This window comes from Narcine bancroftii, chromosome 1 (assembly GCF_036971445.1).
Source record: "Narcine bancroftii isolate sNarBan1 chromosome 1, sNarBan1.hap1, whole genome shotgun sequence".
In the NCBI taxonomy this organism is placed as follows: Eukaryota; Metazoa; Chordata; class Chondrichthyes; order Torpediniformes; family Narcinidae; genus Narcine; species Narcine bancroftii.
In genome coordinates this window covers 329,010,509-329,082,597 of record NC_091469.1, presented here as the reverse complement: position 1 = coordinate 329,082,597, position 72,089 = coordinate 329,010,509, and the positions used below count along the sequence as shown (strand labels likewise).

General features: G+C 44.1%; 1 long non-coding RNA gene and 1 other non-coding gene across 2 annotated transcripts; one reads left to right on the top strand and one right to left on the bottom strand.

Annotated features, from left to right (window-relative positions):
- Positions 1 to 40,384: 40,384 nt before the first annotated feature.
- trnar-acg (transfer RNA arginine (anticodon ACG)) lies at positions 40,385 to 40,457 on the bottom strand. Its single transcript has one exon. It is a non-coding gene; the product is annotated as a tRNA-Arg (tRNA).
- Positions 40,458 to 41,471: 1,014 nt separating this feature from the next.
- LOC138752141 (uncharacterized) lies at positions 41,472 to 70,141 on the top strand. The gene is made up of 4 exons (XR_011350409.1): positions 41,472 to 41,680; positions 42,984 to 43,039; positions 58,867 to 58,993; positions 68,136 to 70,141. It is a non-coding gene; the product is annotated as an uncharacterized lncRNA (long non-coding RNA).
- Positions 70,142 to 72,089: the final 1,948 nt, after the last annotated feature.

Here is a 72,089-nt window from a genome sequence, read left to right as displayed (position 1 = left end):
TGCCACAAGGATTTGAAAAAATCCGACTGGTACGGTACTTAGGAGAAGCAGAGAGGGAAGCAGCCAAGGAGGTGCAGGAACATGAGGCAAAAGGACAAGGATCTGATGTGTAAAGTGGCTGGATCAGCCAGTTGAAGGGGCGTGTGCATGTCCCTTTAAGTGCACTGTGGCACTTGAAATTGAGGCTTCAGGCTCTTGTCTTGCAGTTAGAGGTATGGAGCCCTATCAACACATTTAATACATTTCTTCTACACATTCAGCAGTCAAGGTCCGTGAGTTTAAAGATCACCCACCTCTGGAGAATAAAGATACCTCTGGGGATTCCTATGGGGATTCCTATAAGTTTAATCATTCATTTCTCTGGTGCATTTTCCTCTGGAGTGAAATTAATGCCTCAGCACAATTTCTCTGTATTGCCGCTGTTATTTAATTCATGATAACTTTCCCCCATTCATCAGGTTTATATTTAAATCCGGTAGTGCGGAAGTTACATTGTAAATAATCACGGAGGTAAACCCTGCGCAACTGGATTCAGCTTAATGGAGAAATAAACCTGCGAACTGGTCTATGGTGCTGTGTGAGTACTGCAATAGGTGGAATATGATTTAAATTGGTGGCATAGTTCAGAACAATTGGGTGCATAAGAATAATAATATCATTAAGAACTCACAGATCTTGTACCAGATGCTATTCAGTACATCTTGACTTAAGGACTGGAGAAATTGGCATGTTAGAATGAGATTGGCATGGCACCAATATTTCTTGATTCAATAATGACTCCACAAGCTCCAGGATTCATGCAGCAGAACTTTTAAGTGGAATATTATAGAAACTAGCCTGTACTTAAATTATTGCGTGTGCAATCTTCATAAGAACATCTTTTAACTTTTTTTTGGTGCCTGTTTTACAGACTGTTTTAAATAAGGCCAGCTCCTGTGAGCTGTGGCACAAGGCATTTTACTTAAGGCAGAACTAAAGGTTGAATATGTTTCAAGTTCTCTTGCAGGGGCTCTTGTGCTGCAATGTCTGTTATGTACTCAATCTAACAAATTGGAGGGTTGTGCCCCATACAGACAAGCAGCTCCAACTGCATTTTAATAAGGTCTAACATATTCAAAACCCATGCAAATATGGTTTGTGTTTCATTTTACAATTTTTACACTAACACAAAGGAAAGTCAGATTGTTACAAAGTGCCGTAATTTAACATTTTTTTTCGTTTCTTTAATGGTTTATTCAGTTATTGTTGTATTTTACTTGTCTTTTGATTATTCAGTTATTGTTGTATTTTATTGCAGTTTTCCTCAGTTATTGTTGTATTTTACTTGTCTTTTGATTATTCAGTTATTGTTGTATTTTATTGCAGTTTTCAATGAGCTTGACATTTATTGTGCTTTATTCAGTTCTTATTGTATTTTAATGCTGTTTTTAATGAGCTTTACATGTATGGTTCATTGTTGTTTACTAATTTCTTTGGAATATTGTTCGTTAATGTTTTAAGCCCCCCTGGAATAGGGGCAGCAGAGGTTACAATTCAGCTCCTTTAGAATGTAGACAGGGCATAGATTTAATGTATAGTCATAATGGGATATAAGGGATCCCAATACGGACCAGGGGAATTAAACAGCTTTAGTGGAGTACATCTAATTTGTATCTTAGCCTACACAGGTATTAAAGACAGGAGTTTTGAAGCGATAGCACAAAGGACATGGTGGGACAAAGACAGACAGAATGGTAGTCAGGATTGTACATGTAACAGAGAGAGAGAGAGTTAATACATATGCTAATGTACACAGACAGGCTGCAACTCACAAGTTCGATGATACATATGCTAATGTTAGCAGACAAGCTGCAACACACAGTTAAATCACAAGAAACAATCCCCCCCCAGCTTGGTCACTTTTCATCACCCCGTGAAGGGGAGCACCAGTTTCCAACAACGTGAGCTGCTTGACACTTTAATATCAGGCTCCAAACAGCCTTCGGAGATCGGTGGCCCTAGGGTTCGGGGCTGAAGAGGACATCAGATACTAGCCACAATTCAACGGAACCGCCTGACTACTCGTTCGCTGCTGAAGGCAGCGTTTCTCACAGACTGCTACTCGTTCGCTGCTGAAGGCAGCGTCTCTCACAGACTTCGTCAGGATAATGCTTACAAAAGTCGGGTGGTTAAAAGACACTGCTTCAATGTTTCAACGTGAATCTGCCCATGCCCATGTTCAGACGTGGCAACTTCGGACTGATGTGGGATGGACTAGACTCTTTACTGAGAACTTGTTGGAATCTAGGGGTTAAAACAGTATGAAATAAATGATAAATTAATAAGTGTATATTTACTGCATGGAATCTAGGGGTTAAAACAGTAAGAAATAAATGATTAATCAATAAGTTCATTTGTACTGCATGAGTCAGGGAAAGAGGAATGTGGCTAAGTGGCTGTCACAGCATGGAGCAAAGTTGGCTGAACAAAATTGGCTGCTCCCAAGATACAGGGAGAGGATATGCATAAAACGATTTAGGAGGAATGCTCAACTGAAGGAGGTGGGAAGTAGCACAGGAGACACAGGCCAGATCAGAACAAAGAATGGCCCGCAAGAATCAAAGGGAATGGAAAACCAGTCTAGGAGGAAGATTAAGGCAGGAGGAGGTGTTAAAGAGAACAGCAGAAATTGGCAGGACAAGAACAGAATGGTGATTAGAGATATCTGGGGATGAATTAATTTCTGATCAACACAATGGGATAGTCTGGCCAGGAGGATTAACATGGGAGTGCTACACCCCAGATATCTGCAAAACAGGAGATGACTTGTGATAACCCTTATGCAAAAAGATCTAGCAAAGGAAGACAACTTTTGTTCTGTATGATAATGAAATCTAGCAAAGGAAGCCAACTTTTGTTCTGTATGATAAGGTTGACCTATATAAACTGAACCAACTGGACAATAGGGGTCAGTCTCGGGGAGTAGCTCACTGGCAGGTGACCTATGAACTAACAGACTGACCCAGAGCTCTGTTAAGTTTTATTCTTGTGCTGTGTAATAAATTGACTGTTGAACCGAATACCTTCTCCTATCACTTCATTCAAAGAACGCGCTGGACTCAGACTACACATAGACTAAATTAAGAGTAAGTTAAAGCCAGAGTCCAACAATTTGGTGACCCCGACGTGATGAAGATGGAGAAGTGACGGAAGAAAAAGATACGAAACACCGGTCGATTGTGGTGTGGTGATAACAACAAGTGACCATCCTACAAAGGAAGGTAAGCAGACGCCTGTGTTAACGAAGTTCTGCTATTGGCAAAGATAAATTGTGTGTTGTCACTACTCTGCAAAAGCCCTCGTTAAAGCCAAAGAATAAAACGAAGGGGGTTGGAGTCCCCCTAGTAGAACGGGGTTGGAGTCCCCTGTAGTAGAAAAAGGGGGTTGGAGTCCTCCTAGTAAAAGGGGGTTGGAGTCCTCCTAGTAAAAGGGGGTTGGAGTCCTCCTAGTAAAAGGGGGTTGAGAAAAAGGGGGTTGGAGTCCTCCTAGTAGAAAGGGGGTTGGAGTCCTCCTAGTAGAAAGGGGGTTGGAGTCCTCCTAGTAAAAGGGGGTTGGAGTCCTCCTAGTAAAAGGGGGTTGAGAAAAAGGGGGTTGGAGTCCTCCTAGTAGAAAGGGGGTTGGAGTCCTCCTAGTAGAACGGGGTTGGAGTCCCCTCGTAGCGATCTCGAGAGATAGCTTTAGACACTTGGCCAATTAGTATAAGGTGTATGGTGATGGTTATTTGCTCCTATAGTGTATAATAAGTATCCGTATAAGGTGTATTGTGTTATAGTTATTTGTTTTTATAGTGTGTAATAAGTATTTGCTTAAGAATCATGTACCATAGTAGGGTATAATAAGTATCCGTATAAGGTGTATTGTGTTATAGTTATTTGTTTCTATAGTGTGGAATAAGTATTTGTTTAAGAATCGTGTACCATAATAGTAATAAGTATCTGTATAAGGTGTTCGGCATTTAACTGTTTTTTCATGCACGCTGGTATTGTTGCTGTGTATATCACTGTGTTACTCTCGATGTTTTAAGTACTTCTGGAGAAGGGGTAGCAGAGGTTACAGATTGTACTGTTTTACAGGGTAGAGAGGGCATAGAGGCAAGGTATTTAGAATACGGATCAGGGAAACACAGTGGGGATAGGCAGTCACACAGTGAGGCACCTGTGTACACAGACTAACCGCAAAACAAACAATGTACATTTCACACAAAGGGGGAAACTAACAAGCTAACCGCAAAACAAACAGACACTTCACACAACCACGAGACACATAATCCCCCACCTGGCTCTCTCTCTCTGATCATCCCTGAAGGGGAACACCTGTTTTCAGGGAGCTGCTGGTCATCTAGTGGTTATACAACGTGGGAAGGGACGAAGTAGATTGCAGGGTGTCAGAATCACGAAGTCTAAAGGGTTAAAGATCAGAACGGAGATGGAAGGAGTAAATAGGGATGTAGGGCAAGAGCTCGGGGGAGACAGAGGGGTTCCCCTATCTGTAAACCGACAGTGGGAGAAAACAAGGGATCAATTACTGGGAGGAGTACCGAAGGGAGAGGAGGTACAGGCTATGGCACGATACGAACAGATATGGAGAGAGCTGCAGAATCAGGGGAAGGTGCCACAAGGATTTGAAAAAATCCGACTGGTACGGTACTTAGGAGAAGCAGAGAGGGAAGCAGCCAAGGAGGTGCAGGAACATGAGGCAAAAGGACAAGGATCTGATGTGTAAAGTGGCTGGATCAGCCAGTTGAAGGGGCGTGTGCATGTCCCTTTAAGTGCACTGTGGCACTTGAAATTGAGGCTTCAGGCTCTTGTCTTGCAGTTAGAGGTATGGAGCCCTATCAACACATTTAATACATTTCTTCTACACATTCAGCAGTCAAGGTCCGTGAGTTTAAAGATCACCCACCTCTGGAGAATAAAGATACCTCTGGGGATTCCTATGGGGATTCCTATAAGTTTAATCATTCATTTCTCTGGTGCATTTTCCTCTGGAGTGAAATTAATGCCTCAGCACAATTTCTCTGTATTGCCGCTGTTATTTAATTCATGATAACTTTCCCCCATTCATCAGGTTTATATTTAAATCCGGTAGTGCGGAAGTTACATTGTAAATAATCACGGAGGTAAACCCTGCGCAACTGGATTCAGCTTAATGGAGAAATAAACCTGCGAACTGGTCTATGGTGCTGTGTGAGTACTGCAATAGGTGGAATATGATTTAAATTGGTGGCATAGTTCAGAACAATTGGGTGCATAAGAATAATAATATCATTAAGAACTCACAGATCTTGTACCAGATGCTATTCAGTACATCTTGACTTAAGGACTGGAGAAATTGGCATGTTAGAATGAGATTGGCATGGCACCAATATTTCTTGATTCAATAATGACTCCACAAGCTCCAGGATTCATGCAGCAGAACTTTTAAGTGGAATATTATAGAAACTAGCCTGTACTTAAATTATTGCGTGTGCAATCTTCATAAGAACATCTTTTAACTTTTTTTTGGTGCCTGTTTTACAGACTGTTTTAAATAAGGCCAGCTCCTGTGAGCTGTGGCACAAGGCATTTTACTTAAGGCAGAACTAAAGGTTGAATATGTTTCAAGTTCTCTTGCAGGGGCTCTTGTGCTGCAATGTCTGTTATGTACTCAATCTAACAAATTGGAGGGTTGTGCCCCATACAGACAAGCAGCTCCAACTGCATTTTAATAAGGTCTAACATATTCAAAACCCATGCAAATATGGTTTGTGTTTCATTTTACAATTTTTACACTAACACAAAGGAAAGTCAGATTGTTACAAAGTGCCGTAATTTAACATTTTTTTTCGTTTCTTTAATGGTTTATTCAGTTATTGTTGTATTTTACTTGTCTTTTGATTATTCAGTTATTGTTGTATTTTATTGCAGTTTTCCTCAGTTATTGTTGTATTTTACTTGTCTTTTGATTATTCAGTTATTGTTGTATTTTATTGCAGTTTTCAATGAGCTTGACATTTATTGTGCTTTATTCAGTTCTTATTGTATTTTAATGCTGTTTTTAATGAGCTTTACATGTATGGTTCATTGTTGTTTACTAATTTCTTTGGAATATTGTTCGTTAATGTTTTAAGCCCCCCTGGAATAGGGGCAGCAGAGGTTACAATTCAGCTCCTTTAGAATGTAGACAGGGCATAGATTTAATGTATAGTCATAATGGGATATAAGGGATCCCAATACGGACCAGGGGAATTAAACAGCTTTAGTGGAGTACATCTAATTTGTATCTTAGCCTACACAGGTATTAAAGACAGGAGTTTTGAAGCGATAGCACAAAGGACATGGTGGGACAAAGACAGACAGAATGGTAGTCAGGATTGTACATGTAACAGAGAGAGAGAGAGTTAATACATATGCTAATGTACACAGACAGGCTGCAACTCACAAGTTCGATGATACATATGCTAATGTTAGCAGACAAGCTGCAACACACAGTTAAATCACAAGAAACAATCCCCCCCCAGCTTGGTCACTTTTCATCACCCCGTGAAGGGGAGCACCAGTTTCCAACAACGTGAGCTGCTTGACACTTTAATATCAGGCTCCAAACAGCCTTCGGAGATCGGTGGCCCTAGGGTTCGGGGCTGAAGAGGACATCAGATACTAGCCACAATTCAACGGAACCGCCTGACTACTCGTTCGCTGCTGAAGGCAGCGTTTCTCACAGACTGCTACTCGTTCGCTGCTGAAGGCAGCGTCTCTCACAGACTTCGTCAGGATAATGCTTACAAAAGTCGGGTGGTTAAAAGACACTGCTTCAATGTTTCAACGTGAATCTGCCCATGCCCATGTTCAGACGTGGCAACTTCGGACTGATGTGGGATGGACTAGACTCTTTACTGAGAACTTGTTGGAATCTAGGGGTTAAAACAGTATGAAATAAATGATAAATTAATAAGTGTATATTTACTGCATGGAATCTAGGGGTTAAAACAGTAAGAAATAAATGATTAATCAATAAGTTCATTTGTACTGCATGAGTCAGGGAAAGAGGAATGTGGCTAAGTGGCTGTCACAGCATGGAGCAAAGTTGGCTGAACAAAATTGGCTGCTCCCAAGATACAGGGAGAGGATATGCATAAAACGATTTAGGAGGAATGCTCAACTGAAGGAGGTGGGAAGTAGCACAGGAGACACAGGCCAGATCAGAACAAAGAATGGCCCGCAAGAATCAAAGGGAATGGAAAACCAGTCTAGGAGGAAGATTAAGGCAGGAGGAGGTGTTAAAGAGAACAGCAGAAATTGGCAGGACAAGAACAGAATGGTGATTAGAGATATCTGGGGATGAATTAATTTCTGATCAACACAATGGGATAGTCTGGCCAGGAGGATTAACATGGGAGTGCTACACCCCAGATATCTGCAAAACAGGAGATGACTTGTGATAACCCTTATGCAAAAAGATCTAGCAAAGGAAGACAACTTTTGTTCTGTATGATAATGAAATCTAGCAAAGGAAGCCAACTTTTGTTCTGTATGATAAGGTTGACCTATATAAACTGAACCAACTGGACAATAGGGGTCAGTCTCGGGGAGTAGCTCACTGGCAGGTGACCTATGAACTAACAGACTGACCCAGAGCTCTGTTAAGTTTTATTCTTGTGCTGTGTAATAAATTGACTGTTGAACCGAATACCTTCTCCTATCACTTCATTCAAAGAACGCGCTGGACTCAGACTACACATAGACTAAATTAAGAGTAAGTTAAAGCCAGAGTCCAACAAACTGGAGCCTGATACTCGCAACCCTAATAAGCAGCTGGACTCGCTACTCTGACCTTCATGGTGCTCCCCTACCTAAAGACTTTACACAGAGATTACAATTCGGTTATTGACCAGCTGGGTAAAACAACACCTTACACTTGAAAGATCAGTATTACTGATCTAAAAGAAAAGTGAGGAGGGGGGGTGTGGGGATCAGTCACACTGACACTAGTAACCAAAGATCAGTAACACTGATCATGGTGAAAGATCAGTATTACTGATCTAAAAGAAAAGTGAGGATTGTGAGAGATGGGAAAATTGATCTAAAATTATGAACATGGAAGAAACTAAAGTTCATCAGTTAATGGCTGTAACCAGTACAAACAGGATAAGCTTGGGGGTTAGGATGCAGGAAAGCAGAGTCAGCACGATTAACATAAGAATCTTCTAGTCTTTGTGACAAGACCATAAGACTAAGAAAAGGAATGGTAAGGTACAATAGAATGTAGGAAGTTGAGGTAGTCTGGATCAGATAAAGGTCTCCTAGCCCTGGACAGAAGTACCAAGTCCTACATATCTAATTAGCTAACCATACACAGATTTATACATATGAAATTAGCCAACCCTAGATAGAATGAGTCAACTCCGCATACCAAGAGATTGTAGCCCCGAGAATCAGGAAGGTGTGAATAAGAACAATGACATGATGGGACACCCACAGGATACCCCCTGGTCCTCCAAGTGTACTGAAACTGCACGTAGGCAGGAAGGATTACCTATGCCCAACCCATCCAGGGGGCAGAAGAATGTAAGGGGGGAGGGCACTCTGATACTGAAATTGACTGTATAAAAGTTGGGTGAGCCCCAGTGTGTGTGTGTATTCCCAGGGTAAGGGGAAGTACCCAACTTTGCATTGTTGTAGTAATAAATGTTCTTTGTTCTCAATTTTTGTCTCGAGCAATTTCTTTAAAGGTACTTTAATTTCTTCTCCTATGCAGGTTTCTTACCCGGGCTGGAGGGGTCTGCCTCTCCTCCTAGGTCGGTCCATACTGCCCGGACCGGGGCCGAGGCCGCCGCAGTTCACCCTGTGCCTGGACTGGGGCCGCCGCCTCCCACTCCCTGCCCGGACCGGGGCCTCCGCCTGCCTCACTCGACCGAGGCCGGGGCCGCCGTCTCCCCCTTGCTCCTGCCCGTATCGGGGCCGCCGCTGTCTACCCTTTGCCCGGACCGGGACCGGGGCCGCTGCTGCTCTCCCTGTGCCTGGACTGGGGCCGCCGCCTCCCACTCCCTGTCCGGACCGGGGCCTCCGCCTGCCTCACTCGACCGAGGCCGGGGCCGCCGTCTCCCCGTTGCTCCTGCCCGTATCGTGGCCGCCGCCGTCTACCCTTCGCCCGGACCGGGGCCGGGGCCGCTGCTGCTCTCCCTGTGCCCGGACTGGGGCCGCCGTCTCCCCCTTGCTCCTGCCCGTATCGGGGCCGCCGCCGTCTACCCTTCGCCCGGACCGGGGCCGGGGCCGCTGCTGCTCTCCCTGTGCCCGGACTGGGGCCGCCGCCTCCCACTCTCTGCCCGTATCGGGGCCTCCGCCTGCCTCACACGACCGAGGCCGGGGCCGCTGTCTCCCCCTTGCTCCTGCCCGTATCGGGGCCGCCGCCGTCTACCCTTCGCCCGGACCGGGGCCGGGGCCGCTGCTGCTCTCCCTGTGCCCGGACTGGGGCCGCCGCCTCCCACTCTCTGCCCGTATCGGGGCCGTATCGACAATGAGATAGACAACAGACTCGCCAAGGCAAATAGTGCCTTTGGAAGACTACACAAAAGAGTCTGGAAAAACAACCAACTGAAAAACCTCACAAAGATAAGCGTATACAGAGCCGTTGTCATACCCACACTCCTGTTCGGCTCCGAATCATGGGTCCTCTACCGGCACCACCTACGGCTCCTAGAACGCTTCCACCAGCGTTGTCTCCGCTCCATCCTCAACATCCATTGGAGCGCTCACACCCCTAACGTCGAGGTACTCGAGATGGCAGAGGTCGACAGCATCGAGTCCACGCTGCTGAAGATCCAGCTGCGCTGGATGGGTCACGTCTCCAGAATGGAGGACCATCGCCTTCCCAAGATCGTATTATATGGCGAGCTCTCCACTGGCCACCGTGACAGAGGTGCACCAAAGAAAAGGTACAAGGACTGCCTAAAGAAATCTCTTGGTGCCTGCCACATTGACCACCGCCAGTGGGCTGATAACGCCTCAAACCGTGCATCTTGGCGCCTCACAGTTTGGCGGGCAGCAGCCTCCTTTGAAGAAGACCGCAGAGCCCACCTCACTGACAAAAGGCAAAGGAGGAAAAACCCAACACCCAACCCCAACCAACCAATTTTCCCCTGCAACCGCTGCAATCGTGTCTGCCTGTCCCGCATCGGACTGGTCAGCCACAAACGAGCCTGCAGCTGACGTGGACTTTTTACCCCCTCCATAAATCTTCGTCCGCGAAGCCAAGCCAAAGAAAGAAAAAACTTTAATTTCTAACACTCACTTCAAGTCACCAACAGTCAGCCACCTGTGTTCTTCAACCGCTTGGCTGCCATGGTCACTGTCCAGTGGACTGTCTCCTCTGCTTCTCAAATTGGGGGGGGGGGTGGTCTCCCCATTCTCTGGTGCCCTGTGCCAGTCCTGCAACCTCTCAAAACTACTGCCAAAGAAAGGTGCTGCCATCTTGCGTCTGGAGCCCACAGTCATATTATTTTAAAATAAACCACTGTTGGCTCCTTTCACAGGCCACCTAAAGCCTGTATGGAGATGTTGGTTGTTGGACTGGGTAGTGGAAGCCTGCAGGGGAGTGTTGTTTCCCCACAGCTCTCTCTGTGGATCCCCACCAGTGGCAGGGCTGCTGTACAGCAGCCCTGGCAGTGGCACCATTTTATCTGTCCATCTCCAACAGTTCTGAAATCCATAGGTTGAAATTAATCCTGCTTCTCTATCCACCCAAAGATACAGGATGCTGTTGAAAATATTAGTACCCAGCATGCCAGGCAGTTGGAAAGAGAAACTGAATAATTATTTCAGGTCAAATAAGTACAAAAATACATACAGTAAAAAAGCAAATGCTCTCAGCTCCGTAGGTCTCACAGTATCAATTGGAAGTAAAGGTATATTACTGACCTTTCAGTCCTGAGCCCTTCCTCAAGGCCTGAAGGGGCCCAAAATATCAGTAATACAGGGATCCCCACTTTTGAAAGTTTGCTTTATGCCATTTCGCAAAAGACGTACATTAGTATGTGTTTTTGCTAACAAAGAAATCTGAGTATTTTCGCTTTTTTACAGTAAAAGGGGAAAATGTGTTCAGTTTGTTTTGCAGCAAGAGGGACGCCAAGCTGCTTTCCCGGAAACTACATGCATAAAGCCTCCATAGCTTTGAGCTGTGTCTGAGTACCTGTGCTTTATTTTGAGCATCAGTTAGCAAGATGTGTCCTAAGAGCTCGTGTTTTATGCTTTGTGTAAAACTGGACATAATTAAGCACGAGTAAAGTGTTTGCACATTTTTCCCTCCCCCATCTTGTGTCTGCATGGGTTTCTTTTGGTTGAGCCAAAACATACAGATGATGTAGGTTAATTTGGGTGTAATTGGGTAGTATGTGTTTAAATGGTCAGAATTGTCTTCTATGAGATGCTTCTTTGAGAGGTTCACCACTCTCTGGCTAAAGAAATTCCTCCACATTTGTTTTAAATGAGCACCCTTCAATCCTGAAATTGTGCCCTCTTGTCAGATTCCCCTACCATTGGGAAATTACCTTTGTTTACTCTGTCCAGGCCTTTCAACATCACCCCAACATCACAACACAAATCCACGTGAACAGAACAAATGACATGTCTGAGGTGACATTGTTTTCCAGTAACTGAATCCTCAAAAGGCATTTCTTTTCCATTTTCCCCAGGCCACCTTCTTGCTTATGGCGACAGCTACTGTGGCTAATTCTTACCATGTCAGTACCTTTCCACTTTCAACGGGCTCCAGTCTTACTTTCATCAACACGCTGTTGCCACATTCTGAATTATTTTCCTTCAGGTTCCTCTGCCCTCTGAATGCATCTTAGAATGTCTGCCCATCAAATGAATTATTAGAATCCCTTTATTGTCACACTGAGACAGTAAAAATCCTAGTTGTGTGCACTATCTAAGCAAGTCAACTTGTACAGCAGGTAGTGCAACAATTACACAAATAAACAAAACAGTCATGTGAGGAGAAGTGTTACAATAAGTCCAATAGGGCAGAATATAAAGCAAAATGCAAAAAACTTAATGCATGGGAAAGATAAGTGCATAGTATGACAGTATATAGATATGTTTTTGCGAGATAAATTGGGAAAGGTTTGTTATAGTAGGTTACATACACTCTAAAAAAAATTTCTTATTTGAAATACTGGAGCTCTGCCCCATGGTGGATGTATTGGCTCCAGAGCTTTTGCAAGAGCTTTGAAGAGTGCTCAAGAGACTTCACTAATGAATTGTTGCTTACAAAAGGCAATAGATGAAAGCGCGTTGAAGTCGCTATGTCTGGAACAGAACTTGCTGTTCTGAGAGGGTCATGTGGTTTTGCCAGCAGAGAGTCAAAGGTGCTTTCTCTGAGGGAGAGAGACACACAAATCACTTGTACAGTGTTATAGACAGCAGCTGGGATTGGAAAAGGACAAGCTGGCAAGCCCATTTGGAAGATGGCCTGGTCATGTAAGAGGAGAGGACTGGCTATCTAATGTTTCACTTGGAATAAGAGAAACAAAAAGGAACTTTGGTGACCTGAAAGAAAGAGGTTATCATCTAGAGAACCCTGATGGGGCAAGTTTCATCAGCAAGATGCTGGAGTGGCTGATGGAAGTACATCAATTGTGTGGATGGCCTGGAATAACAAATCTCTCTCAACTGACAAGAATCTTCCTGAGCGGTAACTATTTACCTTTCAAGCACTAAAGCCTGGTGAACTTTATACATGCTAAATTCTATGCACAGTATAAGAATTACCTGCAACCAGTGAACTTGGAAGAATGAGAAGTGAGATTGGACTGTGAACCAAAGAACTTGTATACACATTATATACACATGTGCTTAGAATTAGAAGAGGGTTGTTAGATTGGTTAAATCAATAGTGATAAGTTAAATTGTGATTCTGTTTTCGTGTTTAAAGATAATTAAAAGCGACTTTTGTTTAAGTAACCATTTGTCTTGGTGGATATCTATTGCTGCTGGATTTTGGGGTCCTCTGGACTTGTAACAATAGTTTTTATTAAAAAAAAGTGAAATATGAAAGTCTGCAGATGCTGTGATTGCATTAAAAACAAATGCTGGAGGAACTCAGCTGCTCTTTGTCCATAAGAAGTAAACATATATAACTGGCATTTTCAGGCCCTTCCTCATACCTTGAAGGGCTCAGACCTGAAACATTGGTTATGGGTCTTAAACCCTTATGGATGCTGCAAGACCCACTGAGTTCCTCTAGCTTTAGTTTAAAAAAAAAGTGAAAGGGCATCATCTTGTGCCATTTCAGAGATCCATTCAACAATAACAGCAGGAAAGAAACTGCCCTTGAATCTGGCAGGTTGTGTTTTCAAGATTGTGTACCTTTTGCTTGACAGAAGTGGAAGAAAGCATGACTGGAGTGGGATAGGAATTTTAATGTTGGCAGCTTTCCCAAGATACTAAGAGCATGAATTGAGTAGATGGCCTGCACTGTTTACAACTCCCTGCAGTTTCCTTAGTTTTGTGCAGAGCAGTTCCTGTGATGTATTCTGACAGGATATCTTGTGTGGTGCATCGGTAAAAGTTAGTAAGAGAACTTGGGAATTTGCCAAATTTTTGAAGACTTCTGAGAAATTGGAACCTTTGCACTTTTTTGGTAGCAATTGTAGTGCTATCAATTAGACCTGACCTACCAGGTTGATATTACTAGGCTTTAATTGCTATAAACTTTCATATTGTACGCTGTTGGTCTGATTCCAAGCCAGTACTGAGGGAGAGGATTGGGCAGTACTGCCTTTATTAGGAATCCTGAAGGGGGAGGACTTGCAGTATTGGGGGCAGGCCAACCAGTACAATGCATGTATTAGTATTCCACCACAGTAATGTTGATATAGACACTTCTCATTAAGCAGGAATGAAGAGTTTTTCCCAATGAGAGTTTTGGAATCCTTCATTAAACCAGTGTCTAAACCTACCTAATCTGACCAGGCTTTTGGACAATAATTGGCATTCTCAATGGGTAGATGTCTATCTTCTTTCATCTGTTGTTTTCACTGAAATACCTTGTCTCTTTGCTGCAGTCAAATCCAATTAAGAGAACCTGTTTGCTCCTTCAAAGCAAAGGTTGCTCATGATGTCACAGGGAAGGGTGTAGCGGTACACCACTGGCCTACTGCAGGGGGCAACCTTCTTACCTGCAGGAGTGTAAGGGGACAGGACAACACCTGGCCGGCTGTCAATCAGTTGGCCTGAATGGATCAAGCCCCACCCGGTCAGGTGTCAATCACCCTATGGGATAAAAGCCTGTGCTGGCCTCCTGAGGCCTCACACTGAGTTGCTGCAGTCACAGCCAGCCTGGCTCTGTGAAGGTTTTGTGGATTAAAACCTGTTGTTCAGTCTTTACCTTGTGTGTCTGATTCTGTCTAACAGCACACCACAATTTAATCCACAAAATTTTCCCACGGCTGCCATGGAAAAACTCCTGTGCACAGGGAGCCTCGGTCGACCCACGCCACCCGGAAGCCCAGACATGCTTTGAGATCTGGCAGCATGTGGTCGAGGAAATCATCAAGGCACACGAGGGCGACATCCTGGACTCCAATTGGAAGAGGTTGGTCCTACTCCGGTCAAAGCTGGGTCACCAAGCCTTCCAGGTAACCAAAGGCTGCTCCATGTACAAGAGTAAAATGTAAACTCTTGAGAACTTGTACAGACCCCCCATGAATGTGGTCTGTACAAGCTACCTCCTCAACACCTGAGCCCAGCAACTCGGGGAGATTGCTGAGTCTTACCTGGGACACTTGCGAGAGTTGGCCCGACTGTGTCTGGCTGAACCCAGGGTAGGTGTAGAGGAGGTAGAGAGGCTGATACAGTACACCTTCGTCCGAGGGCTATGCTCGAGGGCCATCTGGCAGAAGCTGCTTGAGGACAACATCTATGCCCTAACCAGGACTGTGGAAGTGGTCCAAACCCTGGAAGCAGCAGCCCTGCACGTCAAAGCCTTCAATTTCCCCAGGCCCCAATGGCACTCTCACACTGCAGCTGCAGCCCTAGGCTGAGCTGGGGAGGAGAACGTCTCTGCGGCAGGTGCCCCTATAAATACTGTGAGTCCTGGTGTGGGTCAGATTGATGATCACGCCAAAACTGCCAAGCTAGGAACCTGTATTCCCGATGCGGCAAGAAAGGCCACTTTGCAAAAGTGTGCCTCTAAACCTGCCAGCAGCTCAGCGGCCCTCCATGACCTCCCTATCTCCCCGTGGACCCCCCACATGTGCGTGCTGGACAGCGCCATTGTTTCCGCGACGACTTCAGTCTTCCCCGACTTTGACCACGCAACATCCAGCCCAGCCAGCAACTCGCAGCGTGTGCCCTGAGCATGATAGACCAGCACAAGCTGAAGGCAACGTTCCCATATCGATAACGTCACTATCTGCGGCAGTGACCAGCAGGACCACGATGCTAACCTGGAAAAATTCCTCCAGACGGCCCGCCTCACCATCTTGGGGTACATAGTGGCCCATGGAGTCGTCTGCCCAGAACCGGAAAGGATGCGCCCATTAATGGAGTTACCCCTTCCCCCTCCCCCCACCCCACATGCTAAAGGCCCTCTGCAGGTGCCTGGGCCTGTTCTCCTATTACTTTCAGTGGGTCCCTCACTTCTCGGACAAGGTCCGCCCACTGGCCCAAGCCACAACTTTTTCCCCTCCCACCTGAGACGCAGGCAGCCTTCACCTGCATCAGACAAGACATTGCGGATGCTACGATCCAGGTTGTAGATGGACTCCCCCCTTCCAGATGGAAAGTGATGCCTCAGGTGGCCCTCGCTGCCCCCCTCAACCAAGGGGGGCACCCTGTTGTCTTTTCCAGGACTCTCCACGGCTCCGAGCTAGGACACTCTGCCATCGAAAAGGAGGCCCAGGCGATAGTGGAAGCAGTCTGCCACTGGCGCCACTACCTGGCCGGCAGGAGATTCAGGCTCCTCATGGCCCAGTGGGATGTAGTGTTCATGTTTAACACTACCCACAAGAGTGAGATAAAGAACGACAAGATCCTGCGCTGGAGAGTTGAGCTGGCAACCTACAGCTACAACATCTAGTACTGCCCCGGGAAGTTTAAGGACTCCCTTGATGCTCTCTCGCACCTGCGTGTCAATGCATGACGAAATGTTGCAGGCATTGCATGAGTCCCTCTGCCATCCAGGTGTCACCAGTTGTACCATTTCGTTAAGTCCCGAAATCTGCCATACACCATCAGGGACATCAGTCATGACCGAGGCCTGTCGGGTCTGTTCGGAGTGTAAACCCTGCTTCTTCTGCCCCCCCACCCAGGCCCACGTTCTAAAGGCTACTCAACCTTTTGAGTGTCTTGGCATGGACTTCAAAGCCCCCTGCCTTCCACGAACCGAAACGTCTACTTCCTCACGGTAGTGGATGAGTACTCGTGCTTCCCTTTTGCCATCCCTTGTCCGGACACCTCCATGACCACCATCATCAGGGCCTTGGGGCAGATCTTCATGTTTGGCTACCATGCTTTCATCCACAGCTACTGGGAATCTAGTTTCATGAGTGACGAGCTGCACCAGTACCTGATGGCGTGGGGTATTGAGACCAGTTGCACAACAAACTATAACCCAAGAGGGAACAGGCAAGAGGAACGCGAGAATGGGGTGGTCTGGAAGGCAGTCCTCTTGGCTCTCGTGTCAAAAGGCTGAGCCGTTGAATTCTGGCAGGACACCCTGCCCGAGGTGCTCCATGCCATTCAGTCACTGCTGTGCACTGCTACCAACGAGACCCCTCACGAACGTCTGTTCTCATTTCCCCAGGAGGTCGGCAACTGGAATGTCACTCGCAGCATAGCTTACGTCCCCAGGACCAGTGCTTCTGCATAAGCATGTAAGGACACACAAGGCCGAAGCCCTGGTGGAGCAGGTTTTCCTCCTTCATGCAACGCTTACGTTAGGTTCGGCAGTGGGAGGGAGGACACCGTCTCAACCAGGGACCTGGCACCAGCAGGAGCACCCACCACACCATGCCACCCTCCAACCCAGGATGACACTGACTGGGCATGCACCCCGTCCCCAGGCAGCTATGGGGTACACAGGCCCTCATTGACCACCAGGGGCCCGCTTCAGCCTTAGAAGAATCCGGTCCCCCCACCCATCCAATACGACCCACATACATCAACCTTGGCCACCCCTCCGCACGGCACCACCAGCCCCACAAACCCCTGCCGCCAGCTCCCCCACTTCCCCTCTGACCAGTGACCAGAAGCCAGTCTTACGACGTTCACAGAGACCCCAGCGGCCACAGAATCGTCTCCACCTGTAAATATTCTATGTACATATTGGGTGCGATTCCTTGTTGCTGCCCCCGGGACAATTTTAAAGTGGGTGAATGTGGTGGTACACCATCGGTCTACTGTAGGGGGCAACCTCTGTATCTGCAGGAGTGTAAGGGGACAGGACAACACCTGGCCGGCTGCCAATCAGTCTGTCTGAATGGATCAAGCCCCACCCGGTCGGGTGTCAATCACCCTCTGATTATAAGCCTTCCGCTGGCCTCCTGAGGCCTCACACGGAGTTGCTGCAGTCACAGCCAGCCCCGCTTTGTGGAGTTTTTGTGGATTAAAGCCTGTTATTCAGTCTTTACCTTGTGTGTGTCTAATTCTGTCTAACAGTGCACCACAAAGGGCTTAACAGGTGGTGATTTGGAGTGAAACACAAAAATTGGCAGATGTGGTGATTGTAGTTAAAAACACACCTAATTGCTCAGGGAACTCAGCCAGTCTTGCAGTGTCCATAGGAGGTCAAGATGTGTAACCAAACTCTTCCTCAAGAATACAAGGAAAAAACAGGAAGATCTTAGAATCCAGACTGAAGAGTGGCAGGGGGAAGAGTCCAGACCAAACATTAAAATGTGTTAATTGGATAGGATAAGATGATTAATACCTTTTGACGGTTGGTCTGGACTCCTCCCCCTTCCACTCTTCAGTTCTTATTCAGAGGCCTTCCTGTTTTTGATTTATTAAAGAAGGGCTCTGGCCTGAAATGTCAGTTTGTATATCTTTACCTGCTATGGATGCTGAGACTGGCTGAGCTCCTCCAGCATTTACTGTGTGGTTTTAAAGTGAATGGAATGGAAACAAATGGGAGTTGATAAAGATCCTGATTATTCCGCAGCTTGCAAGGAATGTAATAAGGGAGATGGTTCTCCAGGAAATAGATCTGCAAGTTAACTGGTCAGGCTGGAAGCTGCAGGTGTCTTAGCAAGATGATTAAGAGTTCCGCTTGCCTAGTTCAATTGTCTTGGTGAGAACTCTCAGGTAGCCATCTGTGATTTTAAATAATTGAAACCTTACAATTGAGAAAGCAACGTCTGTTTTATACTCCACTTAAATAGGCCCTTGGTATAACAATTCCAATCCAAATACTTTTAGGATAACTGACTTATTTCTAACTACTCTGGTAATTCAGCAAGGCCCATTAATTCTCCAAAGCAGATGATAATCTTCGTGCAATTGATCAAATTGATCAATGCACTGTTAAGAAGAAAACAAAAGCACTTGAACCTGATTAAACCTCATTGTTCCTCTCCTCTTCCACTGCCATTCTCCCATCAAGGCATGCTTGCATTCTCCTCACTCTATCAAATTCAAACATGAACCAAGAATTATTAGGATTAATAGTCTTTGTAATGATTTTGCTTTAAACAATGGCGCTGTTTCCATGGGGACAAGGTGTTACTGTTCAAGGCAGGTGTTGGAGCCATGCTGTGCGGGGAAATCGAGTTAAAACGCAGCCAGTGCTGAATCACCCTGACACTAATTTAACTTCCTCACCATTAAGCTCCGCGACACCCGCAAGCAACTGCTCCCCTGCTGATATCATTAGGGCTCACTGTTTAAACCAAAAGATGGAAGTTGAAGGCTTTCATTTTAATAATAATTCTTTGAAAGATTTTATTTGAAGGATTGTGGTGGTGCGGGGGGGGGGGGGTGTTCAGTTTTTATTAATAGTGAAGAACAACTTCTCATTCTGTACTTGGCTCATTCCTATTCTGCTTCCAATGCCCTTGCTCAATGATTTACAGGAGCAAATTGTGTCCTTTTGTGGCACGAAGTCGTGATGCTTCAGAGCGTTGCCCTTAATAGTTTTGCTCAGAATTTTAACCTTTATCTGAACTCCACACAAACACTGGCTGCACACATACAGCTGCAGTGTCATAAATGTGAAAAATATCGATCCAGAGAATGTTTCAGCACAAGGACCAGAGCCAAATGGCTCTTTGACTTGCAAAGTTGCTGCAATTCTTTGCAGACCTTTAGCAGTGCAGGATATGTAAATTGCAGAGACTTCTGCTTGCAAGCAATGAACTGAAGCAGATTCCCCCTCCTATGAACTCTATTCACAATGAGTAATTTATTAAGGAAGTGTTTTGATATCCTTAGTGTCTTATCTCTGCATTTCTATCACTGTGCATTAGTTCTCCATTTAACAAATGGAGAACACATTTAGCCAGGTACCTGCAGCCCCAGATCCTTTAGAAACGTGCCTCTCATCAAATTGTTTTCCACATTTACCACTGACAGAGAAGCATATTCTTATAATGGTTATGAGGAAGAATAATTATTTTGCTCCCTCTCCATTCTCTATTGCATTTTTAAAGACTATGCTTCTTGGCCATGTAGCCTTGCTGCTGAGTGGCAGTCAGAGGTCAGTGGTTAAACAGGAGAAAAACCAGCATGGATTTCTATTGATTGTGCAAGGTGTTTCTTTCCTTAGCTAATCTGGCAACATCCCCTAATTACCTCACATTCATTGAAATGCTGTACTGCAATCACCAAAACATTCTGCAGTTTGATGAGCTCCAGGCAATTTGCTCTTCAAGTGATTGCTAACTGAAAGATGAATGCTTACTGGGGAGAAATCCTGTGCTCTTCACAATTCTCTGCTGGATTGTTAGCATCTTCTCCTTTGTCTTATTTTAAAACTATAATTCCTCTGGATTACAAATGTAGATTTTGTGTATAGTCCCCTGGAATCCAGAGCTGGATACATAATCTTCTGGACAGTGATGAGAATGTTGATAGAAAAAGCATATCCTCGCAGACAGAGGGGCAGGACAAGATGACGTCTGGCTGTAATGATCCCTTCCTCACCTAAACATCACCATTCACGTCCATAACTGGGGAGAAGTCCCAGCATTCAAGGTTCATAGAACAGCACTGCATAGTACAGGCCTTTCAGCCCACAATGTTGTGCTGATCTTTAGACCCTACCTCCCACATAACTCTCCATAACTTGCTCCATGTACTTGTCTAGTGGTCTCTTGAAATTCACCAATGTACCTTCCTCCATCACTGACTCGGTGCATGGAATACACTGCTCTCTACGTTTAAAAAAAAACCTTCCTCTAATATCTCCCATGAACTCTCCACCTATTACTTAGTTGTCCCATAGAATGCATGAAAAATGCAACATGCATGATAAAATTTAACTTTTGCCTGCTTTAAGGCAATGACTCATCTCAAGCAGATGGAGTTCATCTTTGTGATGTGGAAGATGGTTACAACAGGTACCTGAACCAGCCTGCTAATTAAATATGCCAACACATGTTAACTATCCTGCACCTTTGTGGTGCATTGTTGGTCAGAATCAGACACACAAGGCTTTAATCCAGAAAGAATTCCAGAGCCAGGCTGGCTATAGCTGCAGTAACTCTTAAGTGAGGCTTCGGGAGGCCGGCGCAGGCATGTATCCCGGAGGATAATTGACACCTGACCAGGTGGGTCTTGATCCATTCAGGCCGACTGATTGACAGCCGGCTAGGTGTTGTCCTGTCCCTTTACACTCCTGCAGGTACAGAGGTTTCCCCCTGTAGTAGGCTGGTGGTACACTCCTGCAGGTACAGAGGTTGCCCCCTGCAGTGGGCTGGTGGTACACTCCTGCAGGTACAGAGGTTGCCCCCTGCGGTGGGCCGGTGGTACATTCCTGCACGTACAGAGGTTGCCCCCTGCAGTGGGCCGGTGGTAAACTCCTGCAGGTACAGAGGTTTCCCCCTGCAGTGGGCCGGTGGTACACTCCTGCAGGTACAGAGGTTGCCCCCTGCAGTGGGCCGGTGGTACACTCCTGCAGGTACAGAGGTTGCCCCCGGAGGGGGGGCCGGTGGTACATTCCTGCAGGTACAGAGGTTGCCCCCTGCAGTGGGCCGATGGTACATTCCTGCAGGTACAGAGGTTTCCCCCTGCAATGGGCCGGTGGTACACTCCTGCAGGTACAGAGGTTGCCCCCTGCAGTGGGCTGGCGGTACACTCCTGCAGGTTCAGAGGTTGCACCCTGCAGTGGGCTGGTGGTACACTCCTGCAGGTACTGAGGTTGCCCCCTGCAGTGGGCTGGTGGTACACTCCTGCAGGTACAGAGGTTGCCCCCTGCAGTGGGCCGGTGGTACACTCCTGCAGGTACAGAGGTTGCCTCCTGCAGTGGGCCGGTGGTACATTCTTGCACGTACAGAGGTTGCCCCCTGCAGTGGGCCGGTGGTACACTTCTGCAGGTACAGAGGTTGCCCCCTGCAGTGGACTGGTGGTACACTTCTGCAGGTACAGAGGTTGCCCCCTGCAGTGGGCCGGTGGTACACTCCTGCAGGTACAGAGGCTGCCCCCTGCAGTGGGCCGGTGGTACACTCCTGCAGGTACAGAGGTTGCCCCCTGCAGTGGGCCGGTGGTACACTCCTGCAGGTACAGAGGTTGCCCCCTGCAGTAGGCTGGCGGTACGCTCATGCAGGTACAGAGGTTGCACCCTGCAGTGGGCCGGTGGTACACTCCTGCAGGTACAGAGGTTGCCCCCTGCAGTGGGCCGGTGGTAAACTCCTGCAGGTACAGAGGTTTCCCCCTGCAGTGGGCCGGTGGTACACTCCTGCAGGTACAGAGGTTGCCCCCTGCAGTGGGCCGGTGGTACACTCCTGCAGGTACAGAGGTTGCCCCCGGAGGGGGGGCCGGTGGTACATTCCTGCAGGTACAGAGGTTGCCCCCTGCAGTGGGCCGATGGTACATTCCTGCAGGTACAGAGGTTTCCCCCTGCAATGGGCCGGTGGTACACTCCTGCAGGTACAGAGGTTGCCCCCTGCAGTGGGCTGGCGGTACACTCCTGCAGGTTCAGAGGTTGCACCCTGCAGTGGGCTGGTGGTACACTCCTGCAGGTACTGAGGTTGCCCCCTGCAGTGGGCTGGTGGTACACTCCTGCAGGTACAGAGGTTGCCCCCTGCAGTGGGCCGGTGGTACACTCCTGCAGGTACAGAGGTTGCCTCCTGCAGTGGGCCGGTGGTACATTCTTGCACGTACAGAGGTTGCCCCCTGCAGTGGGCCGGTGGTACACTTCTGCAGGTACAGAGGTTGCCCCCTGCAGTGGACTGGTGGTACACTTCTGCAGGTACAGAGGTTGCCCCCTGCAGTGGGCCGGTGGTACACTCCTGCAGGTACAGAGGCTGCCCCTTGCAGTGGGCCGGTGGTACACTCCTGCAGGTACAGAGGTTGCCCCCTGCAGTGGGCCGGTGGTACACTCCTGCAGGTACAGAGGTTTCCCCCTGCAATGGACCGGTGGTACACTCCTGCAGGTACAGAGGTTGCCCCCTGCAGTGGGCCGGCGGTACACTCCTGCAGGTACAGAGGTTGCCCCCTGCAGTGTGCCGGTGGTACACTCCTGCAGGTACAGAGGTTTCCCCCTGCAGTGGGCCGGCGGTACACTCCTGCAGGTACAGAGGTTTCCCCCTGCAGTGGGCCGGCGGTACGCTCCTGCAGGTACTGAGGTTGCCCCCTACAGTGGGCCAGCGGTACGCTCCTGCAGGTACAGAGGTTGCCCCCTGCAGTAGGCCGGCAGTACGCTCCTGCAGGTACAGTGGTTGCCCCCTGCAGTAGGCCGGCGGTACGCTCCTGCAGTTACAGAGGTTGCCCCCTGCAGTAGGACGGCGGTACACTCCTGCAGGTAAAGAGGTTGCCCCCTGCAGTGGGTCGGTGGTACACTCCTGCAGGTACAGAGGTTGCTCCCTGCAGTGGGCCGGTGGTACACTCCTGCTGGTACAGAGGTTGCCCCCTGCAGTGGACCGGTGGTACACTCCTGCAGGTACAGAGGTTGCCCCCTGCAATGGACCGGTGGTACACTCCTGCAGGTACAGAGGTTGCCCCCTGCAGTGGGCCGGCGGTACACTCCTGTAGTTACAGAGGTTTCCCCCTGCAGTGGGCCGGTGGTACGCTCCTGCAGGTACAGAGGTTTCCCCCTGCAGTGGGCCGGCGGTACACTCCTGCAGGTACAGAGGTTGCCCCCTGCAGTGGGCCGGCGGTACGCTCCTGCAGGTACTGAGGTTGCCCCCTGCAGTGGGCCAGCGGTACGCTCCTCCAGGTACAGAGGTTGCCCCCTGCAGTAGGCCGGTGGTACGCTACTGCAGGTACAGAGGTTGCCCCCTGCAGTAGGCCGGCGGTACGCTCCTGCAGGTACAGAGGTTGCCCCCTGCAGTAGGCCGGCGGTACGCTCCTGCAGGAACAGAGGTTGCCCCCTGCAGTAAGCCGGCGGTACGCTCCTGCAGTTACAGAGGTTGCCCCCTGCAGTGGGCCAGCGGTACGCTCCTGCAGGTACAGAGGTTGCCCCCTGCAGTAGGCCGGCGGTACGCTCCTGCAGGTACAGATGTTGCCCCCTGCAGTAGGCCGGCGGTACGCTCCTGCAGGTACAGAGGTTGCCCCCTGCAGTAGGCCGGCGGTACACTCCTGCAGGTAAAGAGGTTGCCCCCTGCAGTAGGCCGGCGGTACACTCCTGCAGGTAAAGAGGTTGCCCCCTGCAGTGGGCCGGCGGAACACTCCTGCAGGTACAGATGTTGCCCCCTGCAGTAGGCCGGCGGTACACTCCTGCAGGTAAAGAGGTTGCCCCCTGCAGTAGGACGGCGGTACACTCCTGCAGGTAAAGAGGTTGCCCCCTGCAGTGGGTCGGTGGTACACTCCTGCAGGTACAGAGGTTGCTCCCTGCAGTGGGCCGGTGGTACACTCCTGCTGGTACAGAGGTTGCCCCCTGCAGTGGACCGGTGGTACACTCCTGCAGGTACAGAGGTTGCCCCCTGCAATGGACCGGTGGTACACTCCTGCAGGTACAGAGGTTGCCCCCTGCAGTGGGCCGGCGGTACACTCCTGTAGTTACAGAGGTTTCCCCCTGCAGTGGGCCGGTGGTACGCTCCTGCAGGTACAGAGGTTTCCCCCTGCAGTGGGCCGGCGGTACACTCCTGCAGGTACAGAGGTTGCCCCCTGCAGTGGGCCGGCGGTACGCTCCTGCAGGTACTGAGGTTGCCCCCTGCAGTGGGCCAGCGGTACGCTCCTCCAGGTACAGAGGTTGCCCCCTGCAGTAGGCCGGTGGTACGCTACTGCAGGTACAGAGGTTGCCCCCTGCAGTAGGCCGGCGGTACGCTCCTGCAGGTACAGAGGTTGCCCCCTGCAGTAGGCCGGCGGTACGCTCCTGCAGGTACAGAGGTTGCCCCCTGCAGTAAGCCGGCGGTACGCTCCTGCAGTTACAGAGGTTGCCCCCTGCAGTGGGCCAGCGGTACGCTCCTGCAGGTACAGAGGTTGCCCCCTGCAGTAGGCCGGCGGTACGCTCCTGCAGGTACAGATGTTGCCCCCTGCAGTAGGCCGGCGGTACGCTCCTGCAGGTACAGAGGTTGCCCCCTGCAGTAGGCCGGCGGTACACTCCTGCAGGTAAAGAGGTTGCCCCCTGCAGTAGGCCGGCGGTACACTCCTGCAGGTAAAGAGGTTGCCCCCTGCAGTGGGCCGGCGGTACACTCCTGCAGGTACAGATGTTGCCCCCTGCAGTAGGCCGGCGGTACACTCCTGCAGGTAAAGAGGTTGCCCCCTGCAGTGGGCCGGCGGTACACTCCTGCAGGTACAGATGTTGCCCCCTGCAGTAGGCCGGCGGTACACTCCTGCAGGTACAGAGGTTGCCCCATGCAGTAGGCCGGCGGTACGCTCCTGCAGGTACAGATGTTGCCCCCTGCAGTTGGCTGGTGGTGTTCCACAACAACTTTCTGAGAACTTTTCTCCATCAATTTAATGTAAAATGTATCTAGCCTAAATCTTTCTTTCTCTTTCTTTGGCTTGGCTTCGTGGACGAAGATTTATGGAGGTGTAAATGTCCACGTCAGCTTCAGGCTCGTTTGTGGCTGACAAGTCCGATGCGGGACAGGCAGACATGGTTGCAGCAGTTGCAGGGGAAAATTGGTTGGTTGGGGTTGGGTGTTGGGTTTTTCTTCCTTTGTCTTTTGTCAGATAATAAACTTATTGTTGAAGATTACAATGTAATTCCTGGAGTGGTGAAACAAATGGTGTCAAATGTGGCAAACAATATAGCTTGTATTGTTACTGATAATTGATGTTGAATGCACACACACTGCCAACATTAGTGAATTTCCAATGCACCCAATCTTTGCTCTCCATTATGAGCGTTCAGTGGTCATAAAACAGCCTGCCTTAAATCAAGGTGTCCAGTGTCTGAAATAGTTTTCTCTCCTGATTTAATTTGTAAATGTATATTTCTCCTCTGTCCTCACATCCACCTTCAACTTGAAAGGTCCATTGTCATATTTAAAGTGGTGTGCATGCCACTAATAACACTGGACAAATAATCTTTTCTAAAGGTTGGAACAATGAGGGGAAAAATTGAGGGATTGAGAACATGTTTAACTGCACAGTGATGCTGACACATTGCATTTGCTCAACTGTCCTAAAAATGTTTTCGTTTGTACTCAGCATCTGATGCCTCTCATGTCAGTGTCCAACAATAGTCAGTCAGCATTGATGGATTCCAGTTGCCCTGATTATTTTTTTTTCCCATGGTTGCAATGTCCTGGTGAAACCTTTCTTGTCACTAACTGCCCCAAGATCAGCAGGGAAGAAGTCCAAGTGCAAATGCAGATAATGTATTTTGGCATTTGTGGTTTTGTATAGTTGAGATATGACAGGACAGGTTATATCTAAAACGTGGTACTGATGGGAAATGTTTAAAGTGATTTTTTTTTTGTGTGTGATCAGCAGCCCAAAATCCATAAATTAAACCTAGAAGCATTCAGGAACACCAATCTTCATTCTCCTAAGCAACATGCATCTGAGGAGGGTCAGAATTTCCAGATGTTTTGTTTTGTGTGGGCTTTCACTTGCAACTTGCCTACATTTTAAGAAGCTGTGCATCAAAGAGGTGATTACATTTTTTTCTCCAATCAATACAAGTAGGGGCAGACTCTGATCATTCCCTAATGCCTGTGGCTTGTTAATCACCACTCGCATTACTCCTCAACAGAGTAAGTTGATTGCCCTTTCTCTATTGCTGTCTAATTCATGTAAACAGCCTAACCTTCTAATTCTGCCAGTTTACAATCAATTTTAATCCTTTTCAAACCAAAGATGACCAGATTTCCAAATTAAAACAATTGCTGGAATTTTTTCAAATGCAGTCGGATTTGATTTGTGAGAAATTGCGAATCCAAATGTATTAATTTTTTAATTCATTACCTTTGAAATTAAATTTAGTCATACAACATGGTCCTCAAGCCCCTGCTGCCCAAATACATAAATTCACCTACAACCTGTATGTTTTGGTGGGTGGGATGAACTGGAGCACCTGGGGAAGCCTATAGTCCTTGGAGACAGCACCAGATTTGTGCCCTTGTGATGGGGCCGATCAAGCCGCTTATGGTGTTAAAACGCCTACAGAAAAGCATGTAGTAAAAATTGTGGCTTATTTGTGAAAACCTTTGTGATAGTACAGATCTATCACCAATGTACATAGTATATATAGCTACTGTATCTAGACTGTGCTTACAGCGATTGGCTGAGAGCTAAGCCACATTTATTGTCTGGGCCTTAAAGGGTTGTGTCCCTAGCCAGGTCGGATCATTCTAGACTGGTCGGCCACCTGTGAAGAGCTCCTGTCTTTTGCTAATAAAAGCCATGGTTTGGATCAACAAGTCTTTGATTCTTTCAACGAGCTCTATAACCCTCCTCTGCTCAAGTTAATTATTCATTTGGTTGTTGGGCGTCTGGGTCCACTGACAAGACCGACTAATATTACTGAACCTGAAAGCATATCTAAGGCAGCTGTGTGTCCTGAACTGGATCTTGAAGGACAAGTTCAATCTTCCAGAGTCTGCATGAAAAGACTAAACTTTTTTAAAAATTCTATTCACAAGGTGTTGGAAATGCTCACAGGACAGGGCAGCATTCGTGGAGATAATAGCTGCTAACCTTTCAAATCATTGCCCTTCATCAGATTACTGACATCTCAATTTGTTGAATTTCAAGTATTTTTGGTTACATTTATTATATTCCTATTGTAGAATGTCTTTGATATTTTAATATAATGAGCAGACACCAGTATAGCAAAGGAACAGACCCTAAAATTCTGCTGCTTGGATATGCTCCATCTCCTTTTATTCCCTGCACATTCATGGGTCTGGAACAGTGGGTCTCATCCTTTTTCTCTCCACTCATACAGCTTTGTGTTCCCTGTGCCATTGATGATCCGTGATTTGTAAGGGATTGCTTAAGATGATATGTGAGTGGAAAGAAAAAAGGTTGAGAACCACTGATCTGAAGCTTCTTTCCCTGGGAAATTAAGATTCTGACCATCTACCTTATAAATGCTTCTCATAATTTTATGAACTTGTTACAAGTCTTCCCTCAGCCTCTGATGGTCCACAGAAAACAACCCAAATTTGTCCAACATCTCCCCATAGCTCATACCATCTATATCAGGTAACATCTTGATAAATCTCTTGTGTACCCATTAAAAAACCTTTGTATAATGGGTTGACCAGAATTGCATGGAATACTCCCAAGTGCAGTTGGGCCAAAGATTGATGTAGTTGCAACATTACTACTTTGATGAGCAATGCTCCACCCATGCAGGCAAGCATACCATACATTTCTTTAATGCCCTTCCCACTTGCCTTTTTCAGGGGTATGAACCTGAATGCTGAGATCTCTCTGAACATCAATGCTTCAAGGAGACCTGCCATTACTGTACTAGTTCTTCCCACAACTGACCTCCCAGAGTACAGCATCCTGCACTTATCCAGATTAAACTCCATCTGCAATTTCTCTGCCCATATCTGTAATTGATCTATATCCTGCTGTATTCTTTGATAATCCTCTACACTTGTCTACAGCTCCATTAATCTTTGTCATCTGCAAACTTACTAACCCACCTGACTACTTTTTCAATCAAGTCATTTCTATATATCACAAAAAATAGGGGTCCTAAAACCAATCCCTGCTGAACATCACTGGCCTCCAATTTGAGTAACACCCTTCCACCACTACTTTGTCTTCTCTGGACCAACCAGTTCTGAATTCAAACTCTTATTTTGTCATGGATCCCAACAATTTGGACCAACTACTGGACCAGCCTACCCCTACAGACATTGTCAAATTCCATGTAGACAACATTCACTGCCCTACCCTCATCAACCACCTTCATCTCTTGCTCAGAAATTGAATGAAGGCAGCACTTTTCTGGATATGTACAAGGTAATCAGAGGGCTGTCTAATCTGCACTCTAGTTCATTTCAAATGTACAATACAAGTACAATTTACATAAGCACTGAAATTCTTATTTGCTGGAGCTAAACACCTATGTAAGATAGACCAAATACAATAGTTGAACATTTAAATGACTATTAATGCAAGACAAAAATAATAAAAAATCAAAGGATAGATAGTTGCAATTGCAAGAGAAAGAAGTGAAGTTCCAGAGGTGCAATCCAATCCTTTAGTAGTCCTGGTGTCATTTATGGTTCGGGTTAGATTTCACACAGAAAGTTTCAAGAGCCTGATGGGCCTCTGGATTAAAAAAAAACTTCTTGAACCTGGAGGTGTCGGACTTTAGTCTTCTGTAGCTTCTGTCTGAAGGAGCAGTGAGAAGAGGTTGTGACCAAGGTGATGGGTGTCCTTTATGATGGTGGCTGCCTTCTTGAGGCAGCGTCTCACTTTGAAGTTGGGAATCTCTGATGGACTTAGCTAGGTTTGTCACTTCCTGCAGCCTTCTGGGTTTGTCGTATACTTGGATAGGAGTTAAACCAGAGCTGCCCATCCTTCAAAATGTAGCATACATCATTCAATGGTTCTGACTCTTTCCGAGACATGCCAAATTAAAACAAGTAAAACTGCTACATTACTCCTTCCTGTAAATGGTCTTTACTAGCGCAGCCAAGAGGAAAGGAGAGGCTAAAGTCTGTGTTGGCATTCAGCAGAGGTGTAAGACATTACAGTCACGTGAGAGGAACCAGCCAAAGTCGATTGGAGAGCACACAAATGGGGAAGACAGCTGATCAGCAGTGGGTGGAGTTGGTGAGAAATGAGGAAAGTGCAGGACCAACACAGACCAAAAAGTGAGAAATTTGTGAAGGAAAAAAATTGTCTGAGGAAAAAGTCAAAGCAAATGAGAGGTCAAAGAAGGAAGCAAAAATTGGTGGGAAGATAGAGGACTGGGAAACTTTTTAAAAAAACTTGAAGATGACTAAGAAGGTGATTATGAAGGAAAAGATGAATTATGAAAGATTAACAGGTAATATCAGAGGTACTAAACGCTTTTTTAAATGAGTAATAAAAGTGTCCAAAGTAGATAAGGGACTGATAATCAAACACTGCTGGAGAAATTGTACTGGGAGACAAGATGATAGAAGAGAAACTGAATGAGTATTTTGGATCAGTGTGGAGAACATTAGAGACATACTCTCATGGCTCTTACAGAAGACAAGTGAATGTAGTCAAGGTAATGAGAGAAGTGTGGTGCACGGTTAGGCAGAATCCGACACACAAAGATAAAGATTGTACAACAGGCTTTAATCCAAAAAGACTGCCACAGAGCCAGGCTGTCTGTGGCTGCAGTAACTCAGTGTGAGGCCTCGGGAGACTGGCGCAGGCTTGTATCCCAGAGGGTGATTGACCCCCCCGGCCGGGTGGGGCTTGATCCATTCAGGCTGACTGACAGCCGGCCAAGTGTTGTCCTGTCCCCTTACACTTCTGCAGGTACAGAGGTTACCCCCTGCAGTAGGCTAGTGGTGTAATACCACAAGAAGGTCTAAGGGTAGATAAGTCTCACAGACTGGATAGAATGCACCCTTGGGTTCTGAAAGGGGTAGCTGTAGAGATTGTGGAGGCAATGGTAACTAGTACAGTAATGGCAGGTCTCCTAGAAGCATTGATGTTCAGAGAGATCTCGGCATTCAGGTTCGTACCCCTGAAAAAGGCAAGTGGGAAGGGCATTAAAGAAATGTATAGTATGCTTGCCTGCATGGGTGGAGCATTGCTCATCAAAGTAGTCATGTTGCAACTACATAAAGCTTTGGCTCAACTGCACTTGGGACTATTCCGTGCAATTCTGGTCAACCCATTATACAAAGGTTTTTTAATGGGTACACAAGAGATTTATCAAGATGTTACCTGATATAGATGGTATGAAATGTTGGACAAATTTGGATTGTTTTCTGTGGAGCATCAGAGGCTGAGGGAAGACTTGTAACAAGCTCATAAAATTATGAGAAGCATTTATAAGGTCGATGGTCAGAATTTTAATTTCCCAGGGAAAGAAGCTTCAGATCAGTGGTTCTCAACCTTTTTCTTTCCACTCACATACCACTTTAAGTATTCCTTATGGCATAGGTGCTCCGTGATTAGTAAGGGATTTCTTAAGGTGGGATATATTTCAAAATATTTCAGTAACAATTGGATCTAGAGCAGTAATTCTCAACCTTTCCTTCCCACTCACATCCCACCTTAAGCAATCCCTCACTAATCACAGAACTGATAGTATAGGGATTACTTAAAGTGGGATGTGAGTGGAAAGAAAAAGGTTGGGAACCACTGTTCTAGAGGAATAGCATACAAAGGCAGGGATGTGATGTTGAGATTCTATAAAGCATTGGTAAATCCTCACTGAGCACTGCGTACAGTTTTGTGTGCCTTATTTGAGAAAAGACATGCTGGCATTAGAAAGGATTCAGAGAAGATTTACTAGAATGAAAGGGTTGGAGTACAGAAGGGTTGTTGGGGGTGGGAGGGGGGGGGGGTGGAGAACATCAGGAACTTTGAATGCTGAAAGGCCTGGACAAAGTTGAAGTGGAAAGGGTATTTCCATGGTGGGGGATTCTAGGACAAGAGGACATAGGTTCAGGATAAAAGGGCATCAATTTAAAACCGATGTGGAAACATTTCTTTCGTCAGAGGGTCATGAGTCTGGGGAACTTGTTGCCACAGGCAGCTGTGGAAGTGAGGTTGTTGGTTGTATTTAAGGCAGAGATTGGTGGGTATTTGATCAGTCAGGGGAGTGGCGCTGACAGGGTGGATGAATTAGCTTATAATTAGATTGGTGGAGCAGACTTGATGGGCCTACTTCTGTTGTTGTATCTTGTGCTGGGAGTTTGCCAGTAACATCCCATGGTAAACTTGCAGATTGAGTCAGTGGTGAAGACGGCAAATGCAATGCTGGCATTCATTTGCAAAGGAATGGAACACAAGAGGGATTTAATGTTGAGGCTTTACAAGGCACCATTGAAACCTCACTTGGAGTACTGGGAGCAGTTTTGGACTCCTTCTTTAAGAAAAGATGTGCTGACATTAGAGGTTTCAGAGGAGGATCACAGGGATGATTCCAGGAATGAGAAATGTTTGTCAGCTCTTGGCTTGTACTTGGGATTTAGGAGAATGAGGGAGGATCTCATTGAAACATATAGAATGTTGAAAGTCCTGAACAGAGTAGATGTAGAAAGGTTGTTTCCCATGGTGGGAGTTTCTAGGAAAGAGGGCAACCTCAGGATTAAAGGATGCCTGCTTAAAACAGATGTGGAGGAATTTCTTTAGCCAGAGGGTGTACATGTGTGGAATTTGTTGCCACAGGTTGTGGAGGCCAGGTCATTTGGTGTATTTAAGGGAGAGATTGACAGGTTCTTGATTAATTGGGGAATCAATGGTTTAGAGGAGAAGGCCGGGGAAAAGGGATCAGCTCATGATAGAATGGTGGGGAAGACTCTGCTCCTTCTGTTCCTTTGTCTTATGATAATTCTGGGAAGTAGTTCAAATCTTGTGATAATTCCAGGAAGTAGGTAAAATCTTGTGATAATTCCGGGAAGTAGGTCAAATCTTGTGATAATTCTGGAAGTAGAGAACAAAACAAAGGACTCTACATCACCTTTGTTGACCTCACCAAAGCCTTCGACACCGTGAGCAGGAAAGGGCTTTGGCAAATACTAGAGCGCATCGGATGTCCCCCAAAGTTCCTCAACATGATTATCCAACTGCACGAAAACCAACAAGGTCGGGTCAGATACAGCAATGAGCTCTCTGAACCCTTCTCCATTAACAATGGCGTGAAGCAAGGCTGTGTTCTCGCACCAACCCTCTTTTCAATCTTCTTCAGCATGATGCTGAACCAAGCCATGAAAGACCCCAACAATGAAGACGCTGTTTACATCCGGTACCGCACGGATGGCAGTCTCTTCAATCTGAGGCGCCTGCAAGCTCACACCAAGACACAAGAGAAACTTGTCCGTGAACTACTCTTTGCAGATGATGCCGCTTTAGTTGCCCATTCAGAGCCAGCTCTTCAGCGCTTGACGTCCTGCTTTGCGGAAACTGCCAAAATGTTTGGCCTGGAAGTCAGCCTGAAGAAAACTGAGGTCCTCCATCAGCCAGCTCCCCACCATGACTACCAGCCCCCCCACATCTCCATCGGGCACACAAAACTCAAAACGGTCAACCAGTTTACCTATCTCGGCTGCACCATTTCATCAGATGCAAGGATCGACAATGAGATAGACAACAGACTCGCCAAGGCAAATAGCGCCTTTGGAAGACTACACAAAAGAGTCTGGAAAAACAACCAACTGAAAAACCTCACAAAGATAAGCGTATACAGAGCCGTTGTCATACCCACACTCCTGTTCGGCTCCGAATCATGGGTCCTCTACCGGCACCACCTACGGCTCCTAGAACGCTTCCACCAGCGTTGTCTCCGCTCCATCCTCAACATCCATTGGAGCGCTCACACCCCTAACGTCGAGGTACTCGAGATGGCAGAGGTCGACAGCATCGAGTCCACGCTGCTGAAGATCCAGCTGCGCTGGATGGGTCACGTCTCCAGAATGGAGGACCATCGCCTTCCCAAGATCGTATTATATGGCGAGCTCTCCACTGGCCACCGTGACAGAGGTGCACCAAAGAAAAGGTACAAGGACTGCCTAAAGAAATCTCTTGGTGCCTGCCACATTGACCACCGCCAGTGGGCTGATAACGCCTCAAACCGTGCATCTTGGCGCCTCACAGTTTGGCGGGCAGCAGCCTCCTTTGAGGAAGACCGCAGAGCCCACCTCACTGACAAAAGGCAAAGGAGGAAAAACACAACACCCAACCCCAACCAACCAATTTTCCCTTGCAACCGCTGCAATCGTGTCTGCCTGTCCCGCATCGGACTGGTCAGCCACAAACGAGCCTGCAGCTGACGTGGACTTTTTACCCCCTCCATAAATCTTCGTCCGCGAAGCCAAGCCAAAGAAAAAGAAGAGTTCAAATCTTGTGATAATTCCGGGAAGTAGTTCAAATCTTGTGATAATTCCGGGAAGTAGATCAAAACTTGTGATAATTCTGGGAAGTAGATCAAATCTTGTGATGATTCCAGGAAATAGATCAAATCTTGTGATGATTCCGGGAAGTGGATCAAATCTTGTGATGATTCCGGGAAGTGGATCAAATCTTGTGATGATTCCGGGAAGTGGATCAAATCTTGTGATGATTCCGGGAAGTGGATCAAATCTTGTGATGATTCCGGGAAGTAGTTCAAATCGTGTGATGATTCTGGGAAGTAGTTCAAATCTTGTGATGATTCTGGGAAGTGGATCAAATCTTGTGATGATTCTGGGAAGTAGTTCAAATCTTGTGATGATTCCGGGAAGTAGTTCAAATCATGTGATGATTCCAGGAAGTAGTTCAAATCTTGTGATGATTCCGGGAAGTAGTTCAAATCTTGTGATGATTCCGGGAAGTCATTCAAATCTTGTGATGATTCCGGGAAGTCGTTCAAATCTTGTGATGATTCCGGGAAGTAGTTCAAATCTTGTGATGATTCCGGGAAGTAGTTCAAATCTTGTGATGATTCCGGGAAGTCGTTCAAATCTTGTGATGATTCCGGGAAGTAGTTCAAATCTTATGCACTGCATTTTAAACTTCTTTTCGCTTTTTATTTACATGGGGAATCCAGCATTCTTAGAGAGAACCATTTCTTCCGGTTTTTTTTTAAGACCTACTGGATGCCCCTGGCTTATCACATGGGAAGTTGTTGCTTCCCAAGGGAACTGTACAATTTGGGATCAAAGTGGCAGTTAGCCACTGTCTCATCACCTAGCATCAAGATATTTTCAAGTCCCTGCACCAATTTGTTTTGAAACCTTTCCTGAATTGAATCATTTGCTTGTCGTGCCTGATTTATGCTACAACACAGTTAATGAGAGGATTGAAAAATCCAGCTCAGCAATGCTTGCAGCTCCAGTCCCTTGAGCATCTGGGGAAGCTCATTGATTTTAATCCAAGGTTAAGTAGCTTGTCTTCATAACATTGTCTCAAAGATATGATGCTGCTGTCAACAGTGACTCCCAAAGTGCAGTCTGAACTGGAGAAGAAAGGAAAGAAATTGCCTCTATGGACCCTTTCATGATATCTCAACACATTACACAATAGAATCCCTGTATCTGGCACCTATGGGGATTGGTAGATGCCAGGATAAGTGAATTTTCTGGTTGCTTGAGATTGAGTTATTAGCGAACTAACAGCAAGGCGCACCAATTTTAAACGTCTATTTATTTATTTTCTGTAATTTTTTTTGCCGGTTATTGGAATTCCAGATAATAGGGGTTTTCCTGCACTGTTTATATTTTCAGTCAAACCATCATTCTAAGGTGGGTCAATGGGACAGCTCTGTATGCAATATGAGCCCATAAAAGAACAGGGAAGCACACCAGTGCCTTAATGTCTTAAGAAGTCTGAGGAGATTTGGCATATTGTTGAACACTGTATCGAACTTCTACACCGAATTTCATGACTTGTTCGTGACAATGAATTCTGCTTCTAATTACTAAATTCTCAAAAAAGTTATTGATCTAGTTTCAAAAATACTAATGACCACAATATTGTAGCTAAAACATCAGAAAATTTAACAAAAGCAGTGATTTGATAAAAGCACCAGCAGCAACAAAAACAACAGCACATGCTTGTAGCACGTGCAGACAAAACCACGAGATTCAAAATGTCACTGTAATTGGGTAATAATGACAACTCTGACCAGAGCACATTAGAAGGTTCAAAAGTAAATCAGCATAGAGTTTTTGCCTTGTAGGTATATTGATACATGTGTAGCCACTGGAATCGGTGAACACAATAAAATAACCACACAAGGCGAATCTAGAGCGAATCAAACTAATTTACTCCATCACCTGTGCAATCTTTTAAAAGGCAGAATCATGTGCTGATGTCACATGGCCGGTTTGATACCTCCTGGGAATAATAATGCTGCTACATGACCCCACCCCCCCCCCCCCCCCGCAGAACTGGCAGAAAGGTTTGTCCTTTAGGTGGTAGAGTATGCGAAGGACTGTTGGCTGATGCAGTGGGAAAGAATTGTCCACGTGAGCTGGTTTAAGCCTGTCATAGTGAAAGACTGGTTTCCCTCCAATGTCCAAAATACACGTTGACCTAGTTTGTCTGAGTATCCTATAAGGTCTTTTGTAGGGTGTCTATAAAGGTTGACTAAGTGTTCTCTTTTGGACAAAGACGAATTCAGTTTTTGAGGTCCTCAGGCACAAAAGAAGTGTTCTCCATGTGATGATGGTGGTATAAGAGTCAATTTTCCTATGGTCTCCCTTAACCTGCTCAACAGTTCCTTAGGAATATCGCTGGAGTTGGAATGGTAGGGGACGAACACCTCTGGAATCACCAATGGTGCACCGTTCACAAGCTCCACAGATGAAGCTTGGAGGTCCTCCTTTGGAGTTGTTACAATACCCAGAGCAGCTCATCAGCCCACTTTGGCCCCTTTATCTAAGACATCAAGGTTGACTTGAAATGTTGATAAAATCTTTCCACTATTCCATTGGCCTGGGGATAATATGATGAATTGTTGTCCCAAGCAAGTGAGATGAGGCTGTCCACAGTGAGGAAGTAAATTGTGGTCCTCCATCCAAAGTAACATGTGGCAGTAATCCAAAATAAGGCACACAGGAACTGAGGAATGCCTGAGCACAAGTCTGTAGTGGCATCTGCCATAGGCACGGCCTTGAGCCACTGTGTAAACCTATTACTGTATAAAGAAAATGGTATCGTCTTGAAACAGGAAGTGGACAAGAACAAAATGCCAAGTAACTGCCAGGAAGGACCTTTGTATGTCGCCAAACTTTTGCTTATTGGCAGGCAATGCAGGACCTCGCCACTTGTGTAATGTCTTTAAGACCCTGCCACACAAACCTGTCTGAAACCAGACAGTCCATCTAATTGATGGATGTGAGAGACCATGCACAGTTGAATACTTGACATTTCTACGATGCCAGAACTACTGGGTGTGGCTGTCCCATTGATCTATCACAGGAATAGTTTGCCATTAACTCCAAACTAGACATTTTTCAATTGCAGGTTCATGATTGCACTCCGATAAGCATTCATCTCATGGTCATGTTCTTGGGCCATGGCCAAAGCTGTGTAGTCAATACCTTGATCCGCAGATGAAACCTTGAGTGGAGCAGAGTGGGAAAGTGCATCAGCTACTATATTGTCTTTTCCAGCAATATGTACCATTTTTGTGGAGAATTCTGAAATGCCATTGTTATCAAGCTGACCAGGGCTTGTGGCCAGTGTATTTGGAAAATGCAAATGTTAAGGGCTTGTGGTCAGTGTACATAGTAAAATCTCTGCCCTCCAAAAATAATGGAAGTGTCGACAAGTAAATGGCTAAAAGCTCCTTATCAAAAGCACTAAGACGGAGGCTGAAGAATATTAATGGTTTCCTTTGCCCTATTGACACATTGAAGTGCATCTCCTACGGCCATACTGGAAGTGCCTATAGAAAGGGTGGTGGCTGCATTTTAAACTGGGTATCTGAGCATAGTGGCATCATTCAGCAAATCTTTCATCTTCAAGAAGGCGTTGTTTCCCTCTTCAGTCCAATGGATGGTTCTGACATTTCCAGACAGTAAGTCAAAAAGAGGCTTCATGAGATGAGCTGTTCCTGGAAGAAACTGACTGTATTTAAAAAAAAATTACCATTCCCAAGAACTCTTGCAAGCTTTTAACCTTAGCAGGTCTTGGTAATGCCTCAAATTTGAATGGCAGCAGAGTCCTGCCTTCCTAAGTAATCCTTTTCCCCAAGAAATCAATAATTTCTTGTCCAAAAATGCATTTATCTAAATTGATGGTCAGTCCAAACTTTTGAAGATAATGATCTGGGATGGTGGTGTTGTTATGCTGCCTGTAATCTCCACATGGTCACCAACCTCCATTGTGTTTCGGGACCATATGTAATGGGGATGCTCAGGAACTTTTAGACCTACGAATTATGCCTAGTTCCTCCATCTTGGCAAACTCTTCCTTGGCTAAGCACAGCTTCTCTGGAGGCAAATGGGGATAGGAGGGCCCTTAGTACAAATGCTTTGAGTAACACTGCTTTGCAGTGGAGGCAGAAAATTGTAGAGTAGTAATCTCAGGGAAATCTTCCAACAGCTTGGAGAATTCATCTACTGGTTTACTTAATGTTTGAAGGCACAGAACAGGGGTATAGGCATCTGCCAGAGGAATAGTCTGAAAAGTAGTTCCATCTATTAGCTGATGCCCTTTTAAGTCGATGAGGAATGAATGAGCCCGAAGAAAATCTGCATCAAGCACAGGTCGTGGTACTGCAGCTATAATGAATGGCCAAGTGTAGAAATGATTTTCAAACTTGACATTCATCTTCCTGGTGCCAAAAGTTGGAATGTGGGAACTGTTAACTGCTCGTAGTTGCAGGACTGGGGTAGGATGGTGTGTGTCAAAACTGGTGGGTGGAAATACACTAACTTCTGAATTGTGTCCCATATATACAGTAGGGATGCAGGTTTCTCGCCAACTGGCATTTCCTGCAAACGGGCAGGGTGGAAGGCACTCATGGGCATTTACTAACTAATGCCTGTGGTAATATCACCAAGACGAGGTGTCCACAGGCTGCTTGCTTGTCTTAGGGTGTTGCCTGCTCGTAAATAATGTGCTAAGAGCACTAGAATGTGACACTGGGTCAATATCAGACTACTTCAAATGAATACTTGGATAACAAGAACCTAATATCCTCTGGCATCAGCTTTAAAAAGAGCTGCTCGAATAACATATTGGGCCTTTTACCAGCTGCCAGGAATAGCATTTCATCCATTAGTTTTGATGGGGCACAGTCTCCCAACCCATCGAAATGTAATAGTTTGTCTGCCCTTTCCCTATGGGACACACCATATACACATAATGAAAGCTATTTTTAAATAGTCATACTTTGTGGCATGTGGTAGATCCTGTAGGAAGTCACTGACCCTCTTAGTGACGGCCTGGTCCAGGCACTGACAAGATGGTAATAACTAGTGGTGTCCAACTCGACTTTGCGAAGGTGAAATTGTGCTTCATCCTGTGGAACCCACGCAACCTTTTAAAAGCCAGAATCATATGCTCGACCTACGCTGATGTCATCACGCCCTGATGTCATATGACTTGTTTGAGGCCACCATAGCGACGCTGCACATGTAAACTGGGCCTACAAAAAATGTTTTTGTTTAACTGACTACAGGGATATTATAAATTTATGCTGAAACACTGAACAAAAAATTAAAAGACAATCATTTTGATGTCACCCGGTGCGGTCCGCACTCCCTTAGTGATGCCTATGTTTCTACCACCCAAGAGTAATCGACAAAATGTGCATGGGAACACCACTACCTGAAAGTATATTACTGTTCCTGAATCCTCATTGGGCCCAAATCCTGGAGCTGACACTACTTTAGGAGTATCTTCACCAGCAGGACTACAGTAGTTCCAGAGCCATCTCACCAGCATCCCCCTCAAAGCAGTTAGGGATGGGTCATAAATGTCGGCTTTAACAGCGATGGGCACGTTTATAGAAACAATTGGGTATTAAAATCTGGATATTTTTCTGGTTTCCAGAAAAATACACTGCAGTGTACTTGGGTGGTGGGAACAAGAGGCTGTTGCGCAAGAGAGGAAGCGGTTCTTTAATAACAAAACCGTTATCATACATATAATGATCTCCCCAAGGATGCTTACCAGAATGAATTCGGAGCTAAGGGATTTTAGGTTACTTGGAGAGACCACACACAGGATTATTCTCTCTTAGTAGAGAAGATTAGAGGCAGATTTAATAAAGATTTTCAATGGTTTGATGATTTTGATTCGGGAGTAATTGATTTCACTAACAGTGGGTTTTATAATCATATATAATTGGCTAAATAATCAGAGGGGATTAAGAAAATTTCAGTAAAAAAATTTTGTTCTTTGTGAAAGGTAGATAGAGGCAGGTTTGATGATATCTTTGAATGCAGATGTAATTAGAAAGCTCTGCAGAGCTATGAAGTGAAGGGGTGGGTACGGGGGGGGGGTGGGGGAAATTAGATAACTCTTTCAACAAAAGACTGAATGGTTTTGTGTGCCTTTTGGATTGGGAAGCTTCTTTCTTGAGAGGGGTTTGTAAGAAGGCAAGGCCACTGAATGAAAGGAGCTCCTCAGTCTCCAAAGGGGTGGGTAGAATGAAGAAATGTGCAGAGAATCGGAATGTGGGCAGGAACCTATATCCAGAGCAAGCTACAGTGCTAGAAAGGGAATTTCAAAGGAAGTCATTGATTTTAAGATCCAATCTTTTGGCAAACAGACCATCAACAGCCAAGGATTTAGATTTGAAGTGACTTTGTTGATGGCAAAGCAGGTAAATTGTTGAGTGTGGCTTTGGTTTTCAGAATCGATACATCTGCAAGTTGTTGGAAGTGTTCTATGAAAACATGTGACATCAGTTGGGTGAGGCAGCATCTGCTGTAATAGAATGTGCTAGTGTACAATTTTGATTTGGCACCATTGCCACTACATTAAATTTAATACAGCGCAATAACAAGCATTTTCAGCTCAAGTCCCTACCACCCAATTAACCTACAAACTGGTACATTTTGAAGGGTGGGAGGAAACTGGAGAACCTAGAAAGAAATCCATGCAGACATGGAGAATGTACAAACTTATTCCAGTCAGCGCAGGATTCAAACTCTGGTCGCTGGTGCTGTAATATCATTGTACTAATGTGCTGCTTGAGAAGAAAATGAGCCAGATAGGAATCGAACCTACAATCTTCTGATCCGTAGTCAGATGCGTTATCCATTGCGCCACTGGCCCCAGCTGGGTACTTCAGCAAACAACTAGTCTTAATCTCATACACTAGGTCACAATGCTAAATGGATTAGTGGACCACCACAGTCCTATTTAAATAGTTTGTTAGAGGTTAGTTGAAGGATTTTATGTTCTGTTCTGTGTAAATTTCTGTTGCTTACCAATGCATGGGAATAAAAACATGGCTGCGCTGCCGAAACAGTGGCACTGCCGCTGGTGTGAACTCGGAGAGAGGAAGGCAGAGACGCCACTCAGGGTGTGACTGCCTGGCCATGATGGTGAAGTATAAGCTTTAAACGACCTGTTAGAGGAGCTGACAGTGTTTTTAATCCTGCCACCTGTCTGTGCCCAAGATGGCAACTCTGCTGGGCACCATTACCACAAAGGGAGTAGCAGACCAGTGCAGGGCACCAGGGAGAATACCCCCAACCCCCCCTTGAGAAAAGGAAGAATGGGAGATAACCCTACAGGGAAAGTGTCCATGGCAGCAGACCAGCGAGTGGCACTGTTACAAGATCAAACCAGCAACCACAAAAAAGGCACATCACACAGGGGTAAAGATGAACAATTACTTTATTAACAAAAAATCACCTTCAAACTTTAATTAAAAATCCCCCCCCCTTTCTAACAATGCCCACTGGTTAATATACAAATGTCTATAACAGTGTAAAACTAATACATTCCCCAGCCTAAATATAACATATATAATTAAGTCTAAGTTATATTTCCAACCAGCCCACCGGAAAAAAAACTTAGATACAAAACATATAAAACTCACAAAACTTTGACTTCAATAGAAGTAAAGATCGTAAACAAAATTCAGTTTGTTTGGTAAACTGAAGCCAAAAGATCTATGTGAGAGAGTGAGAGCACACAATTTGAAGTGGTCCTGTGTTGCTTGCAGAGAGAGGAACAATGGCTTCTGGCTGCCTTTGGAATGTTCCTCCCTTTTAAAATGCTCAACATTCTAAACTGCCTCCCAAACAATGACTCTGCTTGGACCTCCTTCCACTCCACAGCCACACCCAGCCGTGGTTTGTCTTCCAAGTCCAGAAATTTCTAGATCATCTTCTGCACATGCCCAGTCCATCTCTCACCTTCACCTTTGCACTTAAAGGCAAACTGTCACTTTCCAACACAAAACCACACAACACATAGGCCAATACACAACACAGAACTCTGTAACAGACACAGCAGCTGAAGGACCAACACAGGCTGCTGGGAACCAGGTATTGGAACTGTGATTTGTGAAGGTGTTGAAGGCAAGCAGGGCTCTCAAAGGACCTCTTGGCACTGAAGGATTGCTGATTGTGTCAGGAGGTTTTGGATCTGGAGCTTGGTTTGCTAATGTTTTGAACCGGGGTCTAGGCGGCTGCAGAGGCTGAGGGAGTGCTGCAGGCAAATTCACAGTGTCTCTGAAGGGACTCATTTACTTCTCTTTCTCATTGTTGGAGGTGCCAGGCAATGCTCATGGTGACTATTTATTTGTCTTGCAGTAGATAAAAGTTGAAATATATTTTTTATGCACTAATGTGTGACAATAAAAGGAACCTTTCAATATTGATTTGGTCTGAATATTCCACAGCGCCTGTCTGGTGCAGTTTTCTGTGTATTTCATATCACAGATTTATTTTAAAATTAATATGTTAAAATATTTAGATATACAGCATGTTAAGACAAAATACACAGATACAAGGTATGAAAGTTTTAGATGAGGAGTATAAAATTAATTTATTTGCTGATGACGTATTGGTGTATTTAATAAACCCAGCTCAGTCACTTTTGCATTTGGAGGAATGTTTAATACAATATGGATGTCTTTCTGGATATAAAGTTAATTGGGGGACAAAAGTGAAATATTACCGGTAAGTGAAGGAGATTATTCAGTTTATAAGAATATTATTAATTTGAAGTGGACTGATCGAATTAAATATCTGGGTATAATTTTGAATGTTAATTATCAATCATTATATAAATTAAATTATGCTCCGTTAATGAAAAAAATTAAAACTGATTTGATTAAATGGAAAGATTTGTCTATTAATTTAATGGGAAGGATAAATACAATTAAGATGAATATCTTTCCGAGTATACAATATGTTTCAATCTATTCCGTATTTACTTGATAAAATTTTTTTTGAGCTTTAAATAAAATGGTTAGGGAGTTTTATGGAAGGGTAAATTTTCGAGAGTAGCTTTGAATAAATTAACTTGGAAATGTGAGTTAGGGGGACTATGTTTACCACATTTTCAAAATTATTATGAGGCAGCCAACTTAAATTTATTAATTCATTGATGGATTTGGTACGGCATCCTAGTTGGACTAAAATTGAGATGGCAAGTATTTCTGAATTTGAAATGCATCCACTTTTAGGTGGAATATAAATTTGTTACAACAATATTGTGCCTATACTAAAACATTTAATGAAGTTATGGATAAAGAAAAATAAAATGATAGGCTCTAGGGGTAAATTATTGGCTTTGACTCTGTTGTATAATAATCAACATTTCTTTTTCAATACATAATCAAAGGTTATTGCATTGGAGATTTAAAGGTGTGAAAAATTTGGGAGATTGCTTTAAAGAGGGTAAGTTTTTATCTTTTAATCAGATGAGGGAAGATTTTGGTATTGATAAGAATTCTTTATTTCTTTATTATCAAATTTGATCTTTGGTAAAATGTATGTTTGGTAGAGATTTGATTTTACCTAAAATGACTAAATTTGAGACTTCTTATGAAGGTACCAGAGAAGGGTATATTTCATTTATGTATCAAATATTACAGGATGGTATGGATAAAAAGGGTTGGGATAGATCTAAACTTAAATGGGAAGCAGATATGGGTTTTATTTTTTCTGAAGAGGATTGGTTAGATATCTGTTATGATAGTGTAACTAGATTGATAAATGCACGTTATGCAATGATTAATTACAATTTTTTACATCAATTATATTTGACACCTGAAAAATTAAAAAAATATGGTTTTAATGAATCAGATTTGTGTTTTAGATGTGGTGATACAGTTGGAACTTTTTGTCATGTTGTTTGGTCATGTATACATATACAATCTTTTTGGAAGAAAATTCAATCGTTTTTAGAATACCTGTATAAGATTAAAATCGTTTTAGATTCAACAGTATTTTTATTGGGTAGTTTGCAACCTCTGAAAGGTTTGGGATTAGATAAATTCCAGGTTGCTTTTATATATTTAGCTTTATCCGTAGCGAAAAAATGTATTGCTAGTACGTGGAAAGATACAAATATGATTGATATTAATAGATGGCATAATGAGATGAAATATTGTTTAATAATGGAAAAAATTGCATATGTTTCACATGATAATTGTAATTTTTTAATAAGTGGCTGTTATACTCAGAATATTTACATTTATAAATATAAATAAAGTTCATGTTTAATTGCTGTATATGTTATTATATTATTATTTTTTTGAACTAATAAATAAAGTTTAAAAAAAAGATATGCAGCATGTAACAGGCCCTCCTGGCCCACAAGCTTGTGCTGCCCAGATACCCCAATTAAGCTATAACCCCCATATGTTATTGAAGGGTGGGAGGAAACTGGAGCACTGAGGAAATCCACACAAATACAGGGAGAATGCTCAATCTCCTTACAGACAGTGATGAGTTCGAGCCTGGGTCACTGGTGTTGATCTAACTGCTGCACTAATCCTTGAGGAAAAGCTCAGGCCCGATCATATATCTTTACCTCTGAAGGACACTGCGACACCAGCTGAGTTCCCCCTCACATGTCATCCAGAGGAACTACAGAAACTTTCTCTCGTGACTGTGTTTGAAAGGGGAAGTGAAAGGTGGAAAACAAAATTAAATTTAGGGCTGATTCTTTCCAAGACTCCTACTCACTTCATCATGACTCGGCTTCTGTAGTGATCAGTAACAATCAGTATCTCTGCTTCACTCAAGTTCTTTTCACTTCAAAAATAAGCTTTATTCATTAATAAAATATACACATGAAATACACCAACAGTGCATGGTTTCCTTTGCATTCATAGTCCAGTCTCTATTTTCATTGTTTTCAGATTCTATAATCAGTAAAATCCCTGCTATCCAGATTTCAAGCAACTGGCACCCTCCAGCAACTAACAAACTAAATCGAGAAAAATAATTAAAAAAACCCAAATAATAATAAAATAACATGCAAAAAATACATAAATTTAAAATCATAAGTGTTCTTTGAAGTAACACATACACCTTTGGTGAAGATGAGAGCACATATTCAGCCAGTGGAGTGCCTTGGTTGTGCTTGTAGCAATTGTTTGAATAAAGTTGTGTTTGAATAAAATGGCATCCCTCAGGAGGAGGAACTGGTTGATCCCATTCACTGTTGGCGTAACTCCCTATCCCTGCTTAGTAAGAGTTGCCCCGGTCAGAGGCTTTGTCTATGAACTTGGGTGGGGGTTAATTATGTTAATTTTTTGGGCACCTCCATGGAGGGGGAGGAACCTGCAAATACACCAGTGGTTATATGTTTTCTAACAATGTGACTGAAAAAAATGCAAAATGTTTTAAGGTTTATATATTTATGCAAGGGAAGTTTGTTTGGTGTAAGTATAGTTTTGTATTTTTGTCTTTTAAACTGTTTATTCTTAATGCTGGTGTATTAATTAGGCAATGTAGAAGTAAGTCTCAAGCAACGTGAAAATGCACTTATCCGGCATCTACTAATCTCCATAGGTGATGGATAGCAGGGCCTTTAATGTACAAAGACCACACATGGCTTTCTTTTCATTCATGGTCCAGTCTCGACATTCATTGTTTTCAGATCTATATATTTGTATTTTTTGCTAATACATTTTCCATACAAAATACCAGTGCATTCATGTATAGATAATGCACCCTTTGAAGTTTGCTTGGCTGTTGTGCTGGACTAAAATTCTCAAATATTTTCAGGCTGTGGATGAAATGGGCAAATCACAAGTGTAGCCTTTGAAAGAGAGTATTACCTACAGTGGCCTAGGTTAGCCATTCTCAACAGTTGGAGTGAAACACAACAGACACAGTGATTGCAGTAAAAGCATAGAGATGCTGGAGGAACTCCGCAGGTCTTGCAGTGTCCATGGGAGGTTAAAAAAAAATAACCAACGGAGGAGTCACGTGATGGAGTAGTGGCCGGACAGTGAACTCCAGCCCTCTCCAGAAAAGTCGGGAAAAACAAAGGAAAACACAAAGGCACAGAAATAAAAGTTACAGAAAAGTGAGTATAAAGGTGGAAAGAAGATGGCGACAAAAAAAGAAAAATCAAAATCAACGGTAAGAAGAGAGGAAGAGAAGGCAACGGAGGAAAAAGGTGAAGGCCTTACCTGTCCGAAGAGGCCCGCTGCGGAGAGAGAAACCCGCTCCCTCAGGTCGGTAAATAATGGACTACAAAAATGGCTCGCTGAGCCGAGTAAAAGTGCGCAACCGCGCATGAAAAAAAACACACCGACGGGAGGGGGGACCAGCTGGGGAGTCGATCTCCACAGCCGGCAACGACAGCTGCAGAACACCTGCAGCAAGAAGAGACCACAGAAGACAATAGAAACAAGAAAGAAGAGAAGGAAAGGGCAACAAAGAAACAACAGATGGCCAACCCAGAGGAAGAAGAAGAGGAAGAGGAAGAGTAGAGTGAAATAGAAGAAGAAGGGAAAGGCAAGATAAAGGATATACTTTCTCTTATTAAAGAATACATGGAGTCATTTAAAGAATGGCAAACACAGGAATTTAATGATTTAAGAAAAAGAATAAACAACACAGAAGAGAAAATGAATAAAATAGATATGACCTTAACAGAAATGGGAAAGAAAATGGACAAGATGGAAGAGCGGGCAGTAGCAACAGAAATGGAGGTAGAAGACTTAAAAAAGAAATTGGAGGAATCTAATAAAAAAACTAAAGAGACACAAGAACTACTAGCTCAAAAAATAGATACAATGGAAAATTATAACAGAAGAAATAACATAAAGATAGTGGGCCTTAAGGAAGATGAAGAAGGCAAGAATATGAGGGAGTTTATAAGAGTGGATCCCTAAGACCCTAGGATGTCCAGAACTACAGCAAGAAATGGAAATAGAAAGGGCACATAGAGTATTGGCCTCTAAACCACAAGCACAACAAAAACCAAGATCTATTGTAGTAAAATTCCTAAGATATACTACAAGAGAAAAGGTACTGGAGAAGACAATGGAAAAAGTAAGAGAGGGCAACAAACCACTGGAGTATAAAGGGCAAAAAATCTTCATTTATCCAGATATAAGTTTTGAACTCCTAAAGAAGAGAAAAGAGTTCAATACAGCAAAGGCGATTTTATGGAAGAAAGGGTATAAATTTATACTAAAGCATCCAGCGGTATTGAAAATATTTATTCCAGGACAACAAAACAGACTATTCTCGGATCCAGAAGAAGCACGAAAATTTGCAGAACAATTACAAAAATAGACTGAGGGATGAAGACGGGTAATGAGAGTAAAAATGATCACGATTGATATGTATGTGGGTAAAGACAAAAATAGACTGAGGGATGAAGACGGGTAATGAGAGTAAAAATGATCACGATTGATATGTATGCGGGTAAAGAGGTATAAGAGTGAATAGAGACAATGTGCATACGTGAATGTATCTGTACTTAGAGGAAAATATAGATAGTATAGACAAGAATTAATAAGGGAAGGTAATGGAATAGAGAGAATAAGGAGGGAATTAAAAGAGTGACCTTTGTGACATATGAAAAGTGAAATCTTTTCTGGGGGGGCTGGGTGGGGGGAAATAGCGGTCACTGCAAAATCAGTTGACGCTTGCGAGTGGATTCGCAAATCCAAATGGAGAGGGGAGATGTGGTTGTCCGACAAGGGATAAAGGACAACTCAGGAGGGGAAGGGGAGATTGGGGATAAAGAAGATAGAAATAGGAGAATAAGGAAAATGTTGGATGTTGTAGGAATGTTGTCTTATAAAGAGTTGAAAATAAGAAAACAGAAATGGAAAAGGAGGAAAGGTAATGATGGAAAAACGGAAAGAGAAGATAAACAAAATATAAAAGGGCTACGCTGAACTATATGACTTTAAATATTAATGGAATACATAACCAAATTAAAAGGAAGAAACTACTAAATTTAAATGAATAAATGTATTCCATTAGAAAAAATAACATATAGGTTAAGAAATAATATTGAAATATTCGAACAAGTATGGGAGCCTTACATTAAATACAATAGCGAAAACCTACCGGGGACAAACATTACCTAAGTTGATGGAAGGAAAAGGAAAGAAAAGAATGGAGTCAGTAGAATTTCTGGTGTATTTTTGTTGAATGACAACATTGTCTGACTGGCTTAATGCAACCTAGATTGTATACCTAAAATGGATGAGAGGGGGGGTGGGGGGGTGGCTTGGGAGGAGGGAGGGGGGGGGGGGGGAGAAAAAGTCACTGTATATGTGTGAAAAAGAAATAGTGTATATCATGGCTAATGTGATTTATGGTGTGAAAAAAAAAAATAAATAATAACCAACATTTCAGGCCGGAGCCCTTCTTCCCTTATTTTGCTTATGGCCCCCCCCCCCCAGGACTCTGCTCAAAGTTTATGGATAAGTTTACTTAAGGAAATTAGGAAGGCAAAAAAAAAAAGACACGAGGTCATTTTGGCAAACCATGTGAAGGTAAACCCAAAGGGTTTTACAAGTATATTAAAAGGATAGTAAGGGACAAAATTGGTCCCCTAGAAGATCAGGGTAGTCGTCTATGTGTGAAGTCTAATGTGATGGAGGAGATCTTAAACAGTTTTTATTGCATCAGTATTTACTCAGGAACCTGGCATAATGTATAAGAAAGGAAGCAATAGTGACATGGAATATATTGAGATTAAATAGGAGGAGGTGCTTGCTTTCTTACAGCGAATTTCCCACAGTTGTCTTGGACCTCACCATGTCGCTGGATCTGGGCTGGAGAGGACCTGTGCAACCCCTACTCGCCTAAATCCATTCACGCACACGCTGTTCCTTTCTGAGGAGTGGGGTATCCTTTTATTGAACCCCATAAACTGACTGAAAGGAACCATCATCATATGGAATGAACAGTTAGAAGGAAGGGCAGTGAATAAAAGTAGATAAATCCTCAGGACCTGACATGGCATTCTCTCGGACCTTGAGGGAGACTAGCATAGAAATTGCAGGGGCCCTGGAAGAAATATTTAAAATGTCCTGAGCCATGGGTGAGGTGCCAGAGGATTGGAGGGTAGCTCATGTTGTTCCATTGTTTAAAAGAGGCTCCAAAAATAAACATCAGTAGCAGGTAAATTATTGGAGGCTGTTCTGAGAGATCGGATGTACAAGTATTTGGATAGCGAAGGGCTGATTAAGGATAGTCAGCATGGCTTTGTGCATGGTAAGTTGTGTTTAACAAATCTTGTAGAGTTTTTTGAGGAGCTTACCAAGAAAGTAGATGAAGGAAAGTCTGGATGTTGTCTACATGGACTTTAGTAAGGTCTTTGATAATGTCCAACATGGGAGGTTAGTTCAGACACTAGGTATCCATGGAGAAGTTGTAAACGGGATTTGAAATTGGTTGAATAGGAGAGACAAAGTCGTTGTGGATGATTGCTTCTCAGTCTGGAAGCCTGTGATTAGTGGTGTGCCTCAGGGATCAATGACCTGGATGATGTGGGAAATTGGATCAGCAAATTTGCTGATGACACTAAGATTGGAAGCGTTGTGTACAGCGAGTGTTATATAGTCAGGATAATGTGAACTATTTTGTAACTGCATAAGAATATACCCTTCTCACTGTAGTGCACCACTGTGGGGCGTATATATATGGGTGTGTGAACAGTTTCCTGAGATGGTGGAAGACATCAGTAAGTAAAATCTCTTCTGTTATTTGAATCTTGCATCTAAGTTACTTAGGAAGACTCCCAAGTAACACAGAGGCACAAGATGGTAGCAGTGGTATAAGAGAACAAGAATAAAGCCATGCAATTGATTGTAAGTCACTGAAATACAAAGGGGAAGAAGAGAAAAAACCTGACTGGGGAAAAAAAATGGCTGGAGCAACAGCAATTCACCCAGTGAAGGACTGGGAGGCTGAAGACATTGTTGAATCATTTAAAAAGTTTCAGCAGAAGTGCAATTTAGCATTGAAAAGCTATTTTAAAAATGCAACATGAGAGAAGGTCAGTTATATACTTCTCTGGACAGGGGAATGAGGCCTTATTTAATAGCTGGGAGCTTACAAAGATGGAGAAAAATGATCCAGGACAGATATTTGCAAAGTTTGCTTCTCACCTTGAATCCAGGTCTAAACATAGAATTAAATGCTATGAATTTCAAGGCTTAATAAAAGAGACTGATTAAGGTGTTGGTAACTTCCTCACTAGACTAAACATTTTCTGCAAAATGCAGATTTAAGGATATAAAGGAAAGATTAGTCGATCAACTAATATGGGGGAAGAAACTAGAAGAAGACTGGCTGACACGCAAGGTGGCCGCCAACATGCACAAATATTGCCAGAATTCTTCAGAGGGCAGTTGTGCGTATTCAAGAGCTGATGTTGAAAACCTGGACCCCAGCAAAGGTCACCAGAGAAGCTGAGGCAGCAAGATCATAAATTGTCGAGACAGACTCTGACAATCAGCTGAGGAGGAACAGAATTCACATCCGGCTGACACAAGATGCGATGAAACAGAAAGCTTTAATACCAGGAAAGCCTGCAACACCAATAGCAAGTGAGGTATCAAGTGAAGAGACCACAACCATTAATACAAAACATCAACACAACTGTCAGGTGAAGCACAACAAACTACATCACCTGCCTATGTACCAGCAACACAGGAGCCCAATGGTTGCAGCCAAATCCACAAGATGGCGAAACGACATACTGCTGCCAGTGCGATATCGATAAGAACAATTTAAAAATAGTTGTGTAAATAAACTAGTGCACAAGGTCAGTTATTTAAGTTTCACTGGAAGGAAATTGATAAAGAACACTAAATTTTTCTCTATCTTGAGAAGGAGGAATGAAGGACTTTATTTCTTGGAGCATAGAAGAATGAGGAGAGATTTGATAGAGATTTACAAAATTGACAGATTAAATGCAAGTAGGATCTTTCCACTTAAATTAGGAGAGATAAATATGAGAGGACATGGCTTTAGGGTGAAAGGTTTGGGAGAAGATTAGGAGGAACTTCTTCACTCAGGGTGATGGGATTGTGGAACGAGCTGCCATCTGACATGGTAAATGTGGGCTCGCTCTTAAGTTTTAAACATAAATTAGATAGATACATGGATGGGAGAGATCTAGAGGGTTTTGGAATGGATGCAGGTCAGAGGGACTACCAGAATGATGTTTTGGCACAGACTAGAAGGCCAAATGGCCTTTTTTCTGTGCTGTTGTGTTCTTTGGGCCCCCTTGTGTAGCAGTCAGGTTTAGTTGGTTTCTTCTGTACTTCTACTGATGTATAAAAATATTTTGATTCAGTCAATGACCCTCCCCCTTAAATGTGCTGTGGCCCACCCCCCCAGAAGAGGGCCCCTGTTGACCATACTAATGAATGGAAGAATGATTCCTGAAATGAAGGGATTAGCATTTGACATCTCTTGGACTGTACTCCTTGGAGTTCGGAAGAATGAGGGGGGACCTCACGGAAGCATTTTGGATATTGAAAGGCCTGGACAGAGTGGGGTGTGGCAAAGTTGTTTCCTGTGATGGGTGGGTGTAGGACAAAAGGGGACAACTTCAGGATCGAAGGGCACCATTTAAAACAGCGACACTGAGAAATTTTTTTAGCCAGATTAGTGAACTGCTGGAATTTACTACCATGGTGGCTGCGGAGGCCAGGTCATTAATAGGTATCGGAATGGTCAAGCAAAGTCAAGTTCATTGTCATCTGATTGTACAAGTACAACCCAATGAAACAGCGTTCTCCAGTCCTCAGTGCAAAACATTCAAACACAATCGGACATACAGATAAATAATAGATATGCCGAACAAGTATTCTATCTATAACTAAAAATAAATAAATATTGTTTTGTACAAATGAGTGTCTCGAATGGTTAGTGTGAGCAGATCCTTTGGTGGTTCAGCAAATAGTCAGGGTATCGAAGGTTATAGGGTGAAGGCAGGGGAGCGGAAGGATGGATAAGCTCATGATGGAATGGTGGAGTGGACTCGATGGGTTGAATGGCTGACTTCTGCTCCTATAATGTTATGGTCTCATTGTTGGTAGATAGCTGCTCAAAGTGAAGATAATGATCCAATGGTTTTGGAGGCAGATGGAATAGGAACTTTTAAGAGACTATTAGAAAGGTACTCAGAACTGAAAGAAAAGGAGGGTTATGCAGAAGTGAAATTCTAGGCCATTGTTATGGTAGGTTATTATGTTGGCACAACACTGTGGGCTGAAGGGCCTGTACTATAGATGTGAACTCGGGCACATTAATACTCCAGGTTAGATCCTTCTTGCTCTTTGCTCTTCCAATGAAGAGCACATTGCCACCCACCACTATATATTCCTTCTCTGCCCTGTGCAGGAACAGCTTCACTCCTGAACCATCTACAGTACAAATCCTGAGATTGTATTTTTGCTTGTTCCTGTAAGTGGAAAATAGAAACTGTTAAACTAATGCATTACAAGGGGCACTTCTGAAGTCACTGTTACAGGATTGTGTTTGGGTCGAGTGCTGAAAGGAGCAAATGTTTTCAATACTTGACTGGAGAGTGCTTGGTGCTGAATCTGGGCTCCTGAACGTCTTTTATTCATTAGCTCTACACGAATGTTCTGCTTTTTGTTAATGTCAACAATAGAAACTACAACAAATAGGAAACCGCAAAATTATCTGAATAAATGGAACTGATCTTTTCCATTTGCCATAATATCATGGATCATGTGTTATAGTATCCTGGCAATGAACCTGAATTTAGACAAGTACTCGACCATAATACTTTAAACAGCGAGATAACAACTTAAGTGAGAGCTCTTATTCCACAAATTTGGTTTGTTAAACGAGGCCTCTAATTATTCCTTCAGTGGAAAGTGGAGGGGAGGGTGAAAAGGTTTAGAAAAATAAGGCAGGCTCTAAATCTATTTGTATTCTTGCGTGTATCAAATCAGCATTACCACTTTTCCCATTGCAATGGTGTCCTTCTGAAGGAACACCTTATTAAGTAATTACTTTCTGCTGAGAGAAAATGAAGTAGTAAATGTTCCAACAGGTCTTGACATAACTTTTCTCATCAGAGAATTGAAGAATTCTCAATTGAAAAGAATCAGTCAAACTAACGATTCAAAGGAGTGACTGAGATATAGATCTTCTCTGACTGCTTTCATGAGAATCCAGATTGTGGAATTTATCGAAAGTTTCAACATCTATCTTTAAAGATCAGATTCATTGTCAGTGTACATATGTGAATCACATACAATCCTGAGATTTCCTTTTTCCTGTGGTCCAGGCAGAATTTCTACTTATTGGCAGTGCAAAAAAACTACTCGAGAAAAGATAAGTATTCAAAAGAGAATTGTAAACTGAGTGTAAACAAATTGTAGAATACAGAAAATAATCAGTAATAAATAAAATGCAAAGTAAGAGTTCTTAAATGAGTCTCTGATGGTGGAAGGGTAGCAACTGTTCCCAAATCTGATGGTGTGAGTCTTGTGGCACCTACTTCTCGTTCCTGATGGCAGCAATGAGAACAGGGCATGTCCTAGATAATGTGGATCTTTGATTGCTGCTGCTCTCTGGCAGCAGTGTTCCCTGTACACTGCTTAAATTATGATAGCCAAATGGGAAGTGATTCAGGCAAATATCTAGCGTATATTGTGAGAGGGAAATAAAGATGGTCACCAAAGGAACTGGGGAGGAAGTTCTGCACAGACGGAGAGGGGAGATGATGTGTTTGTTCCTCCAATTTGCAGGTAGTTTCCATCTGGCAGTGCATGAGTCCTTTGACCTCAAGTCGTCCACAGCCTGTGTGGGTTCCTTGCCTGCTTTTGCAGAAGGACAAATTATTTGAAAATAAAGGATTGCATTTATATAATGCTACTTTCATCCCATTCAGCACCGCTCAAATTTCACTGCAGTGAACCACTTCTGCAATGAGTTGCAATGAAGTATCTGCATCTTTGACACTCTCAGGATGATCCGTATCTGGAATGAGTTGCCAGAAGAAACTGCAGAAATGGGCACAATAGTATGGATATGGAGCTTAGAAGGAGATGGTACAAATACAGGAAAATGGATCTTGGCCAGCATGGATGTGTTGGTGGAAGGGTCTGTTCTATATTTGATGACTTTCTGGCTCAATAGGCTTTTTTATATTGGGGGAAAAATATCAGATGTAAAGGTGGATATTCTCCATCCTTACATCACTTACCCTTCCTGCATAAAACCTCCATGTGCGGATCCAGCATGTAAACTCCGATCTGGCCTGAGGTTAGTCTCAAAGGTGGAGCAACTCACTCCACCTCTCTCCATAAAGGCAGTGCTGCCGCAAGTGGTGAGCTGATGTCATCAGCCTCCAACCCAGGAGTGCAATTTAAAAATAAACAAATAAATAAATAGATAAGCTCTAAGGCTGCTTGTACACATCGCAACCATTGTTCTTACTTCCTTGAAGGTTGCCATTTTCTGATATAGGTTTCCCTCTCGGCATGTATGCATAACGACATGTTGATGGGTGGTGCTACAGCACCAGTTGCCTCCCTCCATCAGCTCTGGAGGATGCAACCTGGTGCTGCTCTCTATAAAAGCAATGCTGGAATATCCTTATAAGCCACTCGGTTTCCCCCCCCCCCCCCCCAAATGGAGCCGACCTCAGAGGTGCGGCTTCATTAAAAACCTAATGACTCTAATAGATTACACTCCAGCCAATCTATGCACAGCAAGTCAATTAACGATGCAGATACAGATGCACCCTATTCACAATGTCCTGACATATGATATTTAAAAGTTGCAATGGTTCTGTTATAACGTTTTTTTTTGGCAAATCTTGTGTTTTTTGACTGATTTCAATTTACAATAATTTCGACTTGCGATGCAAGTCCTGGAACTGAACCCCATTTTAAGTCAGGGCCTACCTGTAACCTGTTTCAATTATATTAATAATGGGATAAAGACTGGCCAGGATACCAGAGAGAAATAGCATCCTACTGTGATGGGACCTTCATTGTCCAGCTGAGTGATTAGACATGGCTCATCTAAAAGACTATGGCCACCTACCACCTCCCTCATTGTATTGGCCAAGATTTCCGTGCTGAAATGGGACATTCTTGCGTTCTCATAAAATGATTTTTCAAAGGAGTTGACTATTTGGCACTTCGAGTCTTCTCCATTGTTCAGCTGCCGGAGCTGCTGTAATGGCAATGCTGCCGCTGGTGCAGACCTGGGAGAGTGGAGGGCGGAGATGCAAGATGCTTCAAATGGCCCGTTAAAGGAACCAATGCTGCCTGTAAGTAAAATCCTGCGACCATGTATGTCTATGCCCGAGATAGCAGCGCCTGTGTTTGGCAGCAGCCATGATGGGTCCGCAGATCCAGGGAGCAGTGGACTAGAGCAGGGCACCAGAAATGGGGGAAAAAACCTCCTGTTGAGAAGAAGCAGCAGAGAAGATAACCCTACAGGATGATGACCTGAACTAATTTTGAATCTGAAGGGTCACCTTTCTTTGGATTTTACTTCGGGCTTTACTTTTCCCACCAGTCTGCTTTTTGGTACAGCTAAAATTCTTGTAAACTACATCAGAAATGTCAACCTGATTGACATTCCTTCCTGTCTCCTCAAAGCTTGCCTGACTAGCTTTTCCTTAAAATATACCCATGCTGCATGTCTGCATTAATTTGTATCTTCCTAAATTATCATTTATAGTCTCCTTTAGAATTTTCTCTTGAAATTGTTCCACTTGGTCCTTCTTTATTTTATAAATAATTAGCTTTCTTGGTTGTCTATTCCTTCACTGAATGTGTGGAAGAAATGATTGCCAAATCTGTTTGTTTCTTCCTTTATTCTCTTAACATCCTGGAATATATTTCACGGACGCCTGGCAATTTATCTCTTTTCAAAGACGCCAAATCATTTACGATTTCCTCTTTTGCTATTTATCCCATTCAATATATTGCACTCCTCCTCTGCAAAGTCTGTATCATCTGCTTCTTTTGGAAAGGTAGAAACAAAATATTCATCAAAAACAATGCCTTCTGTCTCTGTGAATAGAATACCTTTTTGTTCTTGAATAAAACTTCTTGTTCTTTATCTATTTATTGAACATCTCTGGTGTTCTCTTGATTATACTTGCCAATAATTTTCCATCAAACTAAGAAATGATCATTCATAAAATAAATGCTCTGCTTTCATTTTAAGAACCTTCTACTCCTAATTTATCTTGGGTATGGTTGGGCCACATTGTGCTTTTGACCTGAGATGAGGGTATCCATGAGAAATGCAGAAGCACTGAGTACAATGATGGCCAGATCCAAGTGCATCTTTCCTCCATTGCTTTCTCTTGACTCACCATCGATTAGATTCTGGTATGATTCCGGAGGACTGGAAAATTGCAAATGTCACCTACTATTCAAAAAGGAAGGAAATTATAGGCTGGTTAGCTTGACGTCAGTGGTTGGGAAGATGTTAGTTCATGGTAAAGGATGAGGGTGCAGAGTACTTGGAGGCACTTAACAAGATAGGCCAAAGCTAGCACAGTTCCTTTAAGGGAAAATCTTGCTTGACAACTATTTCTCTCTGGTATCCTGGCCAGTCTTTATCCCATTATTAATATCATTGAAACAGGTCACAGGTAGGCCCCGACAAAATTGGGTTCAGTTCCAGGACTTGCATTGTAAGTCGAAATTATTGTAAATTGAAATCGGTCGGAAAACGCAAGATTTGCCAAAAAATGTTATTGGAATTCTTTGAAGAAGTGATGAGCTGGCTACATAAAAAAGATGCAGTGGATGTTATGCATTTGCATTTTCAGAAGGCCTGTGACAAGGTGCTACACATGAGGCTCTTCAAGATAAGAGCCCATGGTATAACAAGAAACATATGTGTGGTGTGGTGATACGAATATGTGACTGACAATGGATAGCTGGCCCATCCTCCACTAGTGACTCGTTCCCTGGTAACTCCTCCACTTGTGACCCTGGAATAAAGGTTGATGTCCCTCTTCCTGTCCTCAGTCGAGCACATGGAATGAGGCCAGCTACAAGTCTAAAATATAATAAAGCCTATCGTTTCTCACCCTACGGCTTTGGAATTTTTGATAGTCTATCACATGGGTAAAGCATTGGCTGATTGGCAGAAAGCATAGTGTCGGAATACAGGGATCATATTCTGGTTGGCAGCCAGTTGCTAGTGGTGTTCTACAGTGGTCGGTGTTGGGGCCGCTTCTTTTAATGTTGTATATTAATGATTTCGATGTTGGAATGAATGGCTTTGCAGCCAAGTGTGTGGATTATACAAAGGTAGGTGGAGGAGCAGGTAGTGTAGAGGAAACATGAAGGCTGCAGAAAGACATAGACAGATGAGGAGAATGGGCAGAGAAGAGGCAAATGAAATACAATGTCAAAGTGTACAGTCATGCACTTTGGTAGAAAAAGTAGACAGGCAGATGATTTTTTTTAAATGAAGAAAATTGAATATACTCAAATGCAAAGGAACCTGGGAGTCCTTGTGCAAGATATCCTGAAGGCAGATTTGCAAATCCAATGCTGGCGTTCATTTGAAGGGGAATAGAACAGAGCAGGGATGTGATGTTGAGGCTTTATAAGGCACTGGTGAGACCTCAGTTGGAGTACTGTGAGCAGTTTTGGGCTCCTCACTTAAAGGATGTGTTGACATTGGAGAGGATTCAGAGGAGGTTCACAAGGATAATTCTGGGAATGAACGGGTTATCATGTGAGGAACTTTTAACCGCTCTTGGCCTGTGTTCATTGAAATTTAGGAGAATTTAGGGGGGGTGGGGCGGGGGAATCTCATTGAAACATTTCAAATGTTGAAAGGCACTTCCAGAGTAGATACAGAAAGATTGTTTCCCTTGGTGGGATAGTCTAGGACAGGGGTTTTCAACCTTTCTCTTTCCACTCACATACCATTTCAAGTAATCTCTGTCATGGGTGCTCTGTGATTAGTAAGGGATTACTTAAGATGATATGTGAGTGTGAAGGGAATCCCTGCTCTAGACTCCATTGTTGCTGAAATATTTTGAGAAAGATTTTCCTTTGTAGTTCCGAAACCATGCACATGATGAGTCAATGAGGTACAATTAAAACAGTGGGTTTTAAACTTTTTCTTTCCATTCATATATCACTTAAAGCAATCCCTTACTAATCACAGCACATTTGGCATAGGGATTATTTAAAGTGGCATGTGAGTGGAAAGAAAAAGATTGAAAACCACTGGTCTAGGACAAGGGGGCACAAATTCAGGATTGAAGGACATCCATTTAGAACAGAAATGCATAGGAATTTATTCTGCTAGAGCATGGTAAATCTGTGGAATTTGATGCCAGATCTTTGGGTATATTTAAAACAGAGATCGATAGGTTCTTGATTAATTAGTGCATCAAAGGTTATGGGGAGAAGGCCGGGAAAATGAGGCTGAGTGGGAAAATGGATCAGCTCATGATTAAATGGTGAGGCAGACTCAATGGGCTGAATAGCCTAATTCTACTCCTATATCCTATGGTCCCATCTTATGAATCCAGAGGTAGGTTCTAATCTTGAAGAGTTAATTGACCAGACTAGTCAGGCAAGCTTTGAGGAGACAGCAAGCAGTGTCAATCAGGTGTCAATAATGCTTACTTAAGTTACAGCTGTTTAAAGTAATTTGAACCTCTAGGTTCTCCAGGATGATGACCTCTGATTTTAATGGGTGTATTGGAGGTTGCCATGGAATCATCCTGTGGTAAACCACTGTTACACCATGATTGGCTGCTATCAACTAGACACACCTCCTGAGACCAATCCTACACATAGCCCCTTGCAGGCTACCCTTGCCTTTTGCTCTGATCAGTCAGAGGTGGATGCTTGTTTGATAGTGTTCTGCTCTTTAGCTGTTAAAAGCCTGATTGTTTCACTGCTCAACCTTTTGTGAATTATTGGTGATACATCACTTATTGCTCAAACTTTACCTTCCAGTCAATTTGCAAGATTGCCTAGCAACATTCCCACTGACAAGCCTTAAAGGAGGTAGTAGCAGGAATAGGAAGTTTCACTGCTATTCACCATATGCTCTTGGGACCTTTATGGCTTAAATCAGAAAGTATACTCAGTTATTTTAATATGAAATATCTGTGAACAAAGAAATGATTGGGTCAATGTGGATTGCATAGAGAGGTAAAGATGTACAAACAACTAATTCTATTTAGCAATGGTGTATTCCAGTAATACTAACATGATATTATCTGGATGATTATCCAACAGATCAGATAGGAAACTGATCAGAACAAAGAAATTTCCATGTGTTTGCTCCTGGAGGATCATCTGACCAGCCAGGCAGGAGGAAGTTGAAAGTCATTTCTCTGTCAATCAAGGTTAAATTTACTTAGGGGTAAAGACACCTTCCAATTTGTTGCTCCTCCCCACCTAAGGTCAGATGCACCTACCTGGGCTGGCCCCCTAGCTAGCTGCAGGATTAAGAACCCAGCACACATGCTCGTTCGTTCCCTTTTCCCCTTGCAGGATTAAAAACCCAGCACACACGCTCGTTCGCTCCCTTTTCCCCTTGAGATAATCCCTGAGCTCCTCTCCAAGTTGCGAGCGGAGGCCAGAGGACAAATTGTAAGGTGTGTGCCAGTAAAGGGTGGGAGGAGAGACTGTTGTAGAGAGTTAATTTGTATTTCTTTGCTAATGTGTGTGCCCTGCTTGCTTGTTGGAGAGTGGATGGCAGCTACTGTTTGTTTATCCCTCGTTATGTTATTTGGAAGTGGTTATGAGTGATTAATTTATATCCGATGTGCATGATTTATGTTCTACTGCTTTGCATGTGTATGAATTTTTTCCTTGTTGCAAATCTTCTCCTCCTCCCTCCCCCCCCCCCCCCAACCCGCCTGTGTAAATAAAGGCTATAGTTTACACGTGTCCAGGACTTGTTGCTTCTTGAACCCTTTGATCTTGTTTTCACCATCACACATGGTAAAGTGGGAAGTTCAGAGTGACCTTGAACAGCATTGTGCCCACAGTAAGTAGGCAAATGTAAGTCTCTTCCTCTCTCTACAACTATACTGCAGAAGGCAACATTTCAGAAGCTTTGTGGAGATATGTGAATAGAAATTGTGTTGCACACCACATATTTATGTTGGACTGTTGCTGTTGGACCAATTACAGTATATGGATGCAATAAAAACAGTAAGTGGAAGTGAAAGGTGAGAATGATTCATTTGATTAATGGATGGCTGCTTGGAGCCCAATTAAAAATCCTTCTAAATTAATTAATATGATTACAAGATGTTGCTCACTTGAATTGTAGGTTCCAACTCAACATGCTCATTCTATCAATTAGTAACTGAAATATCTTAAGTAAACAAACAAAATAATTATGGAAACATGGCTTAAAAAAATGTGCTCAGGACACTGAATTTAATTTAAGTTGCAAATTCCCAAATAGCCAGGTTTTTACTGCTCTCCTGTTCTGTTCTCCTTTTTGCCACTCTACTAATAACCAGAATTTCCTGGAAAAAAAAATGTTCAGAGTTCATTGTGGTAGAAATTTATTCATTGCATATTACAGAGTTTTGCACAGTGATGCCTGTTTGATTTTAACGAGAGTGAAAGGTATTGGAACAAGGCATGCAATATGCAAAAGTGCTAGAAAAATTCAGCAGGTCCTGCAACATCCATAAGAAGTGAAGGGTAATGAGTGTTTCAGACTGGAGTGCTTTTTTGGGAATCTTGAAAAAACTCATAGGTGTCTGAATAAAAAGGTGGGTGTGCAGGAGAAATGGAGGGAGGAAGGGGGAGGAGCACAGGCTAACACGACCATAAATAAGCTAATCAGCACATTGAGTCTGCCCTGCCATTCAATCATGAGCTGATCCATTTCCCACAGCCCCACTGCCCAGTCTTTTCCCCATGATCTTTGATGCCCTGGTTAATCAAGAACCCATCAATCTGTCTTAAATACATTCAATGACTTGCCCTCCACAACCACCTGTGGCAACAAGTTCCACAGATTTACCATACTAGCTGAAGAAATTCCTCATCATCTCTGTTCTAAGTGGGCAGACACCCTCCAGTCCTGAAGTTGCACCCTCTTGTCCAAAACTCTCCTGCCCTCTGCCCATGCCTACATCCCCTCTGCCCATGCCTTTCAACATTTGGAATGTTTCAGTGAGATGCCATGGGTAGCTATGGAGTGCAGGTCTTTGGGTTTACAATACCAGGCCTCAAAGATGACCACCCTGTGGCACTGACCTCCACTATTATGAAATGCTTCAAGGGTCTGGTGATGGAATGTATCAAAGCATACCTTGCAGAGAACCTGGACCCATTTCAGTTTTCTTATAGAAGAAACCATTCCACAGACGATGCTGTAGCCTTGTCCTTTCACTCCACCCTGGCCCGCCTGGAGAGCGATGCCTCATTCACCAGGCTGTTGTTCATTGACTTCAGCTCAGTGTTTAATACGATCATTCTACAGAGGCTGGTGGAGAAGCTGTGGATGCTGGGACTCAACATCCCTCTCTGTAACTGGATTTTGGACTTCCTCACAGAAAGTCCACAGTTTGCTAATGTCTGTTACAGAACATCGAGCACCATCACACTGAGCACTGGTGCACCTCAGGGTAGTTGCTCAGCCCGTTCCTGTTCATGCTACTGACCCACGACTGCATCTCCCGATCCATCCACAACAGTCATAATTTTCGGATGAAACAGCATTCGTTGGGCTCATCAGCAACAACGATGAGTTGCACAACAGAGAAGAGGTGGAAAATCTCTCTTGAAATTGTGCAAGAGGAACAATGTGGAAAGATGAAGGAGATGATTTTGGACTTCAGGAGGACCAGGAATGACCACCCTCCACTACACATCAATAACTGTGTAGAGAGGGTGGACAGCACCAAGTTCCTTAGAGTTCACTTAACTAGTGATCTATTGTGGACACTCAACATCTCGTTGTCAGGAAGGTGTAACAGTGACTGCACTTCCTGAGAAAACTGAAGCAGGCAAGGCTATTGGCCAGCATTATGTCATCTTTCTACAGGAACTCTGTCGAGATTGTTCTGGCTGGTATGGTTGCTAGAGAGAAATGGATCAGAGGTCAATCCACTAAGACATCAGAGAGAATCACTGGAGTCTCCCTCCATCCCCTCACCTCTCTCTCCCTCCCACCGACAAGTGACCCCGACATGTGCACAAAATCACTGAGGATCCCTTCCATTCTGCACACAGCATCTTTCAGCTCCTTTTGTCAGGAAAGAGATACAGGAGTATCAGAGCCAGCGCCACCAGGCTGAGGAACAGTTTCTCCCATGGGCAGTGAGACTGCTGAATGACCAAAGGAATGGCATTGACCATCCGAGACTTTCATATTCATGAAGCAACATTTATTTACAAGTATGAATACTTGTCATCCACATATTTGTCATATATGTGAAATGCCGAGTTGTGTGTCTACGTATTTTGCCCTGAGGACCAGACAACACTATTTTGTCAGGTTGTATTTGTGCAATCAGATGACAATAAACTTGTCGAGATGTTTTTAAGGCAGAGACTAATAGAAATCTGAATAGTCATGATGTCAATGGTTATGGGGAGAAGTCAGGGATGTGGGGGGTGAGGGGGAGAATGGATCAGCTCATGATGAAATGGCAGAGAACTTGACAGGTTGCATGGCCTACTTCTGCTCCCACATTGTCTTGTGGTCTTCTGGATTGAGAAAGACCAGGGAAAGAGGTTATTGGAAATTGAATATTGATATTGATCTGGTTGGAAACTGCAAAGACAGAATACAGGAAAAGCCTGTTATTCCTCCAATTTGCAGGTAGCCTCTAATTGGCAGTACATGATTCCAAAGGCAGGCATGCTGGAATGGCAATGGTGTGTGGAATTAAAATGGTTGGCTACAGGGAGGATCTTGATGTTGCTGCAGGCAGAGTGAAGGTGTTGAACGAAATGATCTCACAATCTGTCTCCAGTCTCTCCGACGTTAAGGTACCTGTGTTTATAAAGCTCCTCTGAAAAATTAAATGGCATGGCAGACTCGATGGGTTGAGTAGCCTACTTCTGCTCCTATGACGTTAAAATATTGTTAATGGCCATCAAATTCAAATGATTCATCTGGAGCCTGTTAAAGTTCCACAATGCGGAATGTTGGAGGAACTTCTTTGAGAAGGAAACTGGAGCAAAGGGAACAGGCAAATGCCTTCAAACTGGTTGTACTTGCCATGATGGGCCTGGCTCAGATGATTGAGTGTGGCCTACTGGTCCAGCAGGTACCTCCAGTAAAGTGATGGATTGGGTTGGCAACCACTGATTCAGAATTTATTGTCATGAATATGCGCTTTGTGGCAACATTACAGGTGGAAATGTTGCCATAAGATTACATTCTAAAATAAATAAATAAATTAGAGCCCCCCCCCCCCCAAAAAGAAAGTGAGGTAGTGTCTGAAGTTCATTATCTGTGAAAAATGGTTGAAAATGATTAAACTCGCACCATTCTGTGAAAAGTGATGGAATGTAAAGTATGTAGATTAGAGCTTGAGAGTAGACAGTACTAGCTAGTGGGCCCCTTCTTATCTCAAGCCCCAAGGATGCAAGGATCTGGTTCAGGCTTGTACAGTGACCTAAGGTAGTCAATAGCTAGTAATGTGCTTGCTTAATAGAGACATGAATATTAACAGACAACCCTAAGGAGGGAATGAACTAATAAACCTAATATGTGATGTATGAAGAGGGAGGAAATGAGTGATACCCAGATAGATGGAAGGGAGAAGGAGAATGTTGTAATGTATTGGGATTCTGATTGGAAGAAGGTAAATGAAGGTGGGGTGATGTTGAGCTCAGGACTGTACAAAGGAGTGATGATTCTGAACCTCCGGTGTGTCTCCAGACCAGAGACACCCGACTCTACAGACTCGAAATAAAGCTGAACCTGTTCTCCAAGACTTTATCTCCAGAGTAGTGATTGTGAACACTTTTTCACAAACTTGGGGAATCGTCCGGGATCCTCAACTCCCACCGCTTGGCGACCAGCTGTCGAAGAACGAGAATGTGCACCCCACTGATTTCAGTGGTCTCTGATTTCCTTGCTTGACGTCAGCGGTTTGAGCGAGTGATATCTGGACAGGAGACTCTGGAGAATAAGACCTAGGAAAGCTCCGGTAGAGGGAGTGGAACAGAACGAAGGGACTCCGGTAAGAGGAATGGTTCGGTCAGGGCATCTCTCATGCACAAGACCCGGGTAAGAAAAATTGACTATAAGTACTACTCGGGTGACTGGGATTCTGTCAGGAGTGAGTGATCTGACAGGGTTATGGGTAATAAGAATACCCGAGAGAATAAGGGACTCCAGAGTGGGAGTCCCGGGATTGACATTCCGCCCAATTGTCCGTTGGGGTGGATGTTAGGAAACTGGGGTCAGGGAAGGACCCAGGGAAAGACTAAGGAAACTATGATAAAGTTTTGTTATTACAAATGGCCTCAGACTCCGATTCTGGGGTCTTCAGTTTTGTGGCCCAAACTGGGGTCAGATGAAGATTGGATATGTCAGAAATTAAATTTATTCATAAATTAAAGAAGCCCTCCTGACCCGGAGGAGTCAGATTATGCAGCGTGTTGGATCCGAGTGACCGAATTGTTTAAGGTTGCTGTGAAAAAATGAGGAAAACGTACCTCCCTGGGATCCTTTGAAGTACCTGCCCCTGCTGTATGATAGTCAGAGGGGAGGGGAGAATCACTGGGATGCTGGTGATATCCCTCCTGAGGAACACCAACAGGTGAGAGTCCGAGGAGGGGTAGAGGCTTGTGCCCCGGAGCTGGAGGAGGCAGGACAGAAGAGCTTGGACAGGCAGGAAAAATATGAGAAAAAGAGAAACAGACCTGTAAAAGTGTCGGGTTGGAGACCAAGGAATGTCTCCAGGGAGATTTCAGGGAACTTGGCAGTCCAGGACCGTGGCTGAATAAGAGCTCAGGGAGCTCAGTTAAGAGTTCAGGGAACTAGTCCGGTCAGGGACTGTTAGTGTGTTTGCTTGGGGAGCTTGGGTTTTGGGAACTTGAGGTATAATGGGGAATTGTGTAGATACAACTATCTGGAGGTTGAAAATATAATTCAAAAAATTTGAGACATTAAATAAAAGACTAAGGAGAGAAGGCTGGCTGTTGGGGGGTACTTGGGATGATGAATTCATTAAAGAGCTCAATGGAAAGTGGCGCCTTTTAGCACAAGAAAGAAAATAGATAGGCTTGCAGGTTGCCAAACTAATGCTGTAAAACTGGCAGAAGAGGGGGGGGGGGGGCAGTAAACCTATGGATGTCTTGCAGAAAGAATGTGCACATAGAAAGGAGCAGGACAGGAAAAATCAGGAAAGGAAAAAAGCAAAGGGTAGGCAGGAGAAGCCCCCTGCATAGGAGGACAAACAAAGACTACGTAGTCAAATGGAAGTCCTAAGGCTGATGGGGGAGGGAGAGACAAGTGACCCCGAGTACTCCTTGGGGACCCCCTAAGGACCACCACTAGCATATCATCTGCCTGTATCTAGACCCCCAGCCAGCAATACCCAAAGCATTTTCGGATGCTGTTAGTACTCGAGCCCAGAGCAATGATAAATCATCCGGCCTCTGTAACAAAGAAGTTAAGATTTAAAGTCTGTGGAAAATTCTAGAAGCTCTTATTAAAACACATTTGTCTGCATTTGCACAGTTTAAAAAATTAAGCTGTTCTTAGTGAGGACAGAGAACTCAGCATAAAAACATAAGATACCAGCCAGGCAAATTGGCAGGAAGCCCAGAAGAAGAGATAACACAGCCAGTTTGTGCAGAATACTACAGAGCAGAGAACTAAGACGGCCAGGAATACTCTTAAAGTGGCCACACAGGATAACAATTTGTTTGCAATTTAAAGTTGAGCACATACCCATGATAAAGATGTGATTTCTTACTTTATCTGCTGCCTCATTAAGTTATCTAAAGGGTTATCAGGATTGGGATTTAGTTCAACATGAATCCTCCTCAACGAGCCTTATACCTTCCATCTAGGAGATTAGACTCCACCAGAGGGACGCCTCTGATAGAGAAAATGAGCGATGGAAATGTTCCAGTTGTTATTATGTTGATGTACTTGAGTTTTGGGTACCCCAGCAGGCAAGGTGTTACTATTGTTGGAAAGTGGGACATTTCAAACATGAATGTCCCGAATTAAAGAGGGAAAGGGATGCTATACCTTTAATCCTCTCCAAAATTCATCAGAGGGATCAGGGATTTCTTCCAGGTAGGACCCAATAAAGAGGATGCAGTTTTTCTGGTGGACACAGAGGCCACTCGATCATCATTAAACATTATACTGGAGGGAGTTAGATTCACTAGTCCACAATTAAAGGTATCGGGAGTAGGGGGGGACAGTCATAAAGACCCCTCTGATCAAGGGGGTCTGTGTGAAGTATCAAGACAGGAAGGCAATTGAAGACCTGATTCTGGTTCCTCAAGCTGGGGTGAATCTGATGGGATGAGATCTGCAAATTAGATTAGGAGTCAGTACCACTCCAGTGGAAGGACATATAATGGTGAAATTGTACCTGTTGAGGGAAGAGGATATCCAGGTCATTGGGGACTGTTTGGGCCGGAGAGGGAAACAGGGGAGGACTGCAAATAACCCAACTCAAAATAACCCTGAAGGAGGGGTTCCAGCCAGTACGGGTGAAACAGTATCCTATTTCGGTAGAAGGACAGAGCGAGAAAGTTGCATGTTCCCTTATAACACCCCTGTCCTCCCTGTATGGACTTCCCGCTTGGTCCAGGATCTACGAGAATTAAATAAGATTGCTCAGACACGGCATCCAGTAGTCTCAAACCCCTATAACATATTGAATCAAATTCCCCCAGAACATGAGTGGTTTAGTGTTGTAGATTTGAAAGATGCTTTTTAGAGTTGCCCCTTGGATGAGAATAGTCGGGACTTGTTTGCATTCGAGTGGGAGGACCCTCACTCGGGAAGAAAATAGCAGTATCGATGACGGTCCTCCCCCAAGGGTTTGCAGAATCTCCCAATCTATTTGGACAAGTTTTGGAGCAAGTATTAGAAGAACACCCAAGCACTCCAGGAACACAGTTAATACAGTATGTAGACGATCTGTTGATTTCAGGAACAAAGGAAAATGAAGTTCGTGAATCCACTATTGAGTTGCTAAACTTCTTGGGAGAGAAAGGGTTAAGAGTTTCTAAGACCAAACTGCAATTCGTCGAACAGGAAGTAAGGTATTTGGGACATTTGATTAGCCAAGGGAAAAAGAGAATCGGACCTGAACGAATTGCTGGTATCACCTGTCTGCCTATACCTAAAAATCAGAAGGAGATAAGGAAGTTCCTCAGAATTAATTGGGTATTGCCGACTGTGGATAGATAAATACGCACAGAAAGTCCGATTCTTGTATGAAAAACTAAGAAGTGATAAAAAAAATGTGGAGTCGAACCTAGAGGAATAGCAGGAATTTGATCGCTGTGCCTGATATTAATCAGCTTTTCCACTTATTTGTAAATGTGGAAAAAGGGGTAGCTTTGGGAGTGCTAGCTCAGAAAAGAGGTCAGAGGTAACCTGTGGCATTCCTCTCAAAAATGTTGGACCCAGTGTCACGAGGGTGGCTGGAATGCATTCAAGCGGTAGCAGCCACGGCAGCATTAGTGGAAGAAAGCCGAAAATTTACCTTTGGAGGGAGTCTGGTTGTATTCACTCCCCACACTGTCAGAACCATTTTAATTCAGAAGTCTCACAGATGGTTGACAGACTTGAGAATTTTAAAGTATGAGGCAATCTAAATGGAAAAAGATGACTTAACGATTTGTACAGATAAAAGTCTGGACCTTTCACAGATCCTGTACTCTTCAGGAGAAGATAAAGAACCAGAGGACTCAGCCATGACTGTAGCGAGGTGGTCGAGGTGCAAACGAAAAGTCAAGATGACTTGGAAGAGGAGCCCCTCTCGGAAGGATAACGGTGGTTCATAGATGGATCGTTAAGCTGTATAGATGGGAAGAGATACAGGGGACATGATATCGTTGATGGAGTTACCGGAACCGAAGTGGAAACTGGGCGTCTGCCCGGCAGCTGGTCTGCTCAGTCCTGTGAGTTTTACGCCCTAATGAGAGCCCTGGAACTGTTGGAAGGGCAGGAAGGTACAATATATATACAGATTCGAAATATGCGTTTGGAGTCATAAGCACATTGGGAAAATTTGGAAAGAATGAGGGATGATAACAGCAAGAGGAAAAGAACTGGCTCATGAGCAACTAATTGAAAAGACTTTAGAAGCATTAATCAAATGAGAAAGAATTGCCATAGTACATGCACCAGGACATCAGAAGGGGAACCTACTGATAGCTCTTAGAATTCGAACAGCCCCACGACAAGGCATTAGAAAACTGATAACATGAGATGTTATTTGGACTCCCATATTTGGTGTGGGTAGAAGGAATACCTACAGTTGAAAGTAATGATGTGTTTTTAAGGAATTATTTACTGGCAGTCTCTCATTCTCTTGCAGATTTAAAAGCTAAGGGTCTGCTGGCACAGAGGCCTCCTCTGGATTTCTCTATCCACTCTGTGAATGCTGGTGACTGGGTCCTGATCAAATCGTGGAAAGAAGAAAAGCTTCAGCCCCGGTGGAATGGACCATATCTAGTACTGTTGACCACAGAAACAGCGGTCCGAATGAAGGAAAAGGGGTGGAGACCCGCTTCAAGGATAAAGGGACCAATGGACCCACCACCAGCTACAGAAGGAAAGGAAAGAGGAGTAAAAAGGGACAGAAAAGAAAACTACAATAATGAAACTTTTATGCTTACTATTTCAATTTGTACTTGTACATATCATAGCTTTGCATGTTGAACCTAAAAATTCTTTTATCTCTCTATGTACTAATTATGCCAAGAACCAAAATCAGATTGTTGGGTATGTGTGAAAATACCACACCATGGCAAGTCAGGAGTCCCCTTAGTAGCAGTCCCTCTCTCCCTACACGAATTATTTGATATATATACCTTGCCCAGCAACAGTGATCCAACCACTGAAGATAAATACAAAGGGTGGTCTATATGACCAAAACCAACAAAGTCAGTAACTCCTCAGTCTGGAGAGTTGCTTCCTTTTGAGGAACCAACTAGGAGTTTCCAATTGCATGCAGAATTGGACCGTCTCACAACTGGGAATCCCGCAGCCTGTAAATGGCACATATTGGGTGCGTGGACATAAAATTTATTCATGGTTACCCGGGGAAAAGGAATGTTGGAATCAGACAAAAGGGTTTAAATTGACCCGTACACCTAAAGGTTGGAGTGGATGTTGTTACCTGGCCTACTTAATTCCTCATGTCCATGTTCTTAACTAGCTACCTGTACTAGTCTCGTCCCATGGGCAAAGCAAAAGAAGAGTGACTGAAGGCGATCATCTCATGAACGTTTTTCCTGACATATGGAGCCGCATGAGCTGGGGTTGAGATTCAAGAATTAGCATCCACCCTAGATGAACTAATAAATGATACAGACCTGGCGCTTGGGGAAGTCCAATCCCAAGTCTGGGCAATAACTACAGAAATGGTCGCCATGTGACTTAGTCCTCCAAAAATGCATGGCTCTTGATTTTATTTTAGCAGAGAGAGGGGGGAACTTGTGCTTTAAATGGCTCTGAATGTTGCACATACATACCGGATGAATCAGCTAATATCTCTGATTTAGCGGTCCATCTTAAAAAGTATAGAGAGAAGATCCGGGAGGCTAGAGACAAATATATTAAAAAAAAAGGTGTATGGGGTGATTGGACATGGGGAGATTGGAATTTTGGAGGTTGGGGGCCATGGTTAATGCACCTTGGTTTAATGATTCTAGTGGGCTTATTTATTGGATTAGCCATCCTACGATGTATTATCACTAGATTAATTTGCTCAGCTACTGGAGTGAAGCAGATGGTATTAAAAAGCCCCATGGCAGATGAACAATGACAAATTCAACTTGTGTTACAACAATTTAAGGAAACAAAAGGTGAACAATAATGCAGTTTAATCAGAAATACATGGTAAAGAGATAAAAGGAGGAATTGTGAAAAATGGTTGAAAATGATTAAACTCGCACCATTCTGTGAAAAGTGATGGAATGCAAAGTATATAGATTAGAGTTTGAGAGTAGACAGTACTAGATAGTGGGCCCCTTATCTCGAGCCCCAAGGATGCAAGGATCTGGTTCAGGCTGGTACAGTGATATAGCTAGTTCTGCGCTTGCTTAATAGAGACATGAATATTAACAGACAACCCTAAGGAGGGAATGAACTAATGAACCTAACATGCGATGTATGAAGAGGGAGGAACTGAGTGATACCTGGATTTATGGAAGGGAGAAGGAGAATGTTGTAATGTATTGGGATTCTGATTGGAAGAAGGTAAATGAAGGTGGGATGATGTTGAGCACAGGACTATACAAAGGAGTAATGATTCTGAACCTCCGGTGTGACTCCAGACCTGGGACACCCAACTCTGCAGATTCGAAATAAAGCTGAACCTGTTCTCCAAGACTTTGTCTCCAGAGGAGTGATTGTGAACACTTTATATTTCACATTATCCATTCAGAAATCTGATGGTGGAGGGGGAGAAACTCTCCTTGCGCTGCTGGGTGGTTGTCTTCAAGCTCTTTCCTGATGGAAGCAGAGTGAAGAAGACATGGCCTGGGTGGTGAGGGTCCTTGAGGATAGAGGCTGCTTTCTTAAGACACAGCCTTGTGTAGATGTTCTTGATGGAGTGAAGACTGATGGCGCTTGCAGAGTTCACAGCTCTCTGTAGCCTTTTCCTGTTGTGTGCATGGGCACCTCCATTCCAGACAGTGATGCAACCAGTCAGAACGCACTCCTGGGTACACCTGTAGAAATTCGAAAATCTTTGGTGACATACGAAATCTCCTCAAACTCCTAAGGAAGTAAACCTTTGTGATTGCATACCTGAAGAAAAGCATGCTCCCCTTGCACTATGTTCACAGTATCATAAAAATCCCTAAGTTTCTTTTCAGTATGAATTAATATGTGATACTGCTGATGAAGAGTTTTCGGCCCAAAAATTAGATCATCTGTTGCTTTCCACGCTTGTTGCCTGACCTGCTGAGTTCCTCCAAAACTTTGTTGCTCATGGAATAATGGACATCTGGACCTGTATCTTTTCTGACTAAGCATACCCAGGCCTAAGACCTCATTTTCATTGCACCTGCTCTGAATGCATGCCAAGGCATGCTTGTGGGCAATGTACTGGTAAACTTAAACTATGACAGGAAATAACAGGTCATATCTAATAATGGTACAAGATAGGAAAATTTTAAGGTGATTTTCATGATCAGCAGCCCAAAATCTATAAAATGCATCCGAACGTATTCATATAGCAAAATCTTCATTTTCAGAATAATTAATTCAAACGACAGCAGAAAATGATTAGCTTATTATTATTCCCATTCTATCCCCTGTAAGGATTCCATTCATTTCTCTCAATTCCTCCATCCCTATTGTATCTGCTCCCAGGATGAGTTCTTCCATTCCAGATCATCTGAGATGCCCTTTTCCTTCAAAAAAACATGGCTTTCCCTCTTCCACCATCAACTCCATCCCTACCCACATCTGCCCTGGCCCCATCTGGCCGTAGATGCAACAAGGACAGGATTCCCCTTGTTCTCACCAACCAAACCACCACCCTCTGCATCCAAAATATTATCCTCTGCAATTTTCATAACCACCAACATAATCCCACTACCAGACAGATCTTCCTCTCCCCAGGGACCACTCCTTCCTTGGCCCCCTTGTCCACTCATCCCTTCCCAGCCATCACCTCCTCGGTATCTACCCCTGCGACCACAGGAACTGCTACACCTGCGCCCATGTCTCCCTCACCATTCAGGGCCCAAACAGCCTTTCCAAATGAAGCAACTCTTCCCTTGTGAATCTGCTGTAGGGGTGATCTACTTCAATTGGTGCTCCCATAGTGGTCTCCTCTACATTGGAGGGATTGGACGCAGACTGGGAGATCACTTTGCTGAGCTCCTTCATTCTGTCCATATCAAAAACAGCAATCTCCCAGTGGCCAACCAATTCCGCGCCCCATTCCTGTGAAAACATGTCTGTCCATGGCCACCTGTAAATTGGACGAGCAACACCTAATATTCCGTCTAGGCACTCTCCAATTAGATGGCATTAACATTGATGACTTTGGTTTCTGTCGACCCCTACCTGGTCTCTCTCTTTCTTCCTTGACTCTGTTCCTCCACTCTCCATTCTCTCCACTCTCCATCCCTTCCCCTATTATTTCTCAGCTTTTTTCTCTTGTGCCCTCTCATCCATACCCACCTACGACCTCTTGCCTCTGGGTCTGTGCTCCTCCTCCTGCCCTTCCAACCATCATTTTATTCAAGTGCCTGTCTGCTTTGAGCTCACACTATGATGAAGGGCTCAGGCTTGAAAGACTGGCTATGTATTT